This window comes from Malaclemys terrapin, chromosome 20 (assembly GCF_027887155.1).
Source record: "Malaclemys terrapin pileata isolate rMalTer1 chromosome 20, rMalTer1.hap1, whole genome shotgun sequence".
In the NCBI taxonomy this organism is placed as follows: Eukaryota; Metazoa; Chordata; order Testudines; family Emydidae; genus Malaclemys; species Malaclemys terrapin.
In genome coordinates this window covers 11,707,369-11,778,717 of record NC_071524.1, presented here as the reverse complement: position 1 = coordinate 11,778,717, position 71,349 = coordinate 11,707,369, and the positions used below count along the sequence as shown (strand labels likewise).

The 71,349-nt window shown below is 50.0% G+C and overlaps 1 protein-coding gene across 2 annotated transcripts; it reads right to left on the bottom strand.

Annotated features, from left to right (window-relative positions):
- Positions 1–16,856: 16,856 nt before the first annotated feature.
- On the bottom strand, positions 16,857–65,773 carry CLPTM1 (CLPTM1 regulator of GABA type A receptor forward trafficking). Of its 2 annotated transcripts, none has more exons than XM_054010094.1 (14): positions 65,682–65,773; positions 65,083–65,198; positions 51,856–51,979; positions 46,264–46,422; positions 44,202–44,319; positions 36,808–36,893; positions 34,330–34,450; positions 32,488–32,732; positions 28,937–29,030; positions 27,897–28,087; positions 25,992–26,087; positions 24,497–24,632; positions 18,414–18,581; positions 16,857–17,911 (listed from the first exon to the last, which is right to left on the bottom strand). In XM_054010094.1, the coding sequence occupies exons 1-14, from the start codon at positions 65,730–65,732 to the stop codon at positions 17,622–17,624; spliced, it is 1,995 nt and encodes a 664-aa protein (XP_053866069.1). In that variant the 5' UTR covers positions 65,733–65,773; the 3' UTR covers positions 16,857–17,621. The 2 variants fall into 2 exon arrangements, with proteins under 2 accessions (XP_053866069.1, XP_053866070.1); XM_054010095.1 differs by having other exon boundaries at positions 65,083–65,195; positions 65,682–65,747.
- Between the last annotated feature and the right edge of the window lie 5,576 nt (positions 65,774–71,349).

Below are 71,349 nucleotides of genomic sequence, written 5' to 3'. Positions count from 1 at the left end.
GCCCCCTCCCCCTACACCTCCACCCTATCTACCCCATCATCTCCTGCTCTTCCCCCCTCCCCTTCTGCCATATCCACCCACCAGCTCCTGCCCCCTCTCCCTCTGCACCATCTGTTCCTCAGCTCCTGCTCCCTTCTCCTCTGCCCTATCCAATCCACCAATTACCCCCTGAATACCACCTCCTCCCACTCAGGGGCTGGTCTAGAGATAGGTAAACTAGCTAGCTGCCTGGGGCAACAGATAGCCGGAAGAAGAGATAGATAAATAGATAGATAGATAGCCCCCCCTTTAGGATGCCACCTAATGTGCTGAGATATCACTGAGCCAGCCTGTCATGCCAGCCTGGGCCCCCTTTTTACCTGTCTTGCTGAGCCAGGCTATTAAGCCTCCTCCAGCACACACACAGGCCGGGCCACACCCAACTGCAGAATGAAACAGACACTGAGATCAGTTCTGGGGAGGTTCAGCTTAAGGGACTTGCCCCAGCACTCAGATGTTCACCTCCCCTGGAGTGCAGACCCAAAGGTGTATTATGAACTCCTCCATGTGGAGGAAGGTATGCACAGCCTCTTAGTCCCTCCCCCTTCTCCCCTCCAGTTATGAATTACACAAACTGGGTTATATTATAAACAAGAAATAAGTTTATTAACTACAAAAGGTGGATTTTAAGTGGTTAAAAAGATAGCAAATAGAACAAAGCAGATTACTAAGAAAATAAAACAAAACACACAAGCTAAGCTTGTTTCACTAAAGAAATTGGTTACAAATAGTAATTTCTGACCCTAGATATTGTTGAAGGCAGATTACAGAAAGGCTTAAAAGGCAGCTGCACTGGCCTGCAGCTGAAAACTTCAGGTATTTCCACTCACAGACTGGACACCCTCTCAGCCTGGGTTCAACCCTTCTCCCCTCAGTTCAGTTCTTGCTTCCAGGTGTTTTTCAGTTTTCTCTTTGGATGGGGAGGCAGAGGAGAACCCCGATGATGTCACTCCCCTGCCTGACATAGCTCTTGTGTATGGTGGGAACCCGTTGTCTCCCAATGGAAGAACACTGGCATTCCAAGGGGTGGGTCCAGTACCAGCTGACTCAGACCCATGTCTCTGCAGACCTGTGGCAGCCGTTACTCGTAGGCTGTCTGAAGGGTCTACAGGAAGACTAAAGCTCTTTCACAGTCCATTGTCCTTGCTCATGGGCCTTTAGCCCTGTCTGGCTTTTCCATTGTTGTACCTGAAGGGCTAGTTGGGGGTGACACCCAAAGTAACACATTTGAAATACAGATACGTAATCAATATTCCTAACTTCAGATACAGAAATGATACAGGCATACACATTGGATAATCAATCATAACCTTTCCAATGATATCTTACAGGACCCATCTGGCATAAAGTATCTCTCAGTTATGTCATATCCATATTACAAGCATATTTTCATAAAGAATACGGAGTGAAACGTCACAGATAGATTAGATAAGACTCATGTGAATGCTGCTACCCTGAGCACAGAAGCACCTTCTGCCACTTATACAGGATTTGTAAAAGTAGCCAGGCATGAAGCACATAAAGGCTGTCAGAATTAATGGCAGGGAGCACCTTGGGTGGGAAGACACAGGTGCAGAAATTTCTGTGGTTAGGAGAAGTAATGTACAAGAAATGCCAGGACAGATGGCAGAGCTTTTATTAGTAGGAGGTTACAAATACCTTGTGCCTTTGGCTAAAGTGCACATGGAAACTGAGAATTTGGAAGCTGTGTTATCTGTAGCATAGAAGATTAGGGTTGGAAGAGACCTCAGGAGGTCATCTAGTCCATCCCCTGCTCGAAGCAGGACCAACACCAACTAAATCATCCCAGCCAGGGCTTTGTCAAGCTGGGCCATAAAAACCTCCAAGGATGGTGTGATAAATGAAAGGGGGAGGGAGGTAGCTCTCTTATGGACACCCAGCCAGCCAGCTAGCTATAAAAACCCTCTTAGTAGTTGTTCTCTACTTGCTGGGTTAAAAAGTCTCCCTGCATAGGTAAAAGGAAGGGAGTGGTCACCTAACCAAAAGAGCCAATGGGAGGGCTAGAACTTTTTAAAATTGGGGAAAAACATCCCCTTTGTCTGTCTGTGTTGTTCTTCCGAGAGCAGAGACCGGGTTGGAACTATGCTGTAGGAGCTTGGGCCAGGTATAAAAAAACATCAGCTCTACCTGCTCATTTGAAACCCCAAATATGTAAGTGGATCAGGAAATGTCTAGGAAGATGCGATTAGATTTATTTATTTTATTTCTTTATGGCTTGTGGATTCCTCTGTGCTAACCCCAAATTCTTTTGTTTTGCTTGTAACCTTTAAGCTGGACCTCAAGAAGTTATTTTGATGCTTAATCCTTATAAGTGGTTCTTTTTAAAATCTAGCAATAGTCTGAGTTTTCAGATGTATTTTCTTTCGTTTTGTTCTTAATAAAATTTACATTTTTAAGAACCGGATTGGATTTTTGTGTCCTAAGAGGTTTGTGCACATGTTTAATTAGCTGGTGTGTTACCAGATTTTCCCATTACTTTGGGGTTACTCTTCTGGGAGGGGGGGTTCTGTAATTCTATCAATGTACTGCTTGTGTCACTTGTGTTTTCATATGGAGCTCTACTTCTCCCTTCCGCACGTACCCTCCCAATGGAGCTATCCTGCAGGACCTAGATTCCCCAGGGCTGGGTTCCTGCAGCCCCAGAATCAGACGAACACACACATACATTAATAGAGCAAGTCTGAGTGGACCTGGTCAATCAGTACTCTCAAGCTGACCCCTTATATGCCCTGCACTCAATAGGCTGGGCCAAGCAGCACTTTCAGGCTGCCACCCTTATATGCCCCTGAACATAGGCGCCGACTCAGTGGGTGCTCTGGGGCTGGAGAACCCAGAAGGAAAAATTGGTGGGTGCTCTGCACCCATCAGCAGCTCTCTGCCCCAGCTCACCTCCGCCTCCTCCCCTGAGCGCGCTGCCACGTCCTGCTTCTCCCCCATCCCTCCCAGCGCTTGTGCCGCAAAACAGCTGTTTCGCGCGGCAAGCAGTGGGAGGGAGGGGGAGGAGGAGGAGGAACGGGGCGCGCTCAGGGAAGAGGCGGGGCCGGGGATTTAGGGAGGGGTCCAATAGGGGCAGGGAGGGGGCGGAGTCGGGGCAGGGCTGGGGGGCATGAGCATCACCTGCACCAAGGAAAGTTGCCAGCTGTGCCCCTGGACTCAGCAGTCTGGGTCGAGCATCACTTCCAAGCTACCACCCTCTTATGTCATAGGTTCAGCACGTCCCTATCCCCACTTTCATGTTACAATTGTTCTGGTAGTAGTCCACTTGATGAGCAAACCCCACAGTATTTTTGGGCACTACAGGGATCTTTAGCTTAGGTAAGAGGAGCGTTGCTGCAGAGTAAATGGTGAAGCCAAAACCACAAAAGAGTAAAGTTCAGAGAGAGTGGGAGGGAAGCAACCAGCTTAACCATAAAAGTTATTTATTGTATAATAGTGATAACTACACAAGGAGCCTAAACAAACATAACCGTTACATTATTAAAGATTCCAAAGGTCAGATATAGAAAACAATACCTGATCAAACAAGTCAGGATTAAAAAGTTATACCTGAGGTAGAAAAGAAAACAGAGAGAGAGAGCGCGCGTGTGCGCATACGCACTGGGGGTCTCATCACTCCATGAAGCTTGAACTGGTCGGGGTTCCCAGCTGATGGTGGTAGCTCAGGGTCCTGAGTGCTGGAGACAGGCAGAGCCCCCAGCACGATCAGTCAGGAGAAGACAAAGTCCCAGTGGAGCTGATGCAGAGTTTGGATGCAGGCATCAGAACCCTTAAATTGAGCAAGGGTCGGGGTTTTGGTAGGGAAACAATAATGGCTCAAGGGAGAACACTAGATTTGTTTATGGGTAAACTGAAGACTCAAGGGTTTTCTTTAGGCTAGACAATAGGAGCTGATCACTCCTAGCTATGGGTGGTGTTCCTTCCAGGGAGCTCACAATGCAGTTAGGCAGCTTCAATATTTTGGATATCAGTCAAGGATTCATTACTAGAATTGGTCTGATAACTGCTGAGCTGGGTGAGTGCAGGTGTAGGTTCATTAACATCTGGAGCAGAGATTCCCCCATGATGCAGTGCGTCCCTGCTTTTCTGGTCCCATAGTTCAGTGTGGTTCTTGCCTTGGAATCTCTGTTCTCCATTCTGTATGCTAATGGAGATGCCGCCCTGTCCCAACTTTGATGCAGATGAGGCTAGGAGAGTTGCCTTAATCCTGTCACCCTTGTCAGGAGGGGTTACGGCGCATCTCCCACGGCCTTTTCATTGCTTTCTGCAAGTCTTTCTTCTGATCGGTTTTGGTTCAAGCAGAGGCTGGGGGAGGGGGGGGAATGTCCTTCATGAGTAAGACAGGCTGGATACTGCACCCTGGTTTCCCCAAGAACACAGAGCTGACTGGTATCAGGTGGCAACAGCTGATTTCCTTTGTTTTTCCTTTCTCAGCTCTTCCCCGGAGGGGGGAGTGAAAGGGCTTGAGGGTACCCCACAGGAAGGAATTCCCAAGTGTGCCTTCCTGGCCTCTCAACAGGTTTTTTTTTTTTTTTGCACTTGGGTGGCGGCAGCAGAAAAGCTGTAACCTTGGGAGTTTGATACCAGTCTGAAGTGGCCAGTATTAATTTTTAGAATCCTTGCGGGCCCCCACCTTCTGCACTCAGATTGCCAGAGTGGGGAATCAGCCTTGACAGATGGAGATTCCACCGCCTCCCTAGGTAACCCATTCCAGTGCTTCACCACCATCCTACATAGTTTTTCCCCAATATCCAACCTTCCCCACTGCCACTTGAGACCATTACTCCTTGTTCTATCATCTGCCATCACTGAGAACAGCCTAGCTCCATCCTCTTTGGAACCCCCCCCCTTTCAGGTAGTTGAAGGCTGCTATCAAATCCCCCCTCACTCTTCTCTTCTGCAGACTAAATAACCGCAGTTCCCTCAGCCTCTCCTTGTAAGTCATGTGCCCCAGCCCCCTAATCATTTTTGTTGCCCTCTCCTGGACACTCTCTAATTTGTCCACATCCTTTCTGTAGTGGGGGCCCCAAAACTGGATGGAATACTCCAGATGTGGCCTCACCTGTGCCGAATAGAGGGGAATAATCACTTCCCTCAATCTGCTGGCAATGCTCTTACTAATGCAGCCCAATGTGCCGTTAGCTTTCTTGGCAACAAGGACACACTGTTGACTCATATCCAGCATCTCATCTACTGTAATTCCCAGGTCCTTTTCTGCAGAACTTCTGCTTAGCCAGTTGGTCCCCAGCCTGTAGCAGCGCATGGAATTCTTCCGTCCTAAGTGCTGGACTCTGCACTTGTCCTTGTTGAACCTCATCTGATTTCTTTTGGCCCAATCCTCCAATTTTTCTAGATCACTCTGGACCATATCCCTAGCCTCCAATGTATCTACCTCTCCCCCTAGCTTAGTGTCATCCGTGAACTTGCTGAGGGTGCAATCCATCCCATCATCCAGATCATTAATGAAGATGTTGAACAAAAGCGGACCCAGGACAGACCCCTGGGGCACTCAGCTTGATACCAGCTGCCAACTAGACATCGAGCCATTGATCACTACCTGTTGAGCCTTTCGATCTAGCCAGCTTTCTATCCATTCATAGTCCATTCATCCAGTCCATACTTCCTTAACTTGCTGGCAAGAATACTGTGGAAGACTGTATCAAAAGCTTTGCTAAAATCAAACTATATCACGTCCATCGCTTTCTCCATATCCACAGAGCCAGTTATCTCATCATAGGAGGCAATCAGGTTGGTCAGGCATGACTTGCCCTTGGTGAATCCATGTTGACTGTTCCTGATCACCTTCTTCTCCTCCAAGTGCTTCAAAATGGATTCCTTGAGAACCTGCTCCATGATTTTTCTGGGGACTGAGGTGAGGCTGTAGTTCCTGTAGTTCCCTGGAGTCTCCTTCTTCCCTTTGTTAAAGATGAGCACTATATTTGCCTTTTTCCAGTCGTCCGAGACCTCCCGTGATTGTCACGAGTTTTCAAAGATAATGGCCAATGGCTCTGCAATCACATCCGCCAACTCCCTCAGCACCCTTAGAGACATTCGATCCGGCCCCATAGACTTGTGCATGTCCAGCTTTTCTAAATAGTCCTTACCTTGTTCTTTCACCACAGAGGGCTGCTCACCTCCTCCCCCTACTGCGCTGCCCAGTGCAGCAGTCTGGGACCTGACCTTATCTTGCCTCCCCCATTCAGGAAGGGTCCCACGCTTTCCCTGACCACCTTCTTGTTGCTAACATACCTGTCGAAACTCTTCTTGTTACCCTTCACGACCCTTGCTAGCTGCAACTCCAATTGTGCTTTGGCCTTCCTGATTACACCCCTGCATGCTCGAGCAATATTTTTATACTCCTCCCCAGTCATCTGTCCCATTTTCCACTTATTGTAAGCTTCCTTTTTGTGTTTAAACTCACCGAAGATTTCTGTTAAGCCAAGTTGTCACCTGCTGTTCTTTCTGCACATCAGGAGGTTTGCTCCTGTGCCCTCAATAAGGCTTCTTTAAAATACAGCCAGCTCTCCTGGACTCCTTTCCCCCTCATATTAGCCTCCCAGGGGATCCTGCCCATCAGTTCCCTGAGGGAGTCAAAGTCTGCTTTTCTGAAGTTCAGGGTCCGTATTCTGCTGCTCTCCTTTCTTCCTTTTGTCAGGATCCTGAACTCAACCATCTCATAGTCACTGCTGTCCAGGTTGCCACCCACTTCTACTTCCCCTGCCAATTCTTCCCTGTTTGTGAGCAGCAGGTCAAGAGGAGCATGGCCCCTAGTTGGTTCCTCCAGCACTTGCACCAGGAAGTTGTCCCCAACTGTCATAACTATAAAGGGAAGGGTAACAGCCCTTCTTTGTACAATACTATAAAATCCCTCCTGGCCAGAGACTCCAAAATTCTTTTACCTGTAAAGGGTTAAGAAGCTCAGGTAACCTAGCTGACACCTGACCCAAAGGACCAATAAGGGGACAAGATACTTTCAAATCTTGGTGGGGGGAAGGCTTTTGTTTGTGCTCTTTGTTTTGGGGGGAGTTCGCTCTTGGGACTAAGAGGGACCAGACATCAATCCAGGCTCTCCAAATCTTCTGAACAAGTCTCTCATATTTCAAACTTGTAAGTACACCCAGGCAAGGCGTGTGAGTTTTATCTTTGTTTCTCAACTTGTAAATGTACTTTTTGCTAGAGTGTTTACCTCTGTTTGCTGTAACTTTGAACCTAAGGCTAGAGGGGGTTCCTCTGGGCTCTTTAAGTTTGATTACCCTGTAAAGTTATTTTTCATCCTGATTTTACAGAGATGATTTTGACCTTTTTCTTTAATTAAAAGCCTTTTTTAATAACCTGATTGATTTTTCCTTGTTTTTAGATCCAAGGGGTTTGGATCTGGATCCACCAGGAGTTGGTGGAAGAGAGGAGGGGGGATGGTTAATTTCTCCTTGTTTTAAGATCCAAGGGATTGGATCTGTGTTCACCAGGGAGTTGGTGGAAGAGTCTCTCAAGGCTACCCAGGGAAGGGAGTTAGCCCATTGGGAGTGGTGGCAGCGGACCAGATCTAAGCTGGTAGTCAAGCTTAGAAGTTTTCATGCAGGCCCCCACATCTGTACCCTAACTAAAGTTCAGAGTGGGGAAGGAGCCTTGACACCAATACTCTCCAAAAACTTCCTGGATTGTCTGTGCAGTGCTGTATTGCTCTCTCAGCAGATGTCAGGGTGAATGAAGTCCCCCATGAGAACCAGGGCCTGTGATCTGGAAATTTCTGTTAGTTGTCTGAAGAAAGCTTCATCTAACTCATCCTCCTGGTTAGTTGTGGATAACAACCCTATAGATTTATTACTGGGAAAGGATTTCTTCTGTGTAGCTCGGGCTACCTAGGGGTCTGCCTGCAGCAAGGAGGAATATTATGCTGAAACCCTGGAGGAAAAGGGTAAAGTCCCAGAAACTGCGGAGGGAATGGGAGTAACTCTTGACTCCTCTGCAGCAGTGGAAAACTGTATGCTTCCAGGTTTGTGTGAGGTTAAGACTAACTGCCCTGTAGCTAAAGGTGGCGCCTGCTCCAGGGGGGAGCCGAGTGTGTTGCCTATCAATGAAAAAAATGTCCAGGTTGGTAGCTGCCAGCAGAGAGCAGATAAGAAAGGGACAGACCCCACTCTAGGGTGCATAGGGAGATGTGTCCTAGAGGGGAGCACAGAGAAGCGTGATGGAATTGTAGAGACAACTGAGGAGGTCAGCGAGACGCCTGTCCAGGCTATTAGCTGTGAGCTCTTCACAGCTAGACAGGGGATAGATCCCACTCTAGAGAACACAGAGGTGGGAGTCTTAGAGGGGGTCCCAGAGGAGGAAGCTCAGAAAGAATTAGTGGGAGTACAGGAAGGTCTCCTCACCGATTACATAGGGAGGGGGTTGCCCAGGACAGAAAGGCTTGTTCAGCGTCTGTGTACCCAGGTACCCAACCTGTGGCTCAGGTTTTGAGAGGGAACTATGTAATTGACCTCCTGGAAGGGACCAGTCACACAATTGACCTCTTGGGGATAGAGAGAGAGAGGTGATGGAGGGTATCCCAATCCAGGTTTCCACTTTTTCAGTATGCTGTTCCTAGTGTACTTGTGAAAACTAACTCTGTCTCTTTAAGGCAGGATGGAGATCTTACTGAAGAGTTGTTTGTCTGAAAATGCTAATGACCCATCAGACAAAGAGAAAGAGGGAATTTCATAGGCTGGTAAGATACAAACAGCAGCTGGAAAAGAGTTGCTGAGAAAAGACACACCTCTTAGCTCAGAGAACACAGATCACAACAACCCCCTAGGAAAAGGGGGTGGGGAAAGTCCCAGTGCTGGAAGTGGAAATCATAAGGAAACCCCAAGACAAGGTCCCCTCCCATCCTTACTTCACCAAAACCCCAAAGACACACAAACTGAAAACCCTTACTGAAGGGGGACACTGGAAAAAACACGGAAGGGGAAGAAACACCAGTAACTGAACACACGCTGAGCTTCGGGGAGGAGCTGAAAGGCACAATGGGTATTGAAGAAGCCAGACTGTCTAAACAGAAGGCGTGGTATGATAAAGACACTTGGAAACGCCTACCTGTGATAAAAACTTTGGTGTTATTGTTACAGCTCATGATACAAAGTTTGTTGCTAGGGATAAACCTTATGACAAAGAATTTGGTGCTGTAAAAAGGTGTCACATGCATAATCATTGGGAAAAGCTCTTGGCGGTGCTAGGAGGGGTATCACCTATAAGGTGACTGCTTCTTAGCTAATGCCTGTAAATAGGCTTAAAGCTTGTTACAGCAGGGAAACCATAACAGGCCTGGTCTGCTGGGTGGAAGGGGAAACTGAGGCACACATCATGGCATTAATGGCTACATGCCACGATACCTGCACTCTAGAAGACAATAATATCTGCATTACGTTAACAATGAGGCACAAAAAGAGGTTTTCTGGCAACCCAGAAAAAGAAACTCAGAACTTTGCAAGAACACCTATGGGGGACACCACAATGTTTGATAACACTTGGAAGTTGTATAGCCAAAACCTAAAGAGAACCTTCGGCACATAGCTCCACATTAGTCAGTGACTTAACCCGCCGGCAGTAAACTAAGGGGGGAGGTGTGACATTCCAGTCACGGAGTAACTGGGCAACGCTCTGGAACTACTCCATATGAGCTAGTCGGGACTCCTCTCTCTGAGCAGACTGTTGCCAGGGTAAGAAGCTTACCCAGCTTCCACCTTCCTGGGTCTGACCTCAGAGCATTCAGCATCCCCTTCCACACTGTGCGCTTCCCGCAGCGAGTCCGCCCAGGCAGGGCTCCTGGGGAAGCCAGAGGGCCCTGCACCCCAACTCCGCAGTCAGACGTGACTCTCAGCCAGCCGGTAAAACAGAAGGTTTATGAGTTGACAGGAACACAGCGTAGAACAAAACTTGTTAGCACGAAGATCAGTGACTTTCAGCCAAGTCCATCTTGGCGAGTCCTAGGCCAGACACCCTGGACTCCCCCTCTTCCAGTCCCCCCAAGCAGACTGCCCAGCTTCCAGCGACCCAACCTCAGACACCCCCGTTGCTCCTCCTCCTTGTCTGTGTCTCGCTTCCCAGGCAGAGTCACCTGGTCATCAGCTGGTTGCATCCCCCTCCTGGGTCTCAGATTACCAAGGGCTCTGGCCATAGCATACAGAATCCTCACCTGCCCCAAGGGTCTCAGGCAAAGTCACCCACCCCTATTTCACCCCCGAGGCATTGGTGCAGCACACAGGGAAACTGAGGCACACACAGTATTAATGTAAAACTCACATAGGCTCAACTGTAAGACTCACATACAACATAAGGGAAAATCCCCACTTCATCACATCTCTCCCCCCCCTTTGAGATTGAATGGAGTGAGGTCACTTTAGCCAGTGACCTGGGGAAGTTCAGCCCCCCCACACCGGGACAAAGCATCAGCTATAACATTTGCACTCCCCTTCACATGGCCCACCTCCATCTCATATTCCTTGAGGGACAGACTCCACCTCAGGAGCTTGGCATTGGTCCCTTTCATCTGGTGCAGCCACGGGAGGGTGAGTGGTCAGTGGACACAGTGAAGTGGCGTCATAATAGATTTGGCTGCAGCCTTTTAAGAGCCCACCCCAGGGCCAGGAATTCCTTCTCCATGGCCACATAGCTCTGCTCCCAGGTCAGCAGCTTCCTGCTCAGGTACATGATGGGGTGTTTCTCCCCCTTTGCATCAGTGTGCATCAGCACCACACCCAGCCCTGTGTCTGAGGCAGCGGTGAACACCATAAAGGGCTTGTCGAAGTCTGGGTTTCCCAGGACCGGGCCCTGGACCAGATCGTCCTTCAGCACGCAGAGAGCCCTCTGGCCTGGTCCAGATCAGCTTGTCTGGCTTCCCCTTCTTGCATAACTCCATGATGGGAGCTGACACAGAGCTAAAGTGGGGCACAAACCTCTGGTAGTGCCCTGCCATCCCACTAAAGGCCTGGGCCTGTTTCTTAGTCTGGGGCAGAGGCCAATATCCAATCACCTCCACCTTGATCGGCCCTGGCTTTAGGCAGCCACTCCTCACCTTGTGGCACAGGTACAATATCTCTTCCATCCCACCTTGCACTTGCCAGTCAGCCCTGTATCCTGGAGGCAACCCAGCCCCCTCTTCACCTGGGACACACGTTCCTCCCAGCTCTGGTGAACGACACAAATATCATCAATGTACACTAGGGTAAAATTCTCCACCCCCTCAGTAACTGATCCACCTGGCGCTGGCATATGCCTCCTTGAGGCCGAAAGGTAGGACTAGGGATTTGTACAGCTCCAAAGCGGTGACAAAAGTAAGTTTTAACCTGGTATCTGGATGCCAGTAGCCTTTGGTGAGATCCCCTGGTCATGGGGTACCGAGTCCCCCCCAACTTGTCAAGGATCTCGTCAGGCCCAGGCATGGGGCAGGCACCAGACATGGTGATGGCACTGAGCTTCCGATGGGTCGATCCCATTCTGTGTGGCCTATCTTTTCTGAGGACCAGCACCATGGGAGAGACCCCGGGGCTGGTGGATGGCTGGATCACCCCTAAAGCCAACATGTCTCTGACTTCTCCCTCCAGGGCCTGGGCTGTGTTCCCAGTTACTCTGAATGGGGAACACCTGATGGGAGGGCTGGCTCCTATCTCCACCCAGTGGACAGCTTGGTTAGTGAGCTCAGACTGGTTGGAAAACAGCTGTTGGTACGAATGCAACGCCTGTTTGATTTCTGCCTGCTGGGCAGGGGTTAGCCAGTTAGAGAGGAATCTGGTGGCACCTTAAAGACTAACATTTATTTGGGCATAAGCTTCCGTGGGTAAAAACACACTTTTTCAGATGCATGGAGTGAAAATTACAGAGACAGGCATAGATATACTGACACATGAAGAGAAGGGAGTTACCTTACAAGCGGAGAACCAGTGTTGACAGGGCCAATTCAGGCAGGGTGGATGTGGTCCACTCCCAATAATTGATGAGGAGGCGTCAGTACCAAGAGAGGGAAAATTGCTTTTGTAGTGAACCAGCCACTCCCAGTCCCTATTTAAGCTCAAATTAATGGTGTTAAGTTTGCAAATGAATTGTAGTTCAGCAGTTTCTCTTTGAAGTCTGTTTCTGAAGCTTTTTTGTTCTTTTTTTTTTTAAGAAGTGTTTTTTTACCCACGAAAGCTTATGCCTAAATAAATCTGTTAGTCTTTAAGGGGCCACCGGCCCTGTTATTTTTGTGGATACAGACTAACACAGCTACTCCTCTGATACTGGTCAGAGAGGTGTATTGATTCCAGCCAACGGCCGGCTTGTCTCAGGGAAGAGACCCATCAGGGGATCTTCCCCCCTCTCCCACTGGCAACACACGGCCAGTACCAGCCTCTCCCTGTCACAGTACAGCTCCATCACACTGACATGGTCCCCTCAGTGGCTGTGAGCCTGGTGGGGCAGTTCCACCGCATCGTTCTCCTCATTCAGCTGCTTGGCGATCTTGAAGGGCCCGTCCCAGGCAGCTTGTTCTTCCTCACTGGGATGAGAACCATCACCTGGTCCCTGATGGCATAGGAGTGGGCACTGCTGAGCGGTTGTGCCAGACCTTCTGCCTCCCTTGGGCCCTGGCTAGGTTCTCCCTGGACGGACCCATGAGCTCAGCGAGTTTTCCCCTCCCATTCGTCCCTCACCAAGTCCAGGGGTCCCTTCACTCTATTCCCATACAGCAACTGTAAAGGAGAGAACCTCATGGATTCCTGGGCCCTTCCCTGTACACGAACAGCAGGTGGGGTAAATACTTATCCCAGTCCTGCAGAAGTTGGCCCAGGAAAGTCTTCGGCATCATCTTCAGGGTCCCATTAAATCTCTCCACCAGCCCGTTGGACTGAGGGTGATACTCCGAGGCTCAGGTGTGCCAGACCCCACACGTCTCCCACAAGCACTGGAGCAGGGTTCACATGAAGTTGGACCCCAAGTCTGTAAGGACCTCATTGGGAAACCCCACTCTGCTGAAAATGGTCAGCAGCGCATCTGCTACAGTGTCTGCCTCGATAGAGGACAGAACCACTGCCTTTGGGTAACAGGTAGCAAAATTTACCCCCACCCGAATGTATTTTTCCCCTGCCTGGGTCGCCTTGCTGAGGGGCCCCACTATTCATAGATTCTAGGACTGGAAGGGACCTCGAGAGGTCATCGAGTCCAGTCCCCTGTCCACATGGCAGGACCAAATACTGTCTAGACCATCCCTGATAGACATTTATCTAACCTACTCTTAAATATCTCTAGAGATGGAGATTCCACAACCTCCCTAGGCAATTTATTCCAGTGTTTAACCACCCTGACAGTTAGGAACTTATTCCTAATGTCCAACCTAGACCTCCCTTGCTGCAGTTTAAGCCCATTGCTTCTTGTTCTATCCTTAGAGGCTAAGGTGAACAAGTTTTCTCCCTCCTCATGACACCCTTTTAAATACCTGAAAACTGCTATCATGTCCCCTCTCAGTCTTCTCTTTTCCAAACTAAACAAACCCAATTCTTTCAGCCTTCCTTCATAGGTCATGTTCTCAAGACCTTTAATCATTCTTGTTGCTCTTCTCTGGACCCTTTCCAATTTCTCCACATCTTTTTTAAAATGCGGTGCCCAGAACTGGACACAATACTCCAGCTGAGGCCTAACCAGAGCAGAGTAGAGCGGAAGAATGACTTCTCGTGTCTTGCTCACAGCACACCTGTTAATACATCCCAGAATCATGTTTGCTTTTTTTGCAACAGCATCACACTGTTGACTCATATTTAGCTTGTGGTCCACTATAACCCCTAGATCCCTTTCTGCCGTACTCCTTCCTAGACAGTCTCTTCCCATTCTGTATGTGTGAAACTGATTTTTCCTTCCTAAGTGGAGCACATTGCATTTGTCTTTGTTAAACTTCATCCTGTTCACCTCAGACCATTTCTCCAATTTGTCCAGATCATTTTGAATTATGACCCGATCCTCCAAAGCAGTTGCAATCCCTCCCAGTTTGGTATCATCCGCAAACTTAATAAGCGTACTTTCTATGCCAATATCTAAGTCGTTGATGAAGATATTGAACAGAGCTATGTCCATGGCCATCTTCTGAAAAGGCTCCTCTTAAGACAGGCAGGTGTCTCAAGGCTGCTTTACCCTTGTTCCAGGCCTTCCCCACCCCCTGGCAGGGGTCGCAGGACCTGCAGTACTGCTGGACTGTGTCAAAGACTCCGGGTCAGTAAAGGTTCTGTCGCAGCCTCTGCCTGATGCGTTGGATCCCTGGTGTCCCGAGAGGGATATCATGGGCCAGATACAGCAGCCTCCAGCGGTACTTCTGGGGGACTATCAGCTGCCTCCTGATCCTCCACGGTTCCCTTCCCCTGGGGGATCCTATTCCTGGTACAGGAATCTCTTCTCCCAGAGGAATCTTTCTCTGCAGCCTTCCCCATGCTGTGCCAGCAAGTTCCCTGAGCTTCTCTAAGGAAGGGTCCTTCTGCAGCTCAGCCTGGAATTCAGCGGCTGGAGAGGGAAGTGAAACCAGTTCCCTCTCACTGCCTGCAGTCACAGCCCTCCAGACTGGAGCACTGGGATTTGGGCTCTCTTGGTGAAGAGCCCCCATCTTGATCTTGGCCACCCTCTGACCAGGCGTCTCTGTCACCAGCAGTGCCCGTTTAGCTGCTTCCCCCTGCCCTGGGGCCTCTTGCACCTCTGGACAAGGCAGCCCTGGTTGGCAGCCATCCCGCCCTGGCTGTGGTTCCCCACACTCAGCTGGGGTCTCTGATCCCCCCCCGGGCTCAGTTTCACCCCTGCTGTCCCAGCGGGGCAGGCAGCGAGCCCGCTGCTTTGCTCACAGCATCAGAGCCAGCGTGAGCCACCTCCCCGCATGTGCAGGGGGGTGGGGAGCATTTCTCTGTCCCACTCAGCTCCAGGGCTCTGGTTACAGACAGGCAGGGCAGCTGAGCTTAGCAACTCCTCCCCCACAGAGAGCAGAGGCCACAGGTCCAGCTGCACCCCAGACTGCCTGTGCTGTGGCACTCGTGCTCCCTTGGCAAGGGCTCAGTTTCACCACTCTTCAGGGGCAGCAGAGCTTCTGGGCATGGCTGAGAGAAACGCAGCAAAAGCACATACCTGCCTACTACTGTGGGTGCATCTGAGGACAAAAGACAGCCCCTCAGAGCCCCGGTGCAGATACTCAAGGGCTTCCCCTGCAAGTTAGTTCATTTTCCAGCTCAGTTCACTGCCGCAGATGTGGGGCGAGTTAGTGTTTGACATGCCAGCCACCGAAATGGCATCTCCCTCTTCAAAACAACCTCCCCAAGCATGATGGGAATGGCACGTTCTCCAGGGCTCCATAGTCCTGAGATCTGCCCCACTGGGACACCGGCTCTTCAGAGGGATGCCTGTGGGGGCAGAACTGTATTTTCTGAATTTTTCAATGTATGTTCTTTCGGGCATGTGCGCTAGACTCCTGGCTGGGGGTCCGACATGCACGGGAAATAGCAGCAGCTGCTCATTTAATGACAGCAGAAGACCTGGACCCCAGCACCAAGGCTATGAATTGAATCAGCTGCTGAAACAATGCCCTCTCCTCCACACTCCCTTGGCAAAGGCACCTGCACTCAGCAGCCCACTGGGCACCGAACGCCAACTGTGGGCTTGCAGGAGACACAGGCATGGGCGTGGATGGGAATGAGGTCTGTATGGAGTAAAGCGGAGCAAGCTTCCCAGGCAGCCGCTCCGAAGAGCCGTCACAGCATGGAGCTTCAGGCCACGGGGGCAACGCAGGGGCTGCGCGCCCGTCTCACAAGCAGCGACCCGGTGCTGAAATAACCGAGGCCAGCAGCTGCAGCCAAGCTCCTCAGAAGTCACCCTCCACCCATCATTATTAGGCTTATGCTGAAGCCAGTGTCCCTAAAGCATGCCAATGCATCTGCCCCGCAGATGGCTGTGATCAAACAGCTCGGCAATCAAGGAGAGTGACCAGTGTCCAAATGGCAGTGCAGCCCCCAACCAATTCCCATGGTCCAAATGGAGCAGCAGAGAGGCCAGGGCAGGGCACATCACACCTGTTACTCACCCTCAGCCACTCTGAACATGGCTCTGTTCACTGCAGAAGAGGTCCTATCTCCTCAGGCAGGCACATCTGCTGACTGAACTGCCCTGGACTCCTGCCAGCCCTGCAGAGCCAACACAACAAACCAGCAAAGCCAGCGTGGCTCTTGGAGGGCAGGCTGGGTTGGCACCTCTGCCCTGGCATCACCTTCACCCAGCTAGCAAGGGGCTCCCGGAGGCAGCTCAGCCTGTTCAGACAGAACTGCATGCCGCAAGGTGATTTTTGAAAACAGGGTTCTGGGTGCTGGAGTTAAAAATGTCGTTCCTGACACTGATAACATGCCAGTCACCTGGCTTGACCTATTTCTGGGAGGTGCTCAGATGGGGGCGGTCTGAGAACATTAGCTAATTCTGGCTTGCATAAGGAATGGGACAGCTTTAAAATGTTCTCTGTATTGTTTCTCTTACCATAACTCAGTGGCACGACCTAATTTGGATGCTGTGTGATCATCCCATTTTAGAGGACAGTGCAGAACTAGTGGGGAACAGAGAATGATCAAGGCCTGGAAAACTCTCAAATGAAGATACCAAAAACAAACAAAAAAAACCAACAACCCAGATTGTAACCTTGGAGGAGACAAGATAAATGTCTATAAAACAATGACAGGTCCCGGAGAAGGTGCTTCTGTTCTTTCTGCCTCCTAACACAAGAACAAAGACCTTCCATTGAATTACAAGGCGGCGCATTCAAAACCGACACAAGGAAATAATTTTTCACACGACGTGTAATTAAACTGTGAAAGTCATTGCCACAGGAAACCACTGAGGCTAAGAACTTAAGATTCAAAAAGGGACTGGACATTTATGGGAATTAACAAAAAAACCCATACATGTGGGCGGGATATTAAACCTTGGCTTCAGAGTTGAGCCCCCAGGATGAGACCTGATGAGAGGAGATTATTTCACCTCTCTTACTAGGGGGTTCTTACACCTTTCTCTGAAGCAGCTGGTGCTGGTGGCTGGGCTAGATGGGGTTCAGTTCTGATCCAGTCTGGCAATTCCTATGTTCCTAGAGGACCCTGCAGCCAGGGCAGATGTGCAGAGAGATGAAAGAAGAGGGCAAGGTTTAACTTAACACCCATATGAATTTATTCAATCCAGAGTCCATAGTAGAGTGCAATGATGAGAAATGGGACTTGTTCGGATAATCAGCTCTCTTTATGAAACAGAGACACAACTCTGAGAAACTCCTTAATGTCCTAAACACCTGCACAATGGAACGGCGCTCACAATGATTACTGGATGAGTTTGACTTTAAATACAGAGATACGGGGGTTCTCTCCCATGGATACAGCACATCACATGAATGCCACCAAATTGTCAATCCCTACCCGCCCCAAAGTTACTGGAATAGAAAATAAAAAGCTTTGGAGTCAGAGGACCATAGCAGCTTCCCCCCTTCGCTTTCTGTCCAGTATCCAAGGGGGAGAGTGGAAAGTTAGGCTTTTTTTAAAAATTAAAGTTAGAGCAGGTTAGTCCTTTTTCTTGTCCTCTACTGTTTTCTCCGTCTGGGCCCCAGGGGAGCCATCGGCCACGTCCTCTGTCACTGGGGCAGGGGAGCCATCAGCCAGGCCCTCCTTTATCACCCCCTGGGTGCTTGTTGCCTCCCCATCGGGTAGCAGTGCAGGGGCACAGTCCACTGGAGTGGTACCTTGTGTTAGCTGAGGGACTTGGCCCTCCCCACTTATCCCGAATTCGTTGACGCGCGTCAGATCCACCCGGTAGATCCAGCGCTGATACAGGTAAATGAAGAAGACGACATCTGTGGGAAGAGAGCAGAGCGAGCGTAAACAGCAGCCAAACCCCAGGCCAGATGCCCAGTTCTCTGAACTGCCCAGTTCTCGGTCCCCCATGGCCTATAAGTGCCTCGTGAACTGCTTGGCAAGAGACCCCCAGGCATGAGTGACAGCATAGCTCAACTGCAGCCCACAAGGGAGATGCTGAGGCCCTGGGGCAGAGAGGAGGAGGAAAGCTCTTTTCTCATGCTGCATGGGGAACTCACAGGCCAGCCCATGGAGCCATCACTGGACTCCTGGAAGGCTCAGTGGGAGAAGGGCCATGCAGCTGCAATAAGCCGAAAGAAGTGGGGACTTGAGTGCTGGGATGGGTCCCAGCTAAGCCTGGGCGATCCCCACACTGGCTGGGGAGACACAGACATGCTACACCCCCATCGCCAAGTAGCACGGCATGCTCCAGGCCTGTACGACACGTTTGTAAAGAAGACGCATTGGCAGGGGATGGGAGGCTGGCACTGAGCCCCTTACCGTCTCGGAGGCAGCCTATCCTGTACATCATGGGCATTTTGATCACAAAGGCAAAGAGGTCATCGATGAAGGTGTTGAGTGCTTTGTAGGTGAGCATCCTCCAGGGGAGGTGGGCTACTGACTTCAGTTTGTAGTTTATGAACAGCTGCGGAGTCATTGTAATAAAACCTGGGGAGAAAGAGGGAGAAGTCAGGCGGTGGGCCCCTAGGTTAACTCCAGCCAAGGAAAGTACAGCGTGCGTCTGGGGCAGGCTGGATGCCAACAGAGCTGGCCCGGGCCATGGAGTTGTATCCTGGCAGAAATAAGGGCAAGCCTTGCACACAGCAGGTCTGCCATAAAGCAGGCCCCAATCTCTACGGAGTTCACCACACTCAGAGTCCCAAGAATAAATTGCTGAGGCAGAGGCCGGGGGGAGAGACTGTCTCAGCTATCTGAAATGGCAGAGTGATCAGACTGGATGAGCAGAGTGGTTCCTTATGGCCTTAAAATCTATTAAATACAAGAAGGCTGCTCAAAACAGCAGGCACTGCAAGGAAGAAGGCGCCTGAGCGAGTAGTGGTGAGATTACATGAAGGGCCCGAGGCAACCGATGCTAAGAGCAGGACAGTGGGAGGCAGAGAGGAGGAGGAGGCAGGCTGCCACAAGCCCAGGTAGTGCTTTAAAACAAAGACCAGTTGGCCTGGAATCCGAAAGGAACAGGGAGCCATAGCTTTGGGAGGCTGGTCAGCAGCAAAGCAAGTGGAAAAAACAAGGGAGTTTGGTTTTCAATGCAGGTCGGGTGTTCTGTGGGTGAATTGCAACACGTTAGCTAAGGGAGGTCATGGCAGCCTTGCAGAGATCAGGAGACTGCAGGTCAGGGTGGACTGATTTAAATCACCTATCAGGAAACCTTGATTTAAATCACTGATTTTAATCTTGCTTTGCTTTGGCACTGTTTAGTTCTTTTCCTAAAGAAAGGTCAATTCCCACTGGTTGGTAACAATTCAAACATGCTGATGTGCAACTAACTATACAGCCTTTACATTCCATCGGTGTTTCTATTGGCTAGCCTGGAGGACACACTATATATCTGTACATATTTTAACCAGTTATATAGCTTAACATACATTTATACAGATTCTTAATTTTTATTATCTGAGAAAATGGTGAATGATGTTGCTTATTTACTACAGGATTAATTTTTACTTGTGATTTATCTCAAGTTGCATTTGCATGGGAAAAAAATGCAAAGAAAAAAAATCCCAGCATTTAAAAATTGTTCCAGTAGTTAAATAAAACTACCTTAAGTGTACTGGATATATAAGGGGGGGGGAAATAATTTTACCAAATGTGTTATGCATTTAAAACTGATTTATTGAAGAAAGGAAGTATTATCTGTAGCTAGTAAATTGAACCAATTGTTTCTGGTCACTATGGCCTTCAAGACTTTAGAACTAATAGATCTCATCCTCTCACCTTGGTTTTATTCATCGATTGGAAGAGGAAAACAAGTTTTCCTGCTTTTCAACTCCTAATCGGTTTCTCAGCTCTGAATTAACCAGTTGAATAAATGGGGACAAAGGAAAACTCTCTGCACTTGCAGAGGTGACCACTGCTGTCAAAATAGGGTTACCATATTTTGTGCCTCCAAAAGGAGGACACTCCACGGGGCCCTGGCCCCGCCCCCAGCCCCGCCCCCTCCCCAAAGTCTCCGCCCCTCCCCTGCTTCCCGCGAACATTTAATTCGCGGGAAGCCTGGGCAGGTAAGGGGGGGTGTGGGGGGAGGAGGTGCGGCCCAGGCTGGCCCCCCCGGCGGCTCCAGCCTGGGTCGGCTCGGGCCCTCGGGTGCCGGCCCTGGCCCCCGGCCGACCACCCCCGGCCCGCCCAGCACTGCCGGCCCCCGGCGGCCCAGCGCACCCCCCGGCTCCCGGCCCCGGCGGCCCAGCGCACCCCCCCGGCGGCCCGACCCCGCAGCCCAGCGCACCACCCCGGCGGCCCGGCTCCCGGCCCGACCCCCCGGCTCCCGGCCCCGCGGCCCAACGCACCCCCCCGGCGGCCCGGCTCCCGGCCCGACCTCCCGGCCCAGCGCACCCCCCCCGGCGGCCCGACCCCGCTGCCCAGCGCACCTCCCCCGGCGGCCCGACCCCGCTACCCAGCGCACCCCCCCAGCGCACCCCCCAGCGGCCCGGCTCCCGGCCCGACCCCCCGGCTCCCGGCCCGCGCACCCCCCCGGCCCCGCGCACCCCCCTCGGCGGCCCGGCCCCGCGGCCCCGGCCCGGCTCCCGGCCCGGCCCCGCGAACCCCCCCAGCGGCCCGGCTCCCGGCCCGACCCCCCGGCTCCCGGCCCGGCCCCGCGCACCCCCCCAGCGGCCCGGCTCCCGGCCCGACCCCCCGGCTCCCAGCCCCGCGGCCCAGCGCACCCCCTCGGCGGCCCGACCCCGCGGCCCCGGCCCGGCTCGGCTCCCGGCCCAGCACCGCGACCCCGGCCCAGCCCTCCCTCCCGATTTTCCCGGACATGCCCGGCTTTTGGGGGATTTCCCCCCGGACGGGGATTTGAGCCCCCAAAAGCCGGACATGTCCGGGAAAATCCGGACGTATGGTAACCCTAGTCAAAATCACTTTGGTAAACTCAGGGTCCAGACGCTTAGCCAGAGACTTCCACCATTTCAGTGGCTTGACTTTCTTTAAAACTTTGGCAGCACACACAAACTGCTTAATATTATTTTTTATTTAATTGTAGTGATTTTAATAGATTGTAGATTTAGTCCTTAATACAGGCTGTCATAACTGCACATTGAATTTTAAATAATGTTGGTTTTAAGAAGAAAGATGTATTGTATTTAAATAAAAAATCTAATTGAAAATCTGATAAAAAAAACAAACCAACTGTTAGCCCCTGCTGCAGGTGGGACAGCCAGAGGCCCCCCTCACGGGCTCCACCTGAAACAAGCAGCAGTCACGGACTGCAAAAGCTCCAAGGTGGCAGCATAATGGGGAATGTGCAGGCCCTAGTGACAAATGCAGACATGGCCTTAGTGTGAATGCTCTGCTGTGGAGGAGAAAACGAACAGCTAAAGTCACTGGAAGAGAAAGGAAACAACTGGATACAGCAGGTTCTTTCAAGTGTTCAGGGAGCTTCGCCCAATGGGAACAACCCACACATTGCCCAGAGGGGGGAGATGGGAGAAGATGGCATCAAGGAAAACAAGAAGATGTGGGAAAAATCAATCGGGAACTTTAATCTTCCTTTCCCATTTCCTCCCCCCGCAGATAGTCTCTATCCTAGACACAGAAGGAAAACGCTGAGGACTTATCTACATGTCAAGCCAGGACATGCATCTACAGCCCACCAGCTTTCCACATAGTAAACTCACCACATTGTCACTGCTACAGTTGCTTCGGAGTGCAGTGTGCAGCAAGCTGGTGCCTTGCAGACAGGGCCAGTACAAGGAAGTTTCGCGCCCTAGACGAAACTTCCACCTTGCGCCCCCCCCCCCCAGCCCTGCGGCAGCTCCCTGCCCCCCCCCCCGTGGCAGCTCCCCACCCCAGCTCACCTCTGCTCTGCCTCCTCCCTGAGCACGCTGCCCCTGCTCTAATTCTCCTCCCCTCCCAGGCTTGTGGCACCAAACAGCTGATTGGCGCCGCAAGCCTGGGAGGCGGGAGAAGTGGAACAGCAACGGCATGCTCGGGGAGGGGGCATAGCAGAGGTGAGCCGTGGAGGGGAGCCCTGCGGCAGCTCTCCCCCCTGCCCTGAGGCACCCCCTGCGGCAGCTCCCCACACCCCCGGCCTGGGGAGCCATGCGACAGCTCCCCACCCCTGCTCACCTCTGCTACGCCCCCTCCCAGAGCATGCTGTTGCTGCTCCACTTCTCCCACCTCCCAGGCTTGCGGCGCCAATCAGCTGTTTGGCGCCACAAGCCTGGGAGGGGAGGAGAATTAGAGCAGGGTGGCGTGCTCGGGGAGGAGGCGGAGCAGAGGTGAGCTGGGTTGGGGAGCTGCCGCGGGGGGGAAATTGGGGGCACCACTTTTTGGCACCCCAGGCAACCACCTAGTTCGCCTTAATGGTAGCACTGGCCCTGCTTGCAGATTCCACCCTAGCTTGCCGTGCTACAACTTGCTGTGTGGACAAGGCTTAAGAGCCCCAGAGCAATCAGCAGCCCACCACTGAAAGGCATCATCAAGAAAAACAAAGGGGCCAGAAGTCTTGAGCAATGGCTCCGTACGAAGTCATGTTGCCCTGGGGATAATGGGTACCCTGAGGAATGCTGGGGAACTCCCATTGATAACTGCCCCTGGGGGAAAAACAATGCACAGCCCCAAACCCCCTCTTGGCCCTAGGAAACGAGCTGAAGCCAGGGGCGGGGATTATGCAGGTGAGTTTCTCTGAAACCCGGGCAGCTTGTCTACACTACAAACGTGTTGCTTGGATAGCTATGCTGGCAGAGCCCCCTCGTGGGGACAGTGTAATCCACCAGAAGCACTCGTGTCAGTGTGTGTGTGTCAACGCCAGGGGTTTTTCCAGCATAGCTATGTTGGCTAGGGAATGTGAGAGTTTCCCCACACTCCTAGGGAACAGAGCTCTGCTGGCAAAACTTTGCAGTGTTGACTAAGCCTATGAGGAGGAGACACTGCAAACTTGGGAACAGCCTCTATGATCACAGCCTGCTTGGATTCCATCAGTTCATTTAGGCAGAAGAGGTTCCACCCGAGTTCACACTAGCAAGGCTGGACATTGACCCACACAGAAAAGGCAGTTGCCCAGCAATTCACCAGCACGCACTGTCAACGCACGGGATACGGCAGGAAACAGAACCTCTCTAAACAGAAGCTGAAGTTGCTACAGTAACTCCCCCAAGAGCAGGGAGTATGGCCAGGAACAGACTAGAAGTGTGACTAAGTGAGGGACAGTGAAACCTAATCACTGCAGCCGAAGCCCATGGGGAATGTCAATACCCAGAGTCTGAAAGGAGATTGGAGGTGCCTACACAATACCGCAGGGCACGCTTCCAAGTTGGGGTTAGGAGACAGGAACGAAGAAACAAGGAGACTGAAGCCATCTGCTCTGGATCGTGAGACAGAACACGAGAGTGAGACATGAGAACATAGAACATAAGGGCCATACTGGGTCAGACCAAAGCTCCATCTAGCCCAGTATCCGGTCTTCTGACAGTGGCCAATGCCAGGTACCGCAGAGGGAATAAACAGAACAGGTAATCATCAACTGTTCCATCCCATTGCCCATTCCCAGCTTCTGGCAAACAGAGGCTAGGGACGCCATCCCTGCCCACCCTGGCTAATAGCCCTTGATAGACCTATCCTCCATGAATGTATCTAGGTCTTTTTTGAGCTGTTACACTCTTGGCCTTCACAACATCCTCTGGCAAAGAGTTCCACAGGTTGACTGTGCATATTTTCTGTGAAGAAATATTTTTTTGTTTGTTTGTTTTAAACCTGCTGCCTATTAATTTAATCTGGTGACCCCCTTGTTCTTGCGTTACAAGGAATAAATAACACTTCCTTATTTACTGTCTCTGCACCCGTCATGATTTTATAGATCTCTATCATATCCCCCTTAATCGTTTCTTTTCCAAGCTGAAAACTCCCAGTCTTATTAATCTTGCCTCATGTGGAAGCTGTTCCATACCCCTAATTTTTGTTGCCTTTTTCTGTATACTTTTTGTAATTCCAATTAATCTTTTTTGAGACGGGGCAACCACATCTGCACACAGTATTCAAGATATGGGTGTACCATGGATTTATATAGAGGCAATATGATATTTTCTGTCTTATTATCTATCCCTTTCTTAATGATTCCCGAACAGCAGATGTGAAGCCAGACCCTTTGCATGCGATATCAGGAGCTGGAGGGCTCCTTACTAGTACGTGCAATTCAGTATCTCTTCTCCCTGCTGAAAGCTCATCCCAATTGCAGCCATACACGTGACCAGCCTCTAACAGGTGCAGAGCACTATTCATGGCCTCCCCCGAGTGTGGGTGGACCCTGAAGCTGGGCGCGAGAGGCCGGGAGGGGGTCAGGAGGCCTCGGATGGGGCCCAGCGACTCCAAACTCAGGCACCTAGAACGCTGCCTTGTGCACTACTCACCGAATGTCAGAAGGAAGCCATAGAGCATGCTCAGGACCCACGAGTACCAGCCCTTGTGCTCCATGTACAGCAAGCTGTACACGGCGTAGCAGCCGAGCAAGGGGAAGAGAATCCACGAGAGATACCGGAATGCCATCTGGGGAGGCAATATTCAAAGGTGACCAGTCAGCTGGGAGCCACACAGAATCCTGCTCAGGATGGGAGGGTGGGGGTGGGGGGAGGAGGAGAGGGAGGGAGAGCCGAGGGTACTGGGGCCCGCTAGTCACATACCCACCTCTTTGCAGGCCTGCTGCCTTGCTGGCTCTCAAGCCCTGGCTTCACAGTGGGGGACTCCGGTTAAAAGGGGGTTTCTGTACAGCGCATGGGGTCACAAGGTGCTGGACACATCCTTTCTCACTCACTTGCTAGCGCATCACAGCAGGGCTGGAAGCAGGGTCGCAATCCTTGTTCCCTTCTGCCACCACAGCCACCAAGGAGTGAGTGTGCTCCATGCCCCTTGAACACCGGTCGCTCCCGGGGCTCCACCTCTCAAAGACAGAGGAGGGGGCCAGTAGAGCTACCAGGGGTTCTCAAACTGGGGTCATAACCCCTCAGGGGGTCACAAGGTAGCCACTGACAGCGCTTAACCCCCATTAAATTACGCACCCCCCATTTTTAATGAGGGGGGAATCACCTTCAGAGACTTGCTGTGTGAAAGGGGTCACCAATACAAAAAGTTTGAAAGCCACTGAGCTACACCCATACACTGCCTCCCTGGCTCTGGGGATCAGACCAGCAGAGTGGACAAGAGACGCACCTTGGGCACCCTTTAGCAGTTCATGGCTATGATGTTTTGCTGAGATTCCCAGCTGTGTGAGGGTGGGACTGCACCATCACACACATGTGGCTTAATGACAACTATGCCTCAACACCTGCAGCCATGCCAGAAGGAAAAAGATTGAAGGGTGTAACTTGCGGTAGCAAGGCCTAGTGTGGGCACTGGGCCACACACTGAGCTGATGGAGGGGATAACGTGGCTGCAGACAGGCACATGGAGGGCATGCATCACTCAAGCAGCTGCCAGGAGTCAGAGGTGAGATAGACCAAGGGGAGTAGCAAACTGGAGACATGAACACCCATGCGTCCATCCAGCAGAGAGGGGAGGAGGAACAGAACTCAGGGCAAACAAGACAACAACTAGAACGTGCTGTGGGTTCAGCTCTCTTGCAGGCCCCAGTGTAGCCCAGCTTAGCTAGGGAGCTGCTGTCCTGCTGGGAGAGCAGCAGCTTCCCAAGGAATAACGTAGAAGGGATGACCAGGGAAACGCTATCCAGGGCACCTCTCCTCTTTCGGGAGCAGGATCCTAATGCAGGGTACACCTGGGTCCTCTCTTCCCGGTCAAGGGGTCCCATGTCCAATGGCGTAGAAAGCTAACCCATATTACCCTGGGCCCCCACCTCCCAGAGGGATCCTACCATGCGCTGAAGGAAATCCCTCTGCCAGGCATTGGACTTACATCATCGTAGACTTTAGTAGACGATTCTATATATGTTGATTTGTCTTTGAAGGTTAAACGTGGAAAAATCCCAGCGACTTTGTTGTCTCGATCCAGCTGTTTATCGACAAGAGCAGAAGTTACAGGGGAGGCAGTACATAATAAAGGCCACCAACCTGTCCCCAGGGGGGACCCTCCTGAGAAGACAGCCTAGCTGGGAGGTGAGCTCCACATGATCACTAAGGACTAGTGTCTATTGTCCACACAACAGATTATGTAGCTCCCTCCCCCACAAGCCTCGTGTATCAAGGCCTACTAAGAGGGCAAATTATCAAGCAATGGAATGGCTCCAGCATGACCTAGCGCATCAAAAACTACCTTCCTGTATCAGGCCTGGATGGGTCTTGGAGGATGGACATACCAGTTGTGTGAGAAATACCCTTCGTTCATGAATCAATCCTTTCGGTAATCAAATGCTCATGTGCAGAGACTAGATGCACCACCTGCCTTGTGCAAGTGCAGCGTACATGAGGATCAGTGTGTCTAGCAGTGATGCCCTAGACAGAGACAATACTGAAGAGAACTACTTTGAACAACAAATGTTTTCAGTCCTACATGTCAAGATTAACTTCCCTAGTATTATCAAAGATCAGTGTCTTTTTATGGAAGCAACACATCCCCGTATTAATTAAAACACACCGATTTTTAAGCATTTTCTTGACTCTCTCTCTACAAAAGTGTTCACGGTTTGTCATGTTTGGCACCACCAGGTTCGTGGGAGAATGGGCTTTTGAATGATACTCAGCTCAACCCATTTCCGATGACACTATTATCAACATTTCCACTGACCATAGGACCTGGAGCTGGGAGGCAGCAAGTCCCCCGGCCAAGCGGCAGAGTGACACCACTGAAATGATGATCCTGTAGATTTTTACCTCCCAGACCTTTCTATCACTAGCTTGCCCTCAGGATGCGGTTTTATTACTCCCAGACTAAACAGGAGATGAAGGCAGGCCTGCTGCTTTGAATAACTGTATCGTTTGTGTCATGTCTGCAATCCACTGGCAGTTTTTATCAGCACACACTTGTTCCAGATAGACCCCCATCTCTCCAGCTTGCAGGGTCACCATAGTGAATAAGTCACCAGGAGTGAACAGAACAGTCACACTGTGAGCAGACCATGGAACAGAACCTGAGTTGCCAAAGTCCCACTGCAGCGCTGGGGTGAAATCTATTCATGCAACCCCTCAGCTACGATCCTTGGACGCAGGATGCCTATGGGAACCCGGAGAAATTCCTCAAGCAGTGGAGCCCTCTCAACAGCAGACCGAGGCTCCAGCACACTCCCAGAGCAGATCAACAGACGACCCTCTCCATCTTCAAGTCATGCAGCAATACTCAAGTCATGCAGCAATACTCACCTCTTCTCCACATCGTTTCCCAAACGGCTACAAAGGAAGCAACTGCAATGGGCCACCTCAGAAATCGCAGCCCAGAGTAAGCGTGGAGCAAACCGGGATGGATCTCACACTCACTAGCTTTCTGCTTACACTGGCAAGGTGGAGAATTGGGTCTTCTACACAGGGCAACCCTTCAGTCTGTGCATATGCGGCCCACAGTGCATTACCTGGGCTGCAGGGGCCGGGTGGCAGGGGAACGGCAGCACTGTACCCCCAATCCCGTGGGGCCCACACGGCTGCCCCGGACCCCCAACCCTGCACAGCTGCTCTGACCCTGGACTCCCACATGGGGTGGGCCGGCAGCCCCAACCCTTCCCAACGAGGCAGCGGGGAACCCGGCGGACCCTTGGCATATGGACCGGCCTTTAGCACACAGCTGAGTCGCATCACAGCTGTGTACTAATTGGGCCAAATGCGGCCTGCAGGCTGAGAACTGCTGGTCTAGTGCAACGAGCCACGTGCTTACCCTGACATCCATGACTTTTGTGATTTTCCAGAGGTCTATGAGGAGCCCGATGAAGACGCTGACTTGAACCACAAAGTTAGTTTCGTTGTCCAGGATGTAGAGAAGGACCACAAGTGACTGAAATACCCCGAAGAACACAGAGCGGACGGAGAGCCCCTCCAGAGACTGCCTGCTGTTCCAGAACTGGATATCTAGGAGCCAGAGAGAAGAGCATAGAGGGAGAACTTCCTGAGCATAGGGGGGCCCTTCGGGGGCAGCTAGAGCCGCACTGCAGGGAGGAGTTTCCAGCTTTCTCCGCTACCTCATGAAAAGGAGCAGAGCACAGGTCTACTTGCAAATGCCTTTCACTTCCATGAGTGGGAGTGAGTTGTGTTTCCCCGCTGCATGAAGAAGAAAATGGTCAGGCCAGCTCTGTGGGCCATGAAGGTGGTTCAGAAGAACCTGGCTAGAACCCATCCAGTGTTGGCAGCACACTGACTTTGCCCTCTCCATTACGTTGTGGATACAGACTCCCCTGTGGCTGGTAGGTGTGTGGCTAGTGTGTGATCATTGTGGGGTCATTATACAGACTAAACTCCCAGCAGTGTCAGAGGCATGCCGCTTGCTGCCCACAGACTTTGTAAGGGAAGCACTTGAAGTTTGCAAGCCCCACAACAGCTGAGGAACCTTATGAAACTGGTGGTTGGCAGAATGGAGAGAGTGCTCCTCCTGCCCTAAAGCACATTGGGGGGAATGGCAAGGAGCAGAGTGCAGAGAGTTAGGGCAGGTAGCAGAGGGACAGGTCAGCTGAGTCAGCCCTGTGGGGCCTCAGCAATTCATCACTGGAGAGCCTGGGCCCAAGTGACAGCAACTATGTTTTCCATTTAGTCACATCCGTGCTCTTCACCTGCCCCAGGCGTTCTTCCTCTTACATTCATATTGCCACCCTAAGAGGGGCACTGAATAACTCTGTAAGGCCAATGCAGACCCAGGTTAAAAACCCTTCCTAAGAGGAGTGAGGACTGGAGCCAAAAAGAGGAGATCTTCACTGCACAACTTACCATTTTTGAAGGCAAGAAACTCAAATATGCTGTGAACGATGGAAACGACAATGGTCAAAGCCAGCAGATATGGATTGGTCTCCAAAAGAGCAACCTGGAAAAGAAAACAAAGACGTGAAGAGCCTATCCTGCCCCTCCAGCCAGGCCCCACCCAAAGGGACCCAGAGAAGGCAATCCAGACAGAACTGAGGGTTTCAGGTGGACAAACGGGAGCCAGAACGTGTGTGGAAAAATAACCCAACCCAGAGAAGCTTTAGTAGGAACAACTGGGGGAAGCAGAAATCACAACAGATTTCAGAGTCACAGGAAACAGTAAGTTACATTACATCTAAGTGTGTGGGGTACTGTGGATACACTCCCGGGGACTGAGCAAAGCCCGCTGTGTCTGGCTTTCACTCCAGCCACAGTGATAGAGCGAGGATAGGCCCTAAGCCTGACAGCTCAGAATAAAACTGCAGTGAGTGGCACAATCGAACTGTTATTGCCTGCGCCAGTCTCAGAACTTATTTCTGTAAGAAGGGATACGGCATTAATAGGATTAATTTCTAAACTAAAGGAGAAAGCTTTTAAAATAAACAAGGCACTTACATCAAAAGGTACACATGTAATTTTAATGGAAGCCTTTTGTAAAACCGCATATACCGAACACTGTCTCTTGAAAACACTGTTAAAGGGGACCAGCGCTGTCCTGGTTCCTCATGCCCTTCCAGAATGAGGGAGGCCAATTCCTTACACACGGACACTGCTAGATTAGGAAACGCAGATCCCTGCCCCCATGGGCCCCTTGGGGAAAGCACAGTACCCGTCTCAGACCTCACCAAGTGACTGCAAATACTGCCCAGATTAACAGTGCTGCCCAGAGCACAGGGAGATTCGATACGAGCAGCAGTGCGGATCTGAACCCCTGCTGGGCACAGAGAAAGTGGTAGGCTTTGTTAGGGAGGGCTGAGGTCCTGCTACAGGTCCAGATCCTGCTGCCAGCCTCACAACGGAAGAACTACGGGATCACTTTCCATCCCAACTTACTTGTGTTTTTCCAGTGGTGGAGTTTGGGGGATGACGCCCCACATTAATGGCAATGCCCCAGGCAGCTGTTGATGGAGGGGGGGATGGGTTGCAGTGGCAGAGCCAGAGTTTAAGGCCGAAAGGGAACAGTCTGGCCTCCTGTCAGTCACAGGCCACTATCCCCCACACTAGCCCAGAAACCAAAAGGAGACCAAAGCATCACAACCCACAGGCGACTGGACAGGTTGAGAACAGGAGGGACCGAGGGGCACAGTGCCCGAGGCCCCCCGCAGTGGCAGGGAAACAATCAAGTGAGATACACCCAGCTAATCTGGACAAGTGACCAGCACCCACACACAACAGAAGGCAGAAAACACTCCCTCTCTCAACGTCCCTGCCAATCTGACCTGGGGCAAAAATTCCTTCCTGACCCCACATACAGCCATCCGTTCAACCCTGAGCACATGAGCCAGAACCAACCAGCCAATTACCTGACCGAGAGAATGCTCGGTACCACCTCAGAGATCTGGCCACCCCCACAATGTCCTATCTTCAGCTATGGCCACCTCTGATGCTTCAAAGGAGACAAAACCCTCCCAGAATACATTGAGGGGCGGGGGAATAAATCTATGTCTGACGGCCAACTGAAACCCTGTAGGACAAACCCCCAGGTTGCTGAGCCCTGCCCCCCACCATCCCAAACAACCCCCATCAGACATTTGCTCTCAAATTTGTTCAGCTTTCTCTCAAAAATAATTTGTTAGTCTCTAAGGTGCCACAAGTACTCCTGTTCTTTTTTCAAAAATAATTGTTTGCTCCAGCAACTCCGAACCTCATCCCTCTGATGTTTAGAAACCTTCTTCTAATTACCAGCCTGAATTTGTTCCTGGCCAACTTATATCTACTTGTTCTTGTGCCAACACTGTCCTTTAGCTTAAAGAGCTCATCACCCTCCCGGTGTTTACCCCCTTGCTGTATTTACAGGGAGCAATCACATCCCCTCTCAGCCTTCTTTTTACTAGGCTAACAAACCAAGCTCTTCTGGTCTCCTCTCAGAAGGCAGGCCCTGCGTTCCCCTGAGCAGCCTGGTAGCTCTTCTCGGCACCTGTTCCAGTTTGAATTAATCTTTCTTGAACGTGGATGAGCAGAATTGCACCCAGCCGTCCAAGTGAGGTCTAAACAGTACCTTGTACAATGGCATTAGTACTTCTCTGGACGTACTGGAAATGCCTCGCCTATTATCCTAGCATCGCATTTGCCTTTTTCACAGCCACGTCTCACTAGTTGGTGACTCAGCCATCCTGCAATCAACCCACACCCCCAAGCCTCTCCGCGGCCGCCCCGCCCCCCAGTCGCTTCTAACTGATGAACCCCCAGCTTGCAGCACCGATTATTATTAGACTATAAGTGCATGACCTTGCACTTCATATTATTGAATTTCATCCCATTTCTGTCACTCTAGTCTTCAAGGTCATCCCACTGCCAGCTCCCCAGAGCCCCACTGATCTAACCGCTCCTGTCTTGAGCTAGGGAGACAAGATCCAAGAGTAAATCCTGTGATGGCTGACACCATTTCCACAGAGCATTCTTCAGAGCAGAACAGCGCTGACTACACTGGCCTCGGTTTCCTTGGCAAGAATATCCTGGGGCCTGTCCTGTTGTACCCAGTCACAGGAGGCACCGATACAGCTTAAGGCTGAAGCCCTTCATACGTCCCAGGCTGAGTTCACCCCGCCACACGGGAAGCACTGGCTGAGAACAGGAGCGCTCAAAGCTGCCCTCTCCAGGCAAGGAGTGGTCAAAGAAACATCTCTCAGTCCTTGGTGAGGCCAGTTCAAGACTGGGCCTATGCATACTTGGAGCACTTCCTGAAGCCATGCAGTGGCTGATTCTCTCTCTCAGAAGAAGAAAGGTGGGTGTTGGGCAGAGAAGGCAGGAATCAAAGCAGGAAGCCAAGGGGACCTGGGCAAGCCCACCAGTTGCAGGGCCAGAAGGGAAGTGCTGGATCTTCCAGATGTGTGCAGAATGCAGCAGCACGATCCAGACTCTGCTGGGGTTTGATAGAAAAAGGAAACTGAAAGGGATCCCAGATGGTGGTGATGTCTGGGCCAGAAGAGAGGGAAGGTCATTTGGGAATGTTCTGAAAAGTGCCTGAATGACTTAGGGGCCTAAGATGCATTTTCAAAAGTGACTGCCATTTGGCGTTCAGGCTCCTAAGTCACTTAGTCTTTTGAAACTCTTAGCCAAACCTGAGCTGCTGAGGTATGTTAAAATTAAGCTGATAGTATGAAATGAGGAGCTGTTGGAAAGTCAGGCCAAGACGGGGCTGGATGGAGGGAGACAGGTCAGGAGTGGAGAGGTACATTTGGGAGCCATCCACACAGGAACAGCAGCTGAAGCTCTGCGAGTGGGTCAGAAAGGGTGGAGAGGTGCGAGTCTAGGACAGAGGTCTGTGGGACCCCCATGGAAAGTGGCAGAGAGAGGGACCCACCAAAAGCAAAGCTGGAGAAAACCCACCCAGAGGAGATTCGTCAAGGCTGTCTAACCTTTACAGAATCCTGCTCCTCATCCGATTGCTCGTACAAGTCCTCGCCCAGGAAGTTCCACGGGGACTTGGAGCTCTGGGCGGCATAGAGCTGCCAGCGCCACAGCGAGAGTGGGCAGAAGGAGAGGCGGAAAGGCAGCTGCTCCACTGTCTCATTGATGGGGAAGTAATCCTTCTGCAGGTTCCAGTAATCGTTGAAGTAGAGGATGGGGTAGTAGTCACCACTGACCGCATCGAACTTCACATCTGCAGCAATGGGAGAGAGAGCGCAGAGACAGGGATGGGATAGCACAAAGGAAGTGAGTGAAGGTAGCTAAGACAGACAATGGAGACCCACCTCATCCTGCAACTACAGAAATCATCCTAGACCAGCACCAACAGGAACCCCAGGCCAGCAACTGCTTCTGTACAGCGGGCTGCACACGGAGCCTGAGCCTCCCGGCCTTCCCTCGGGAGAAAGATGCCAGCCCCTGCAGCACACAGGGTACTCCCAGCACTAAACGACTGCCACAGTGCGATGGAGGGGGTCTTGCTTTGCCACAGAGGGACGGGAGAGTATAGCACTGTTCTCTCGGTGCCCAGAGCTCAAACCCCATTCCCTCTGTGTATTACTGACCAAGCTCAGACTCGGGTATTGAAAGCAGTCTGAACACCATCCAATTAAACCAGGCCATTTGCAGAATTCCAGTAGATCAAACTGGCTTTCAGGGAGTTTATGGTGCCAGCTATTTTCTTCTAAAGAGCATTTGTGATTTGAATCTCAAGCTGATGGACAGTGCCGGTCTAACGACCCTGGAGACGGATGTTCATTTAGCCACAGAACAGATAGTGCATGGGGCGCAGCAGGGAAAGTCTGCCACATACATCCTTCCCTGACAGCGTAACAGAGTCCTTACTTAGGGGGCCACCTGGTGAGAGTTTACGCTCCATGACCCATTCAGTCCTGGGCTGCCACTGAGACAGGCAACACAGGGGCCCAATTACAAGGGTGAATTGGTTTGTGTGGTTTTTTTTGGCGCTGTGGATGCCTGCCTCTTAGACGCTGCACTGAAGCCATTAACTCACTTCCCGTAAGCAGGCTTGGCAGAATTCAATTTGCTTTTTAAAAAAATAATTTTGACAGCTATCAATGCTTATTTCTTTAAGTATTTATCCAATTTTTACCTATTTATTTTTTCACAGTTGCAGGATATTATGGAGGGGGGTGTCTGACAGATGTTGAGATTAAGAAAGTTAAAGGTCCCTAAAAAGGGGCAGTGCTCTAGCTCTGCTAATGCCGGCATTATAACACTCTCTTATGTACCTTACGGGCGGAGTCACATTTTCAAGCAGCATTTTTCTTACCTTGCCTACCTAACAATACCAATCAGCACTGATGGAAAAGTGTGTGTGTGTGTGTGTGGTGAAATCAGTGTTTACCAACATTTACTGCTAAAAATCCAATCCTTCCAAGCCTACTCACAAGGCAATGAATAGATGGTAATAATTTAGTTACTACCAATTTGGGAGAAATGTATACTACGGAACTAGAGGGAAAGTCTCCAGTATTCCATTCCCAAACCCCTCAACTGCCCAATCCACAAGCATGCTCAAGAAATTAAGCTAGTCCAAAGCAGACAAAACCAACTCCACTCGCATGCAATTACTACGTTCCAACAAATGCCCCAAACTGGGCAAATAACATAGGAAAACTCTGCAGAGAGCTGTGATGGGAGGAGATGGCAAGACCAGCTTTAAGAACCAGATAGATTTGCTGTGAAGAGACGAGTTCTTGGAGCAAAAGCACACATTCCAAAATGGCATCTCAGAGAATGGGAAGTGCTGGCATATCCCAAGTTCTTACATTGGTCCAGAGGCGGTGGCACGCTACCCTTCACCCAGGGAGTATGATCGTCCACTATGTTGATGGTGAGATTAGGGTGCCAATGTGAGATCACCTCCACAGGGCCAAAGTCTTCTGCTCTCTGCAACAAAACACAAAGTCACATTTGGTACAGGGTGTTGGGGAATTTCACTGCTCTAGCAATAGCAAGAGGGCGCCACAGACAAAAACAGCCAGTGCAGCTCATTAGATTTGGGAACTGTAGGTAATTTTGGATTTGGTCGTGGGGAAAGAGTGCATAGATAAAGGCACTGGACTTCCACAATGCAGCTAAAGACACCACCTGACAGGGATGGAAGGACCTGAGGGGTTTAGGACCATGAGGGAGGCAAAGGAGAAGACAGTGTCATCCAAATCTCGGCCAAACATGGGCAGATGTAGATCAATTAGAGGAGAAACTTACTCCTGGAGGAATTCTGTGTCATTCCACAATGCAGAATTTCCTTCCCCCACCCTGCAGAAATGAGCTGCAATGCTAATAGCCACCACTAGGGGCCACTGGACTCTGCAGAGCCCAGCTCACACATAGAAGACACTGTTGGAGGGCAGAAGAGGGAGCTAGAGGGTTCCTGGCAGCTGCAGTTCCCAGCATGCCGTGGGAAGAAGAGGGCAGCACGTAGGAAGCATTGTACAAACCTGGGACTAAGCATCAGGCTGTTTCTCCCTCTGGATCCCTGGGCTTGGGGAGGCATGATTATGTAGTGTTATTTTGACAAATAAAATGTGTAGAATTTTAAAAAGATTGTGTGCAGAATTTTTAGTTTTAAACTAGGAGATTTTTTACAATTTAAAACCCATGAGAACTCGATTTGTTTTGCTAGGTTTTAGGTAGCAAGGGTCTTCGTAATGTTAGTTAGTAACCTTCCAAAGGCGCCACTTTGACACGGCAGCTCCAGCCCAAATTGAAAATTTCTGAACCAGGTCAGAGCAGGTGTCTGGGAGCTCACTTCATAGGCCTTTGGTTCCACGTCTTTCACTTCAGCCAGTCAGCCCCTTCAAGTGTCCATCAGTTTTCTCCCTCCTATCGGCCTTTTTGTGTCTTGTGTTTTTGCCATCTTTGTTCTCCTCCAGCCAGGAGGGAGCGAGAGATTAACACAAGTACATAAGAATGACTGGACTGGGACAGGCCAATGGTCCATAGCCCACTAGCGACCGGCAGCAGAGGGAGTGAACAGAACAGGGCTATTTATTGAGCAAACCATCCCAGCTTCTAGCAATCAGAGGTTTATGGACACCCAGAGCTTCGGGTTGTCAGCACCAGCCAGTCACAGACAGGAAACAAGGATTAGATCAGACCAGACCACAACCAGCAGGATGGCCTCTAATAATGCTTTTCTGCACCTCACAAGGCTGCATGAGGCTGTAAATCAGCAGCACCTGTGATCCAGTCTGGCACCCCCCAGCAAATAGCGCTGGGTTGTCCTGGGCCCAGAGACCACGCAGAACAGGAACACACATGCCTTAGGGGTGAGAGCGCCAGGGCATTACAAGGGCAGGAGGAAGCCTTCTGTAGCTGGTTTCTACTTCTCTATCATACTCAGATTTGTATCCATTTTCAACAGAGGATTTAACTGGGCGCCCTTTCTGAGTTAGCTCTTAACAGAGTTCTGCCTGGGACCCTTCTCCTCCTCAGTCACAAACTGCTGTCACAGGACTAGAGAGCTGAGGCAAAGAGGGGAGTTCCACAGGAGAGGCAGAAGTGACAGAGCAGCAGCACACGTATAGGAGCAGGAAAAGGTAGTTGAAACAGAGCCTGGGAGGTCCCAGTCCCCCAGTGCGATTGTCTGATAAAGGGGTGAAGGAAAACCTTGTATCAATACATCAGAGGGAGAACCAAATAACGGTTCATTAAAGAGATGGAGCAAAGAAGTACCCTGTGTAGGCAGGAGAATTCCACAGAAACATCTCTGCAGTACCAAGGATCAAGGAGGGTGAACCAACAAACATCCAGGGAACATTTTGGACGTATTCACTGCTGAGTCTAAGTTCTACTTCCCATTGGTTGGGAAAAGCATTAACCCACAGCAAACAAAGGGATACAGAGATGATTTAATCAAAAATCTGATTTAATTTAAATCATCAATCCACTTGTTGCAAAGCAACTATTCCCGGGGTAATGACACCTGGGATACGGCAAATTCTGCGGATGTCCAGGTTCTGCTAGGGAGTTAAGATGTACTTTGAAATGTCTTTACCATGTGTTTTACAAGTCAATTTGCTTCACAGCCTCTCTGCGAAATGCTGTAGGCCAATGTAATCGCTCCAACACCCCACCCCAGCAGAGATCCTGAGCATTCATCCTATTCTTTTGAAGTGGAAGTTAGTACCCAACTGCATCAAAGCCTAAACTTCTCTCCAAGCACAAAGACTCATCTGGGTGTGGAAGCAGAGGTGAGAGAAAAGCCAGGGCCTCGCTGAATGAGGAAAGCAGTTAGTTACCTTTATCATTTCTGGATCTGCTTCCGTCTCCCCCGTCAGAAGATTCTTGGTTTTCTGGAACCGTCGACGTTTATATTTATTTATCACTAGAAGGATAGAGACAGACAGGCAGACGTGAGTAACGCTGAATTCTTCCACTTATCAGTAACACACTCTGGCATGTGCAGAGGCCCCACTGCAGCCAGGGATAGGGGAGGCCACAACCCCGGCACGTGGGGGGAGGGGTAATGCCCAAAACAGATCCGCTTCAAGCAGCATCTCCCTGCTTCTCCTAACCTCATGAGTTGGGACATAAAGTGGACCACTGACCAGGTGAATGAAAAGTATCAGTTCTTGGCACTTCCTGACCATCCTTCGTTCAAACTGGACATCTCGTGACCCCCCTGTAATAACCTTGTGACCTCCTGCGGGGTCATGACACCCAGTTTGAGAACACCTGCTTTAGATTTATACAAATATTAAAAAACCCTATTCAAGGCTCACAGTAAATTAATATAAGAAAAGCATCCAATGGGGACATAATACCTTCTTAAGAACAGAAGAATGGGCACACTGCGTCAGACTAAAGGTTCATCTAGCCCAGTATCCTGTCTTCCAACAGTGGCCAATGCCAGGTGCCCAAGAGGAAATGAACAGAACAGGTAATCATCAAGTGACCCTGTCATCTATTCCCAGCTTCTGACAAACAGAGGCTAGGGACACCATCCCCGCCCATCCTGGCTAATAGCCATTTGAACCCTGTTATAGTCCTGGCCTTCACAACATCCTCCAGGAGAGAGTTCCACAAACTGACTGTAGATTGTGTGAAAAAATACTTCCTTTTGTTTGTTTTAAACCTGCTGCCTATTAATTTCATTAGGTGACCCCTGGCTCTTGTGTTATGAGAGAGTAAATAACACTTCCTTATTTACTTTCTCCACACCAATCATGATTTTATAGACCTGAATCATATCCCCCCTTAGTCGTCTCTTTTCCAAGCTGAAAAGTGCCCGTCTTATTAATCTCTCCTCATATGGAAATCCTCTGACTCCCTGTATTACACAGGACTTCACCTAGTTACTCCGGCATCGAGCCCAATGGTTTGTTTGGCTAAAGCATACCATCCAGAAAGGCGGTCAGCTGGAGAATCTGCCCCTTCCCTTGGCAGTTTGCACCCATGGTTAAAAGTGTCTGGCTTTATCTCAGTAGCAGCCTTGCATATTTCAAAAGATGGTCTCTGCAAAAGCCACATTGGGGAGATTTCTCTAGACCTCACAGATTATGCTCAGATGACATTCTACCTAGCTTCATGTTACATGACAAAAGACAGCCACATTCCCATCCTACGCAGCACAACACACTCCCTTTCCAACACAAAATTGCACCCACTCACTTCTGATTCATAGTGCATCACTTTTCGGTAATCCTCGAGGATCATCCCAACTTCTTGGAAATAAGTTTCACTTACCATTCTCCAGAAGCCAACTCCTAGATCTGTTGATGCCCATCTGTGTGTTTTTTTTTTAAAAAACACACAAAGAGGTCCCTTTCCAAAGGGCATTTATTCAAATTTGTATAATAAAGATAGAGACAGCGTTTAAAGCCAGAAGGGATCAATGATCTCTAGTCAGACCGTAACAGGCCCTTGAATTAATTCCAATCTTGATTTTAAGAGAGTCAGTGATGGAGAATCCATGAAAACCTTGTGACTTAACTAAAAGTAACTGGGAGAAGGGGTGGGGGGGAGTGCACGGAGGAATGACCGCTGGAGCCCCATGGGGGAGCACCCCTCCACCACAGGGAGGCACAGAGCCCCCGCTCCAGCCCACAACCGTGGTGCACAGTCCTGGCTCCAACTCCAGCTGTAGCCATGGCAGGGGGTGGGAGGGAGGCACATGACCTGGATGCAGCCCTGGAGGGTGGGGGCGCACACAACCTGGAGCACATAACCGCGGCGGGGGGCCAGCAGGGCTACAGCCAATGGGGCGGGAGGCGCACGCCCCAGCTGTAGCCATGGCCGGGGGGTGGGGGAGATGTGTGTGGTATGTGCACAGCCCTGGCAGGTGATGGGGTGGCATGTGCAGAGCCCCCGCTGCAGCCGGGGGTAGGGGAGGCCACAACCCCGGCAGGTGGAGGAGAGGGGTAATGCTGAGAGCTGAAGAGCCATGGAATCTGTGACCTCCATTACTAAATCATATCCTTACTTATAAACTGCGTTCAAGTCACCCATTAATCTTCGCTTCAAGCTCAACAACTCCTTGACTATCCCGATGCTTAAATTAATGAAAACAATCACTAACCCAGTCAGTTTAATGGCTATCGATAGAGTAATGGCCGACAAGCAGGACACTTCCAGTGTGAGGGCACCACCAGTGGGGAGGCACATGACCAGTGGAAGCACCTACACAAAGAAGATTCCACACCCCTCTGGTCCCAAGATATAACGTTAAAGAGGTCATCAGACTCCTTTGCTAGCTCCCCGACCTCTGAATTCAGATTGGCAGCTGCCCTTTTGAGGAGGGCCTGGTGCTCCTTGAAGTCGTCGGGGGTGTTGCTTGTTTGGGATGGGCCCACCACCATTTCATCCGGAGAGGACGACAACTGCATCGCCGTGGGAGGGGCGGCTTCCCCTTCCTTGTCTGGGAATGGCTCCTTGGGTGTTGGAACCTGCTGTGTTGCCCCCACCTCAGATTCGGCACCATGCTCCAATTCCAGTGTCGGTGGTGCCGGAGGCAGCTTGTCCGATGTGACCAGGGAGGAACGGCGGGAGTATGGGACCGGCATACAGGTATGCCCCACAGGTTCCAGTACTGCCACTGAGCGGGCCACTCTCTTTGCTGCCACACCACCACTGCAGGAGCTGTGCCAGTCTTGCGGGTTGGTGGTGACTCACCTTTCCTTGGTGAGGGGCTGAACTTCCCCTCTGACTCAGACCGTTGCCCGTCCAGAGCTGTAGAGGCTTTAGTCTGCTGACTGACCCTCGTTGGTGACCGGTAAGGAGAGGGGGAGGATCAGTGTCTGCTCGAAGAGCTGTACTAGGGAGTCTGAGACCAGTGCCGCGATTGGGAACCGGAGGGGATCGACGCCCAGGAGACCACCTAGGCGATGGTGACGTGTGCCATGGTGATCTCTGGCGGGAAGTCCAACGATACCGTGGGTTTGGGGATCTGCACCTTAACTCAGGTGTCCCACGTCTCATAGGTGGAGATTGTGGCATGAGGAACCTGGGTCTTCTAAACGGGGACCGGGACTGTGGTGGCGAGATCCAAGGCCACGGCGATGGGGATTGGCACCTGCGGTCCAGGGACCAGAGATGTTCCACTGATTTAGAGGGCAGTCCCATAACTGGCTTGCCCTTGGATGCCGCAGGCCTTAGCCGGGCCCGTTGCCTGGCTTGGTGTCTGCAGTGCCAGTCGGCCTATTTGATCTGTGGCCACCAGGGCCGCTTTGGGCACCGAAGGCCCTACAAGGAGCTGGGGTCCCTTGTCGCTCCCAGGAAGTGGATCCCTGGGTGGGCTAGGGGGTCGGACAATAATGGAAGCTCCGGGGCGGGTACATGGCCTGACAGGTCCTTTTCCTGAAGCTCCCTTCCCCACTGGTGCTGGCGGGCCCCTGGTCTGCGGCCGCTTCTTAGGCACCGGTGGGGGGGGAACGGTGGTGGGCGGATTCCGGTGTCAGCATTGCGCTCTGCATCGATATCGAGGTACTAGGCATAGAGTCCAATTGGGAGGGCTCCGAGGCAGGACAAAGCGTAGCCTCCATGAGGAGGGCCCTCAACCGGATAGCCCGCTCCTTTTGAATCTGAGAGTGAAAGTTCTTGCAGATTCCTGCTCTTGTCCCCCAAACACTTTAAACAGCTATTGTGGGGGTCGCTAATGGGCATTGGCCTGCCGCACAATGAACATGGCTTAGACTTGGAGTGGGGCATGTCCCGTTCCCCAGGCTCTAAGGCGAAGCCCCAGCCAGGACTCTTAACTACTAAACTATACTAACACTTAGACCATTAAGTTAAGTACGCCTCTACCCCGATATAACGCGACCCGATATAACATGAATTCGGATATAACGCGGTAAAGCAGCGCTCCAGTGGGGCGGGGCAGCGCACTCCGGCAGATCAAAGCAAGTTCGATATAACACGGTTTCACCTATAACGTAGTAAGATTTTTTTGGCTCCCAAGGACAGCATTATATCGGGGTAGAGGGTTACCTATAAACTAATACAAAGGAGACAGAACAATGGGTTGTAAGAACCTCTAACACTTACGCAATGCAAGACAAGGCGCTCCGACCAACTGTCACTAGCCCTAAGAAAGAAATGAGAGGGCGTAGGGCTGACAGCGCCTAAGATACCGATGCATGAGCACGGCACTCAAGCGGGTGCCACAGTTGACCCTACGGATACCACTAAGGCAAAAATCTTTGACACTGCACGTGGGCACGTGCACACACACCCACACCCCCACCCAGAATGGACATGAGCAAGAACTCACAGAAGAACAGCAGCTGATTCGGGTTACTTGCATCCAAGAGTTTAAAAAGAGCTGGAGGAGAAGCTTACTGGACCATCAATACTCACTTTTCAATAAGTCCTGTAACTTCCACGGTGTTTCCAAAGAATGGAAGAAAGCAAACGTGCCAATATTTAAAAATGGTAAATGTGATGACCTAGGTAATTGTAGGCCTGACGCTGATCCTCGGCCAGATAACGGAATGCCTGATATGGGACTCGATTAAGAAAGAATAAAAGTAGAGTAATACTATTCATACCAATTTACACTGGTTTATGGAAAATAGATCCTAACTTGATTGTTATGAGATTATCAGCAAAATTTGTAAAGATAATATTTGTAATATACTAAGACTTCTGTAAGGCATTTCATTTAGTATCGCACACCATTTTGATTAGAACCTAGGAAGATACTAAATTAACATGATACAATTACTTTGAGACCTATCCATTTAAAGTAAGGGGTGGGGGCCTCATCAAGCAGGTGTGTTTTTAGCAGGGTTCTGCAAGGGACAGGTTGCTGATTTAAAGACCTGGATTGCTTGGTAAAGTGGGTGCCAGCAAACGGTATTATTTTAATATAGGTTAATGTATACACCTAGAGAAAAAAAGAATGTAGGACACACCTATAGGATGGGGGACTTTAGCCTGGGAAGCAGCAACTCTGAAAAAGATTAGGGGGTCGTAGTGGATAATCAGCTGAACATGAGCTCCCAGTGCGATGCTGTGGCCAAAAGGACTAATGCGATCGATCCTGGGATGCACAAACAAGGGAAAGTCAAGTACAAGTAGAGAGGTTCTTTTACCTCTGTATTGGCACTAGTGCAACCGCTGCTGGAATAGTGTGTCCAGTTCTGGGGTCCACAATTCAAGAAGGACATTAATCATTTTCATGGCTCTTCTCTGACCTCTCTCCAAATTATCAAAGTATTAGAAAACCTGCCTTTTAGTGAGACTCAAGGAGCTCACTATTTAGCTTAATAAAGAAAAGGTTAAGGGATGACTGGATTACAGTACCTACCTGGGAAACAAATATTTGATAATGGGCTTTTCAGTCTAGGAGAGAACAGTTTAACATGATCCAATGTCTAGAAGTTGAAGCTAGAAAAATTTGAATTGGAAAGAAGGTACACATTTTTTTAACGGTGAGGATAATTATCCATTGGAACAACTAACAAAGGGTCATGGTAGATTCTCCATCACTGGGAATTTTTAAATCAAGGTTGAATTTGTTTAAAGTAAGAGATGTTCTACTTCAAAAGGAATAATGTTGAGAAAGTTTTCTGGCCTGTACAGGACATAACAGTAGTGGTCCTACTACAGACAAAAAGAAGGGGGGCGCGATCAATGAAGTTTGAGAGCCACTGCTGTAGAATCACACCATGGCTTGCCATCCACTAACTCACCATGTAGACAAGCCCTTAGTTAGAAAGCGCAAGACACACAAAGGGTACATGTCACCAACACGGCACTATGGTAGCCTCTCAGTTAGTTCTTCTAGTATTAGAACACTTCTGTACTATGACACCAGTTATCACACACTGCTCAAGCACTATATACCTAATCAGACAGTCATGGAGTTTAAGGCCAGAAGTAGGGTGACCAGATGTCTCGATTTGACAGGGACAGTCCTGATATTTGGGCCTTTTTCTTATATAGGCTCCTATTACCCCCCACCCTGTCCTGATTTTTCACACTTGCTATCTGGTCACCCTATCCAGAAGGGAGCACCTGTATTCCCTGTAAGCTGTGCACTTGGGCGGCTGCACAGGAGAGATTCAAGTGCCGCCCAGCTGATTAGCAGAGTCCCCACAGCCAGCAGCATGTGTTCAGGTGCCCCTCCCCCAATGTTGATTTCCCCAGCAGCCAGCTCACACAGTCTCTCTCCCTCACACACACTCTCTCTCTCTCTCCCCCCCTCCTCATGTACCCCATCTCTGCAGAGCTGGGGAGGGGAGACAACAGGGCTCAGGACAGAGCAGGAGAGCTTTCCGTGTGTGTCTTAAAGAGATAGTGCATGGTTTTCCCCAGTAGCCAACACACACACACCTCCCAACACATACTTGTATTATTGCTGCTGTTACTCCTTGGTACTTCCTGCAATGCACATATATTCTCTGTAATTTTATTCTTTCCAAGTGTGATATTTTAGTGTTTTGACTGGTTTATGCATTTCATAATTTTTATTTCTCTTTAAATTTGATTCTTTGAGAAATGAGTTCTAAAATGCGTAGCCTGTCCCGGTGGAGTAACTATCCTTATGGCAACTTTCTAAAAATATATACAGATTGTCTCTAGGTTTTTTGTTTTTACTGGTGGCGCAGCGCCGCACATACCTTGGTACACGTTTATTCCGCACATGGATAGAAAAAGTTAGAGGGAACATTGGGGACCACCATCTCAGAGTCTGACCTCCTGTGTAACACAGGCCACCAACAGTACCCAGCAAACACAAAGTAAACTCAACAACCAACATTAGACCTAAGCATTACAGCTCACAGGAGCCTAGACTATTACGTGCCACAGGCAGACAACAGAAGGGACCAAGAGGCACCAGTGCCCAAGATCCCCACAATTGCAGGGAAATGATTACATGAGATACACCCAGATAATCTTGGCAAGTGACCAGCACCCACCGCTGCAGAGGAAGGAGAAAAATCCCAAGGTCCCTGCCACGCTGACCTGGGGGAAAATTCCTTCCCAACCCCATGTATGGCAACCAGTTCAACCCTGAGCATGTGAGCAAAAACCAGCCAGCACAGTACCTAAGAACGCTCGGTGCCACCTCAGAGCCCTGGCCCATCCCAGCCAACATCCCATCTCCAGCCATGACCATCCCTGATGCTTCAGGAGAAGGAAATCAAACACTGTTGAACCCCACCACTCATGCCTGCAGGAGCTGTCTTACTTCGTGATGTGTGAACCGTAGCAAGTCTTCTGTACAAGTTCTTCTGTTTGGGATCGGGATGGAAGCCACTCTTCGTAAAAAACACATGGACGTACATGGAGCCATTATGCTGCACGCTCTGAAATCATACACACCAACAGGATGGTTAGCCAGCTTATTCCCTGCACTGGAAAACTAGGAATGACATTGCCTAGGCCATGCAGAGCAGTATGCATCAAGAAGTGTACTGTGCCCGTCATGATCACTTCAAGACACACTGCCTTCCTCTTCTGGATGCACTAATAGCATCCATTATGCTCCAAAGTGATATGTCTATTCCCTGTGTAATGAAAAGGCTTAATACATAGAGCCTGTACGAGGGGAACATCACAACACTGGTTTTATAACTAGTTTTATAGATCTCTACAATTCTAAACAAAGCTTCATCACCACACGACCGTTGCTCTTTCCATGTAAGTACCACGCTTCCCTTATTTCCCTGCTGTTTATTTATACTACCATAGTGCCGAGGAACCCCAGTCATGGACCAGGACCCTGTTGCACAAGGTGCTGTACAAACCTGGAACAAAAGACAGCCTTGCCCATAAATTAGCTCTGTGCATAATACGTATGAACAGTGGGAATGGTTGCTCTTGGAATGCTATTTGTCTAATCCTGAATGGATAAAGAAGGTTTCCCACGCACCGTCTGGCCATAAGAAAGGCAGGAGCCCACTCTTAACTATACAGAGGCTGCCAAGTATTAAAGCTTTTGGGTTACTCAAGAGATGAACCCCTGTGACGGATGAATAAGGCTGTTCCAAAGACACTTTTGTATCACAGTAATACCATGGGGCCTGAGGGAGATGAAGCCCCATTGCGTGAGAGCCGTTCAGACATGGATGGTTTGGAAAAACGTGCAGCTTAATAGCAGACAAGACCAAGTGGGCATAAAAGAAAGAATGTGGGTGAGAAGTTGAGAACACCGATGGGATCATGTGGCCCCACCACCTCAATGGCTCCACTCGCAACCTGGCCCCACCCCATCTTATCTTTGGCTCTACCCACAGCCCAGCCCCCTCAGCGGCTCCAAGTAACTTTTTTAAATGTTTATAAGATTAAAAACTAAAGGACAACCAAGCCAGGCCTCGGTAATCCCCAAGGGCCATCTGTCTGCCATTGCAGTGGTCTGTGTTCTGCAGCAGCAGATTTTCAGGAGGGGTTTGGAGAAAGCTTGGGTAGTGGCTTTACAGACCAATTTCGAGAGGATGATCCATGCCTACTTACAGCCCAGAAGCAAGCACTAAGGGAGCTACAGGCAAGCAGGCTGTTGAGGGAGACACTGCAGGAGGAGTAGCAGGAGACCACTTGCTAGCAAACAGTAACAGCTAGGAGGAGGGCCCTGAAGAGTGATAGCATGCAGCTGAAGTCTGACCCAGGGGAAAGGGGGAGCTAGCAGAGCAAACGGAAGAGGGAGAGTACCAGGAACACTATCTCAGCAGTGGCATTTTGAACAGGCCAGAGGTAGCAAGGAGCCAGAGTCAGGATGGGACATGAGGGGCCTGAGTGAAAGTTTTAGTCATATGGGCAGTGAGAGATGGCTGGGTCCGAATAAAAGGAGATGGTCTAGACGTCACCCTTACTGGCAGAGCAGCAGCTCGCCACCACCCGAAGACAACCCTCCTTTGCAAACAAAGAAATGGGGCTGGTTTTGCAAGCTGACCAATGCCTTGTTCCGGTACATCTCAGCATCTGACTTCTGCCCTGGAACACAAGGCCAGAAAGGACATTGCAGGCAGGGCGGTTTATTGCTGGCCAAATCAGGAGAGAGAAACTCAGGCTTGCGATAGAATGCCAGCTACACCTTACTTATGGAAAGATCAGTCACTCCGCAAGATCCCTGAAGGCTGCAGAGGGAAAGCCTGCAATGCCTTAGCATTTCATCTGAGGCTTTAAAAGGAGGAGGACACAGAGCAAAAAAGGGAGAAAACTCATCTCCAAGTCAGTGCTCCATTCTATGGCCCATTATCCAGCGTCAGGAGAAAAACCACCTAGGAAGAGAGAAATCACAGTTATGTACTAACCTCAGGAACGTCTAACTCTGCATAGCGTTCATAGCACCCATCTGCATTCTCACCACTGGTCCAGTCACCATAGACAAGGTCCCGTTGCTCCCAAAACAGTGCTGAGGTGACATTAAAATCTGTAAAGTGCTCATGCTCTGAGATATATACGTGAAGATCCTGCAGGGAGAAGAGAGGAGGGTTGCTTCTGGCAGACAGCTCAGCGTGATGGTGACATCAAAATACTGAAGGGAGGGTGGGTGAAAGGGGATACTCCCAGGAGCAGATAGCCACCCCTGGATGGAACTCCAACTGAAATGCTGTTTTACTTACTTGTGAAGTGTGGTTCTGCTCTGACAAGCGGCCCCTTTTGACTTAGCAGATGGCTCACAAGAGAACAGAGTTAGCACTGCTGGCTAACGTAAGTTTCTCCTGCTTTTGACTCCTGTTAACCATGCAGAGGCAACACAGGAATGAGAGGAGAACCGGGAGTCTGTTGTGGCTCATGTGTCATCAGGATCTTTAGCTGCATGCCAACTGCCAAGTCCTGCCCTCTGTCAGACATGTGATCCACGCAGGGCAACAGGGTTGCAAAAGTTTACATGACTGTACAATCTTTATTGCTGAGCCAGAAAGACCCCAGCTTGACTCTCAGATCCCACGATGGGTTTGCAAGGAAAACAGCTCTATATCTGTAAGCTGAGCAGGTTAGCTATGCAATCACTAAGGGCTTGTCTGCATGGGAAAGTTATATCAATATAAGCTAAGGTCTGAATCTAAACAGCTACAGTTATACCAGTACGACTCCCTGTGCAGACACATTCATATTCCCATAGAACCGGGCCTTTTTAAATTTAGCTTATGTTGCTTGGGAAGGGGTTTAAACTAAACTAAAAAACCCCACTCTTATTCCAGAATAAGAGTGTCTGCACAGGAGTTACACAGGTATACTTATACAGGTTTAATTATACCTGTACAACTGCAAACACTTTCCTATGTAGGTAAGCCTTAAGGGCGTCTACGTAAAGCACTTCAGTGTAGACACTACCTTCACTGACAGGAGGGATTCCCCGATCGGTGTACGTAATCCACCTCCCCCAAGAGATGGTATCTAGGCTAGAATTCTTCCATCGACCTGGCACTGTCTACACTGGGGTTAGGCTACGTCTACACATCGCACCTTACAATGGCACAGCTGTGCTGGTGCAGCTGTGCCGTTGTCAGATGCACTGTGTGGCCGTTCTTTATCACCGTGAGAGCGCTCTCCTGGTGACAAAATAAAACCACCCCCAACGAGGGGCAGCAGTTTCGTCGCTGGGAATAGCGCTGTCCACACCAGCTCTTTGTTGTTAAAACTTTTGTTCTTTGGGGGGTGTTTTTTCACAACCCGAGCAACAAAAGTTTTAGCAACGAGAGTGCCAGTGTAGACATAGCCTTATGTCGGTATAGCTATGCCTTTCAGGGTGTGGATATTTTACACCCCCAAGAGAGACAGCCACACCGATGTAAAATTCTAGTGTAGACCAGGCCTAAGACAGAGAATGTGGAATAAGTTCTGTGATGTGACAAATCCATCTATGCTCTGAGGCCACAGAGCCACTCAGAAGAACTGCTGCAAATCTACATGCTTATGACACTGTCAAACAACAGACTTCAAAACGCGAGCAAGCCAACCTACAGCGGGAAATGCACTAGTGTTACCTGGTCCCTTTTAAAGTTAAGAAAACGGAGACAATGAATGAGCACCTTGCTTCAGCTGCACTGTGCAGTAGAGGGTTAGGGGCAGGGCACCACATATTTGATATCAAACTGGGACAACCCCCATGGCATCCACCTCCCTTCAGGCAGAAGGGGACAGAGCTAGCTTCAGTGGCTCATATCCCTGGGTCTCAGCTGCTGCACCATTCTCCAGACAGCCCTGGTCAACACCTGCACTTCCAGCTTCCCTGCTGCCAACTAGCCCCCAACTCCGGCACCTGACCCCTACAGCTTGGTCCCGTGGAGCAGTGCAGGGAACACGTGCTGGAATCCAACCAGCTCTCCACTCGTGGGGAATGCTGCAGAGCTAGAGGTGGGTGCAGACAGGATCCAACAGGGCAGGGAGACAAGACAAACATCAGCACTCAGCCACAGCAAAACACAACTCCGCAACATCTTGGAAACATGCCAAGTTTGCAGCTGCACAACCGTGGAGTCCACAGAGTCCTGACTGAATGGGAGTTTGCACCTTAGAGCTATTCTGTTGGCTCTCTGCAGCCTTGCACCAGCAGCACAGAGGCAGTCTCTGCTTGTCTCACAGTTTTAAGGTTATAGGACTAGAAACATACATTTAAAAAAAAAATTGAGAGCTGAGATTCTGAGCCCAATTCTGCAGCAAGAGGCAAATACTTGGGGCCGTGGTTAGAGGTACAGGCCTAGGAGACAAAAGACTGCAGTTTGACACTGGTCTGCCACAAGTTTCCCACGTGACTTTTGACAAGTCCTCTTGATACTTTGGTTACCCAGTGTGAAAATGGGGGAGGAGGGGATGATGTGTGGGCAGGAAGTGAGTGCAGCTGCACAAAACCGGGGTGACATGCATGGTCAGTCAGTGGAAGAGAACTGTGAACCTGCAGCGTCCCAGCCCCACAGCAGAGCCTGTTGGCGCGGACCCATTTGGGAAGTGCTGAGCCGTGAGAACCACGGAGCGGACAGGGAGCAAAGTCAGCTGGTGAACGCTTTACAAACTTCACTGGACACGCTCAGCGTGTGATGTCCAAACCCAGTGTACTCTGGAAAGAGGCAAGACACTGCTCCCTAGCAAGGGCTAGCCCAGCTTTCAATCCTCCACTAGTTCCGCTCCAGGACTGCTCGAATAAAGGCCACAGGACACATGCGGGACAGTGGCAGGTTAGAGTTAATTTCCCAGAATTCTATTTTCACTTCCCTCCCCCCTCAAGCTGCTCAAACTTCAGAGCTCGAGCCCCCAAGTCTCCTAACCAGCACCTGGCTGATTGCTGGGGGAAGAATGTTTCCCTACCACATCCTTCTCTGCGTCCCACCATGGATGGGAACTGGAAAGAACTCTTCCAGATTCCAATCCTTTAATGGAAGGAAGTTATTTCAGGGCTCAAAACCACTAGCCAGGAAACCATGGTTTGGGGACCAGAGTGTCCCTTGCACACACAGGACAAGATTTCTCCACTGGCTCCCATTAAACCTCTCACTCATTTCCCCCATCCCCACATGTTCTCACTCTTCCCCACCCGTCTCTTCTCATTCCCACTTTACTCCTGGGGGAATTCTGCACCACTGCACATGTGCAAAATTCATGTCCCACAATGACTTGAATTCCCTTTGCTTTCTGACGGGGAAGCAAAGGGAATCCACAAGAGCGGTCAAGCAACCCTCCCCAGCAGTATGTTTTGGGTGCCCAGGGCAGCCAGCAGAGGTAAATCACTGTGGGGCAGAGGGTAGGACTGGGGAAGACCCAGCTGGTGGCTCCCACCAGGGCCGACTCCAGGCACCAGCCCACCAAGCTTGTGCTTGGAGCAGCACCTGGAGGGGGGCGGCGCGTCGTTCTGGCCCCCAGGGAGAGCGGAGCCGCGGCGCGCTCGCCGCCCTCCCCTTGGCGCTCCGGCCGGTCGGGGAGAGCGGCCGGGCTCGGTGCCCTCCCCTGCTGGCCCTGGCTCCCACCCTGTGCTGGGGAGGATGGGACTTCCTCTTCCCTGGCACAGCCTCCAGGGCGGGGTCAGACCCATGCCCAGATTTCTCCCCAGTCTTCAAGAAGCTCTGCAAACACCTCCCCCCCACCCTTTTTGCACCCACCACTCATCAGCTGCAGGGGAAGGGATCACTGTACAGGGAAGCTGCTCCCCCATCCACCCAACCCTCATGCATCCAGACTCCCTCAGACCCAGACCCTCCTTCCGAGCCTCACCCCCCCACATCTAGATCCCCACCCCACTGAGCCGCACTCCCCCAGCATCTGGACACCTCACTGAACCCCTTACACCCAGACCCCCCTGCTGAGCTCTATTCCACACACACCCAGACCCCTCACCCCCACTGAGCTCCAACTACCTTCAACTGGACCCCCCCTGCAGAGTCCCATTACCCTTGCACCCAGATCTCCCCCTGAGCTGCCCGCACCCAGATTGCCCTACACAGAACCCTCCCAACCCACACCAGGATTCCTCCATGCTAAGCCCCTCCACACTTGGATCCTGCCGAGCTGAGCCTGCCTGCCCACACCTGGTGCACCTGGCACAGAGGGGCAGGCATGGTTCTTGCGCTGTAACAGTCGGGTGCAGCCTCACCGCTGAGTCCGTGTCACAGTGGGAGCTGCAGAGTGATCGCCCACCTCTATGCAGCCAGTGGCCTGTGCTCCCCAATGCCATGCTGGAGCCGCCACATTTATTTGATAAATAAAATTTGCAGAATTTTAAAATATTGTGTGCAGAATTTTTTGTGGCACAGAATGCCCTCAGGAGTACCACTTCAATTCCCCATCTGAGAGCCAGGCCTGGGTTTTCCCAATCCCTAGCTGCTGCCTACAAGTGCTGCTCCCTTCAACTCATCATTTAGCCCTGTGCAGCAGGTGCACTGCTTGCCCTGTTGGATACCTGCCCACCTCTCAGGTGCACTGATACTCAAACTGCCCTGCCCTCACAGGGACGATCCCAGTAGTTGCAGCAGCTCCCACCTGGCCATGCCCAAGAGAGACAGGAAGGTATCTGGGCTAGTTTATATGCAGGAGAGGAAGGGGTTGCTAGCTTCCCTCTATGCCAACCTTCAGCACCAAGGAAAACGGCTGCTCAGGAAGGGGCCCTTGCCCCGGGAGAAGTCCAATATGGAGAGAGAGGAGCAGTGACTATGTAGCAGGCTGGGAACTGAGACACCCTCGGGAGCAGAAGAAAGGGAAATGAACTCCTCACCCGCAGATTCTATCTATGGCAAAATCCCAGTGGGACCTGGAACTAGGCCCACATAACTCAGCCCAAGTTCATCCAATCAGAATACACTGAAAAAAATGCCCTTGCCTTTGTAATTCATCAGCTGCACAAAGTTAAATGTACCAAAGCATGACCTCCCCCCATAAAAAAACCTTCCCAGAAACAAACACTCTCCCTACCGTGTCCCCCTTCCCAGAATTAGTCCTCTCCCCTCCATTGCATCATTCGCTTTTTCAAGGTTATTTTCACAACCACAAGGGCTAGAAATTTTTTAAGGAAAGCTGAGATTCTGGAACAAGTCTATGATAAAGGGTGGATTCTGCAATTCTGGGCAACATAGGAGACCCATGTTGCCCTTCTAGAGCATCTTAAGGATTTTGGCCTGTGTCATGAACACATTGACCCATTCAGTCCTCTCATCCCTGGGAGATGGTATCATTTTCCAAGGTCACACAGTGGCAGTGCAGGGTTCATTTCCCAGAGTCCTAGTCTCAGTGCGCTGCCCCAAGCACTAATTACTATCCTTCTGGGACAGGATGATACAGACACCTGGACCACAGGCCATATTTGCCCTACCTCTGAGTCTGGCCGTAACAACTGTCTGATACCCATGCAGTTACAGTGGTTACCCCTACTCAGAACCTGGGTCAGCTAACAGGCCTGCTCGTTTCACCATTACCATTAAAGTGTCTTTAGGGAAAAGGTTGCGGCTCGGAACGCGGGGTGCTCCGCCAGCGCTAATCTGATCCTGTGGTGCCGGCCCACGACGGAACCAACTGCTGATGGCCCAGATGATAAAGATCCTATGGAAGAAAGAGGGGGAGTGAATTAACACTGACATTTTACCCAATCCTTTCTGCCACAGCCAAGTGCCCCCCTTAATCACATAACAGAAGCCCCGTGCATCAAGCCTTCAACTGAAGCGATGGCAGATGTGTTACGACGACGGTGCTCGCTGTACGGCCAGTCAGCTCTGTAAGGAAGCAGCTTTCACTGGTTTCTCTCAGTCACATCGCTTTCTCAGACTTGCAGCCTGTGGTCGTGAGGCCCAGCCAGGGCAAACTGGTTCTGTGCCAGTTCACGGTTACAGACTCCTGCTGAGCAACTCTATGAAAAACTGACTAGGTCTGTGCTGGAAACTAAAACCAGGTACGCTCAGTACGTGCCATTGAGCCAAAGAGCTGAGAGAACACCCAGGGAGATGAACAGGCCATTTCACACCTTTGCAAGCCTCATAGGGGTGTGCAGAACATGGACCCCTATGTTAGGCTCCAATATGGGGTCCCAAGTGTCTCCTCCCACTTGCTGTCTCTAGCTGGTAGATGTACTCTTCATAGCCCTCTACCACACCACCTTCCCTCCTCCCTCTAGCCCTTCTAGGTCTACCATGGAGAGGCTGGGCAGCGTTGGTAGCTGAGAAGCAGCAAGGTGTGCCCAGCAGGAGGCTCCCATATGCCCCACCCTCGCAGGTGCCCCATAGTCATAGCCTCTTCATTGTCACCATCACTTCAAGATAAGACCAAGGGACATTCACTGTAAAACAACTTAAAAGCTGAACAGTTTCCTCGTGCCCTACAAGACACTGAACGAGGGGCTACATTTGTAGCTCCTGGTTTTCAGAAGTTTTAAGTTCAGCTTTCCTCCACTTTCTGGAAGGGTATAAGACAGCATTCACCAGGCAACCTGAGCTCTGCATTAACAAACCTCTTCAGCCGTCCAAATAGTCCATGAAAAAGCCACGTACGTGACAGGTGCCCAAAGAATTCTCACACCGTTCGACAGGGCAAGGCGACAGAGTAAGTGAGAATTTACTGGGATACACAGACCACAGAAGTTGGCAGTGAAGTTAGCTTTTAGTTAAGTACCCCAAACCTAAATGCACCTATGGAAGGCTGTGCTGACGCTTGAAAATGAACTATAGCAATACCAGGGACTGAGAGAAGCCCTAATCACACAGCGAAATCTGAAGTACTGGCTCCCCACATAGTAGATTCCCAGATTCCAAGGCCAGAGGAGACCACTGTGATCAACTAGTCTGACCTCCTGTATAGCATAAGCCAGAGAATTGCCCCCAGATAATTCCTTTTGAACTAGTCTATCAAACAAACGCTATTCAGCCCTTTGAGCTAAGAGAGGGCATGCCCAGGGCTGGCGCAACTCATTAGGCGACCTAGGTGGTCGCCTAGGGCACTGCAATTTGGGGGGCGGCGACCGCGGCGGTATTTCCACCGCCTCTGTGGGGGGGGGGGGCGGCATTTCGGGGCGGAACCTTTTGCCGCCTAGGGCAGCGGAAAAGATGGCGGCGCTCCTGGGCATGCCAAGTAGATGTTACAATGGATTTTGTACATTTAACACGGAAAAAGCTAACTATGTGTTGCACATTTCCAAATGGACAGTTCTTACTGCCAGCCCTTCTGCAAGCTAATTTGCCTTAAGTTGAAAAGTTCAAAGTTCCAATCCTTTCAAGGTTCAGTACCGCAGAGGTATGCCAGTTACAATACTAAGTGCCATAGCCAATAGTTACACCGAAGACTACACAGGCAGGAATATTCTAGAGCAGTTAGCCACAAAAAACTTGTTAAAAATGTGTTAAGGACACAGAACCAAGAGCGGCAGGACATTTCAGGCACTGAAGATGCGTGCTGAAATCTGTGTCCTGCAAGTCTCGCATCTACACGGAGTGCCACATTCCAAGCTCAACTTCTTTATCTGACCAGCCCAAGTCAGCCCCCTCCGAGTCACTGGGCTGAATTTCCACATTTGCTCTGTTGAATATAAGCTTTCACCCTTGCCCCTCTAAGCCTCTGCTCTACTCTCACCTCACCTGCTGTCCCCACCCTCACTGCAACAGCGCAAGCCCCAGAGTACACCTCCACCCTGATAAAAAAAACAACACAACACCAAGACTCAGAGCTCAGGTCAGTGGGCTCAGGCTCATGGTCTCAGGCTGTGGGACTAAAAATAGTGTAGACACACAGGCTGGAGCCTGGGCTCTGAGACCCTCTCCCCTTTTGGAGTTTTATAGCCCTGCAGCCCAAGTCCCTGAGCCTAAGTCAGCTGATGTGCCAGTGGAGGCTGTGCCATGGGTCTTTTATTGCAGTGTAGACATACCCTCAGAGCCCTTACTGTTCCACATGCCAGCCTGGCCCATGCATGGAACAATCCTCCAGATCTACTACCCGTTTTTTCTGTGGCTTGGAAGGGGGAGCATTTTATAGGCGGGTGCGATTTTGTTTGCACCCGGTGGACAGTTAGATTAGTGCGTTTAGGCTGGTTGGAAAACAGCTGCTGGTACAGATGCAGCACCCCTTCGATTTTAGCTTGCTGGGCAGGGGTTAGCCGATTAGAGAGGGGAATTGCTTCCAGGGGGAAGCCAACTTTTGTTTTAGGGAATAGATTTACTAAAGGGTTATTTTTCTGCCCCTTTCACTGTTTACACACGGCCAACACCATATTTTTTCTGTTATAATATGGCTTTATTATATTTACATGGTACACCCGGTGGTGGTGTGCCCGGTTTGACAGCTTTACCACATAGTTTACCTTGTTTAGTTGCTTGACAACCTTGAAGGGCCCTTTTTAGGCGGCCTGGAGTTTGTTTTTTTTTACGGGGATGAGGACCATTACCTGATTTTTAGTGGCGAAGGCGCGGGCCCGTGCTGTGCGGTTATACCAGACCTTTTGCTTTCTCTGGGCTCTGGCCAGATTTTTTCTGGCCAGGCCCATGAGCTTGGCAAGTTGTTTTTGGAAGGTTAGGACATACTTTACCACCGACTTTTTGTTAGGAGTGGCCTTTTCCTTTTATTTGTTTTTTATTAGGTTTAGGGGCCCCCTTACCCGCCTTTTATATAGCAGTTTGAAAGGCGAAAACCCGGTAGACTTTTGGGGTACCTTTCTGTACGCAAACAGCAAGTGAGGTAAGTACTTGTTTTAGTTCTGCGGGTGCTGATTTATAAATGTTTTTAGCATTATTTTTAGCGTTTTATTGAACCTTTTTACCAGCCCGTTGGATTTGGGGTAATATGCTGAGCCCCAGTTCTGCCGGACCCCACATCTCTTCCACAAGCACCGGAGTAGGGCCGACATGAAGTTGGACCCTTGGTCCGTTAAGACTTTCTTGGGGAACCCCACTCGGCTGAAAATGGTCAGCAGCGCATCCGCCACAGTGTCTGCTTCAATGGACGATAAGGGCACTGCCTCGGGGTAGCGGGTGGCGAAATCTACCACCACCAGGATGTATTTCTTCCCAGACCGGGTCGTCTTGCTGAGAGGTCCCACTATGTTCATGGCCACCTTCTGGAAAGGCTTCTCTATGATGGGCAAAGGTCTTAATGCTGCCTTCCCCTTGTCCCGGGCCTTCCCCACCCTCTGGCAGGGGTCACAGGATCGGCAGTACTGCCGGACGTTGGTGAAGACCCCGGGCCAGTAAAAGTTTTGTAGCAGCCTTTGCCTGGTGCGCCGGATCCCCTGGTGCCCTGCGAGAGGGATGTCATGGGCCAGGTACAGTAGCTTGTGGCGAAACTTCTGGGGAACCACCAGCTGCCTCCTGATCCCCCACGACTCCACTTCCCCTGGGGGAGCCCACTCTCGGTACAGGAACCCCTTCTCCCACAGGAACCTCTCCTTGCATCCTCTTCTCATGGTCTGTACCACACTGAGGTCAGCCAGGCCCCTTAGCTTCCGCAGGGAGGGGTCCTTTTGCAACTCGGCCTGGAACTCGGCGGCTGGGGAAGGGATGGGGACCTGCTCCCTCTCGTCGGCTGGGTCGGAAGCCCCAGCCACCCCGCGGCCTGTCCTTGGGTGTTCCCTCCCCACCCGGGAAGGGTTCGGTGCCTCCGGTGGGACATCCTTCCCAAGGTCAGGGCGTAGTGCCCCTCGCCGGCTCTGGCTACGGGTCACGACTAAGGCAGTCTGGGGGCTGCTTGGCCAGTCCTTTAGGTCCCCCCCCATCAACACCTCAGTGGGCAAATGGTGGTGCACTCCCACGTCCTTGGGGCCCTCCTTGGCCCCCCATTTCAGGTGTACCCTTGCTACGGGAACCTTGAATGGGGTCCCGCCCACCCCGGTCAGGGTTAGGAAGGTGTTGGGCACCACCCGATCTGGGGCCACCACCTCGGGCCGGGCCAGTGTTACCTCTGCGCCCGTGTCCCAGTATTCATAAACTTTCTTCCCATCCACCTCCAGGGGAACAAGGCACTTGCTCCGCAGGGACAGCCCCGCGCCAACCCTGTAAACGGAGAACTTTGAATCCGGAGCATCTGGCCCCCCAGAGAAGCTGGCCGAGGGCCCTTCTCTCTCTTGAGCAGTTGATAAGCTGCCAGCCCCTTTTGCGTGGGAAGCCTGCCCCTCGTCCGTCTGGGCCTCTACCAAGTTAACCCGGTGCGGGTTCGGTCTGCTCAGTCTGTCCTTGAGCTTGGGGCACTGGGCCCGAACGTGGCCTCTTCGGCCGCAGTAATAGCAGCTCAGGTCCCGTGGGTTCCCTCGAGCCGGTCGGTTGTCCCTGATGCTGGGCATTCCCCATGGGAGGGGATTCCCCATATTCCCCCTTTGGGAGGTCCCAGGGTGACTCTCTCTCTGCATCGCGGCGGGCCTGTTCCTTTGGGGCTCCTTCCTGCCACCCCCTGACCGGCTTTTTACAAACTCATTAGCCAGCTGCCCGGCGTGTCGCGGGTTTTCTGGCTTTCTGTCCACCAACCACAGCCTCAGGTCGGATGGGCACCGCTCATACAGTTGCTCCAGTACCAGCAGTTTAATTAGGTCCTCCTTCGTCTGGGCCCCACCAGCCCACTTGCTGGCGTATCTTTCCATGCGGACGGCTAGTTGCAGATATGAGATCTCAGGGGTTTTATCTTGACTCCGGAACCTTTCCCGGTACATCTCAGGAGTCAGCCCAAACTCACGTAGCAGGGCCTTTTTGAATAGTTTGTAGTTCCCTTTCTTTGCCTCTCCCAGTTGGCGGTACAATGCCACGGCTTTGGGGTCCAGTAAGGGGGTAAGGACCCGGAGTCTGTTCGCGGGATCAACCCGGTGCAGCTTGCAGGCCGTCTTAAAGGCCTCCAGGAAGTTATCCATGTCCTCCCCCTCCTTGTATGGGGCCATGATGCACTTATTAAAGCTCCGTGCAGTCCTGGGTCCCCCCTCACTCACCGCAGCCGGGGGTTCGCTGCCCTTCAATCTCGCCAGTTCCAGGTCATGCTGACGCTGTTTTTCATTTTCCTTCCGTTCATGCTGTCTCTGTCTCTCTTCACGCTGATGCTGTCTTTTTTTCTTCTCCCGTTTACGCTGATGCTGTCTCTTTTTCTCCTCCCGTTCACGCTGATGCTGTTTCTCTTTTTTCTCCCGTTCATGCTGTCTCTGTCGTTTACGATCCTCCAGCTCTCTCAGTTTTAGCTCTTTCTTCCATTCCAGCCAATTCCGCTCCACGGATGCCGAACGTCGCCGGGAGGATTCTCTGCTGGCCGGCGAGCTTCGCCGGGAGGGTCCCCTGCTGGCTGGGGGGGTCACGGGAAGCCCTCAGCAGCCGGCTGACCACTCCCAGCTGGGACAGACACTGGTGCCTGCGCTGCATTTGCCAGGCTGCTTCCCTGAGACACAGGGATTAGTTTATTTGCGCGATCTTCCGCCTCCAGCTGGGCAATGAGCTGTTCTTTGGTGAGCCTCCCAATGCGCCGCCGCCTTTGCTTGCACAGCTCCACCAGGTCGCTCTTAAGCCGCTTGGCATACATCTTCCTGCTGGCCACTTACCGGCCTGTGTGCTCACAGCTCCCCACAGTTTCCAGGGGGACCCCTAGTGTGCCAGCCCTTTTCGAGGTCACCGCCTCTCTGCCAGGGTCGAGCTGCAGACTCCTCCGCCCCTGGGACCACTCGCTGCGATCCCCCCGGGGGACCCTGTTACTGCAAAAGTCCTTCTCGCTGGTCACACACTCCCAGGGGTAATAACCGTCTCTCTCCCACTCTTCAGCAGGCCTGGTCCCCGTCAATCCCCCTTCGTTTTACTGCTCCCCAGTCACTTACTGCAGGAAGCGCCGTCCACGGGGTGCAGTAGATCCCACCGCTGCCACCAGTTGTCGCGGATTGTGGGGGAGTTAGGGCCCTGCACCCCTCTTCCCGAGATTCACTGCGACTCTCAACCAGCCAGTAAAGCAGAAGGTTTATTTAAGGACAGGAACACAGTCTCAAGCAGAGCGTGTAGGTACGACCAGACCCCCTCAATTAGGTCCCTCTGGGAGGTTCAGGGAGCTTAGACCCCAGCTTGGGGTTCCCTGCGTTGCACCACCCAGTCCCAACCGAAAAACTAAACTCAAAACTCCTCCCGCTGCTCCTCTCCTTTGTTCAGTCTCCCGGGCAGAAGGTGTTAATTCTCCCCACCCCCGTTCCTGGCTCAGGTTACAGCTCACGTAGCTTCCTTCAAGGGAAGTCCCACATCCCCACTGCAACCCCCCTGCAACATTCCCAGGTCAAATCTGCCCTGCTCCCTGCTCCATCACATAGATAGGTTTGTTCGAACCCCGGGATTTTTCAGGAAAGCAAAGGGGCCGAAGATTTAGTTCTCTCTCCTGGCTCAGTGAATCTTTTCCCTGGCCCGCGGGCAGGAATCTGAGTTGTGATCACTCCCAAGAAGAGTCTGCCAAAGCGGACGAGAGTCAGAGCACCCCGTGAAAGAGGAAGAACATGATCCTGGCGGTGTCAGGGCAAAAAATAAATTCCTCCTTTTTGAGAAAGTGGCACGGGGAGATGGCTTATTTTGACGAGGCTGGGTGCTTTGTAGAGGGAAGGCCGGGGCATGAAGGGCCTATGAGACTAAAAAAGGATGAGGGTGGGGCAGATGGGGGAGAGCTCCTTATAAAGTGGTGGGCAATGGAAGCCACAGGGGAGTTTGGATTCTGCCGCCTCTGGTGGAGATCCTTAGTCTGCTGTCCACTATAGCCATGTCACAGTCACCTTAAGGTGGCTGAGAGGGGAGCACAACGCTGCCATGCGCTGGATATACAGAGACTCGAGGGCAGGGTGGAGAGCAAGTGAAGTCCTCAAGCCTGTGGGTTGTAGCAGGACAAGTCAAAGCACAAAGGGAATGCGCACAAGACGAAAAACAACAGCTGTGTCCACTCCTCATCCTGCTGATCAGAATTGTCTCTCTGGTACCTCATGCTTCCCCATCGGTTTCTGGAATCCACCATGTTGTATCTTGTCTGTCTTTGATTGTAACCTCTTTGGGGGCAGGAAGATTAATCGATTCCAAGGCCAGAAGGGACCATTGTGATTGTCCAGTCTGATCTTCTGTATACCATAGGCCAGAGAACTGCCCCAAAACCATTGCTAGAACAGAGCTTTTAGAAAAACATCCTGATTTTAAAATGGTCAGTGATGGAGATCCCCAACCCTTGGTAAATTGTTCCAATGGCTAATTACTCTCACTGGCCCAATCTGAATGTGTCTAGCTTCAAATTCCGGTTATTGAATCACATTAGACCTTTCGCTGATAAACTGAAGAGCCCATTATTAAATATTTGTTCCCCATGTAGGTATTTATAGACTAATCAAATTACCCCTCAAGTCTCTCTTTATTAAGCTAAATAGATTCAGCTCGAGTCTCATTACAAGACTCATTCTAATCCTTGAATAATTCTTATGGCTCTTCTCTGACCCCTCTCTGATTTATCAACATCCTTCTTGAATTATAGACAACAGAACTGGACACAGGGTTCCAGCAGCAGTCACACCAGTGTCAAATAGAGACATAAAAGAATCTCTACCCTGCTTGAGATTCCCATTTATGCATCCCAGGATTGCATTAGCTCTCCTGGACACAGTATCATACTAGGAGCTTAAGGCAGCTGATTCTCCACAATCCCCAAACCTTTTTCAGAGTCAGCGCTTCCCAGGATTGAGTCCTCCATCCTGTAAGTATGGCCTAAGACTCAGCAAGTCGAAGGGGAAAATCAACTGAAGACAGTTGGCAGTTTTTCAAAGAGACATTATTAAGGGCACAAGAGCAAACTATCCCATTGTGTCGGAAAGATAGGAAGTATGGCAAGAGACCACGCTGGCTTAACCAGGAGATCTTCAATGACCTAATACTCAAAAAAGAATCCTACAAACAGTGGAAATTCGGTCAAATTATAAAGGATGAATATAAACAAACAACACAAGTGTGTAGGGACAAAATTAGAAAAGCCAAGGCACAAAACGAGATCAAACTAGCTAGGGACATAAACGGAAACAAGAAAAACATTCTACAAATACATTAGAAGTAAGAGGAAGATCAAGGACAGAGTAGGCCCGTTACTCAATGAGGGGGGAAGACAAGAACAGAAAATGTGGAAATGGTAGAGGTGCTTAATGACTTTTGTTTTGGTGTTCACCAAGAAGGTTGGTGGTGACTGGATGTCTAACAGTGAGTGATCCTACCTCATTTTCACTGGCAGAGTCTAAAAGAGGGAAAGAACAAGTCAAAAATTACTTAGAGAAGTTAGGAGTTTTCAAATCACCAGGCCCCGATGAAATGCATCCTAGAGTACTCAAGGAGCTGACTGAAGAGATATCTGAGCCATTAGCAACCATCTTTGAAAAGTCATGGAAGAAGGGAGACATTCCAGAAGACTTGAAAAGTGCAAATATAATGCCCATCTATAAAAAGGGAAAGAAGGACAACCTGGGGAATTACAGACCAGTCAGCTTAACTTCTGTACCCGGAAAGATAATGGAGCAAATAATTAAGCAATCGATTTGCAAACACCTAGAAGATAATAAGGTGATATGTAACAGTGAGCATGGATTTGTCAAGAACTAATCATGCCAAACCAACCTGATATCTTTCTTTGACTGGGAAAGAAGCCTTGTGGATGGAGGGGGGGTGGGGAGAGAAGCGGTAGATGTGGTATAGCTTGACTTTAGTAAGGCTTTTGATACTGTCTCACATGACCTTCTAGTAAATTAGGAAATACAACCTAGATGGAGCTACTATAAGGTGGGTGTATTACTGGTTGGAAAATCGTTCCCAGAGAGTAGTTATCAGTGGTTCACAGTCATGCTGGAAGGGTATAACGAGTGGGGTCCCATAGGAATCAGTTCTGGGTCCAGTTCTATTCAATATCTTCATCAATTATTTAGATAATGGCATAGAGAGTACACTTATAAAGTTTGCGGACGATATCAAGCTGGGAGGGGTTGCAAGTGCTTTGGAGGATAGGATTAAAATTCAAAATGATCTGGACAAACTGGAGAAAGGGTCTGAAGTAATAGGATGAAATTCAATGAGGACAAATGCAAAGTACTCCACTTAGGAAGGAACAATCAGTTGCACACATACAAAATGGGAAATGACTGCCTAGGAAGGAGTACTGTGGAAAGGGATCTGGGGGTCATAGTGGATCACAAGCTAAATATGAGTCAACAGTATAATGCATTGTGAGCAAGACACGAGAAGTAATTCTTCCGCTCTACTCCGCGATTAAGCCTCAACTGGAGTATTATGTCCAGTTCTGGGCAACCCATTTCAGGAAAGATGTGGACAAATTGGAAAAAGTCCAGAGAAGAGCAACAAAAATTATTAAAGGGCTAGAAAACATGACCTCTGAGGGAAGATTGAAAAAATTGGGTGTGTTTAGTCTAGAGAAGAGAAGACAGAGGGGACATAACAGTTTTCAAGTACATAAAAGATTGTTACAAGGAGGAGGGAGAAAAATTCTTCTTAACCGCTGAGGATAGGACAAGAAGCAATGGGCTTAAATTGCAGCAAGCACGGTTTAGGTTGGACATTAGGAAAAACTTCCTGACTGTCAGGGTGCTTAAGCACTGTAATAAATTGCCTCAGGAGGTTGTGGAATCTCCATCATTGGGGATTTTTAAGAGTAGGTTGGACAAACACCTGTTAGGGATGCTCTAGATAATATTTAGTCCTGCCTTGAGTGCAGGGGACAGGACTAGATGACCTCTTGAGGTCCCTTCCAGTTCTATGATTCTATGACTTGTAGGCTCTAAAGGTTTGCATTGTTTTGTTTTTGAGTGCAGCTATGTAACAACAACAAAAATCTACCTTTTAAAGTTGCAGTTTCACAATAAAAAGATTGTATTATGGTACTTGTATGAGGTGAATTGAAAAATACTATTTATTTTGTTCATCATTCTTACAGTGCAAATATTTGTAATAAAAACAATAAAAAGTGAGCACTGTACACTTTGCATTCTGTGTTGTAATTTAAATCAATATATTTGAAAATGTATAAAAACATCCAAAAATAGTTAATAGAATACCAGTTGAAATGTATTAACAGTGCGATTAAAACTGATTAATCGCAATTAATTTTGAGTTAATCGCGTCAATTAACTGCAATTAATCGACAGCCCTATTTTTAATCTCGCCTCATACGGAAGCTGTTCCATGCCCTTAATCATTTTTGTTGCCCTTCTCTGTATCTTTTCCAATTCTAATATCTCTTTTTAGCGATGGGGCGACCAGATCGGCAAACAATATTCAAAACATGGGCATACCATGGATTAATATAGAGGCATTATAATAATTTGTTTTATTTTCTATCCTTTTACTAATAGTTCCTAACACGGTTAATTTTTTTTTTTGACTGCAGCCGTACACTGAGCAGATGTTTTCAGAGAACCAGCCACAATATCACCAAGATCTCTCTTGAATGGCAACAGCTAATTTAGATCCCCATCATTTTGCATGTATAGTTGGGAGTATATTTTCCAATGTGCATTACTTTGCACTTAACACTGAATTTTGCCTGCCATTTTGTTGCCTGGTCATTCAGTTTAGCGAGAACCCTTTGTAACTCTTCGCAGTCTGCTTTGAACTGACGTATTTTGAGTAATTTTGTATCATCTGCAAATTTTACCACCTCACTGTTTACCCCTTTTTCCAGATCATTTATGAATATGTTGAACAGCACTGGTCGCTGTACAGACCCTGCAGGACACTGCTATTTACCGCTCTACATTCTCAAAACTGACCATTTATTCCTACCCTTTGTTTCCTATCTTTTAACCAGTTACTGATCCATTGGAGGACCTTCCCTCTTATCCCATGACTGCTTACTTTGCCTAAGAGCCTTTGATGAGGTCTCTTGTCAAAGGCTTTCTGGAAGTCTAAATACACTGTATCCACCGGATCCCCCTTGTCAACATGTTTGTTGATCTCCCTCAAAGAATTCTAATAGATTAGTGAGGCATGATTTCCATTTATAAAAGCCGTGTTGACTTTTCCCCCAACAAAGCATGTTCACCTATATGTCTGATAATTCTGGTTGAAACTATAGTGAAGAACAATCTGCCTGGTACAGAAGTTAGGTTTTACTGGCTGTAATTACCAGGATCGCCTCTCCAGCTTGGAGTTTAATTTAAGAAGACTGTTAGCCTGGGAACCAGTCTTAAATAGAGGTCAGTTCCAGTCTTGAATGAATGAAGTTAACTTAGAAGCATGGCAGGGGGCTACGCCAACCTGGAAAGCTTGTCTAGTCTGTAAAAGACTTGTTCTAACTCTGGGGGCTGGGAGCTAAACAGCATCAAGCTGTATGGGAATCTTTAACCTAAGTTATTTCAGTTCCTATGGGACTTTTATTTTATTTTTTCCCTATATTCCCAATGCTCCTGACTCTCCACATCTTTCCTCTTCACAATATTAGAGCCCATGACTCTCAATTCACACCTATTAAACTGCTCTCATCACCACCACCAGTGGTAGAAATCTCATCTGAAGCTGATCACGTATGTCAATTTAAAAAAAATATATGTTTTCACAGTGGCCGTGCAAATGTTAAAGAAATTTTTTTTTGACTCTACCACATCTGCAAAACCTCCAGCAGCAATTTCTTTCAGGTTAACAATTAACTGATTAATCCACATTCTTTCCACACACTGGCTGCTGTGAAGCCTTCCTGTTGCCAAGAAAACTGAGCAGATTTAGCTAGATCTGTCTGCAGCCATAGAAGCAGGACAATCTCTGAAGGAAACGGACTCTTGGCTCTCTCCAGTCACATTTTGACCACTCAGATTCTGGATGTCCTGGGAGGACACTCTACTCAATCCATACTTTATCTCCTCCTTCAGTGCTGCTGAAGGCTAATTGAGAACATTAACATCTACTTAGAGAAGAGCATGATGCTCACTGCTCTAGTGGAAGCATCTCTTCAGACTCTGCTCAAAAGCTCTCACTTGATGCTGATAGTCTCTCCAGTGATGAACTAATACCTACATTTCCATTTTTGGTTATGGCAATGGAAAAGCTGTGATGAGACATTCTGAAGTATCTCGATGCCTCGCACTTCCCACAGACAACGAGGGCTGTGACCTGGGTATGTCACAGAGACTAGGCTGACTATCTCCTTTCAGTAATGGACACAGATGAGGTGTCTGTGCCAATACTAGATCATGAGGCATTAGTCTCTCAACTGCAGTGCATGGTAGATTGAAAAAGCTGAGCTCAGGGGGCTTTGTTCTTCTCCCTCCCACCTGGAGGAGTCCCAGAGGTTAGCGTTAGGCAATGCTCAATAGGTGACCCAAGAGATCTCGGATGTGGGGGACCGCAGCATTCTGTGTGATATGAGACCGGTGGCAGAGCTGATGGGTGAAGCGCTGTCAGTATGCAGATGACCCCAACTTTCTCTCTTTGTCTCAGCCCGGAACATGTCTTGCTCTTACAGCGGTGGCTGCGCTGTGGGGTTTCTCAGGAGAACAGAGGAGTGGGAGTTTTTAGAGGTCAATGTTTCCTGGCTGAACGGCACTTTTTAATCTAGGGTGGGATCTGTTGAGGTTTTGTTATTAAATGTATTTGTAATAACGGTCAGAGCACCTAGAGCCAGGGGCAAGGGACTCAGAGGCCAAATTGAAATTAACATCAGGTTTTTAAATACGTGATGAGAAGAGGGCAGCTGGGGAATCAGCCAGGGCTCACCTGAACAACACTCCTTTGATGACCTGCCAGGCATTGGGAGCTGGCTGCTGCGGCTGGTTCTGTTGCTGCGTCTCTGCAGTGGGGGCCCCTGCCACGGTTCCATTACTTGTTACCTGCTTTGGGGGAAGGAGCAGAGACGGGCTGGTAAGCAGTGCACAGGGCAGCAGGTTACCTGGTATCGCTGGTGGGAAATGGCCCCACGTTGGGCAGTGCCAGGGGGTTCCCCCAGCTGGCTACGCAGGACAAGCCCCCATCCAGGGCCGCTGGGGGAGCCCAGAGCCCCAGTCTGGAAATAACACCAGGGCTCCCATGGATCCCAGGACGAAGGACCCGGGCCATACCAGAAGGGAGGGGGCAGTCCAGGGAGACGAGGAAGGGGCCTGAGGGAGCGGCGCACGGGGGGAAAGGGAGGAGGCGGGGAGCTGAGCTGGGACCGGCCTAGGGACGAACGAGGGTAAGGGGGGGGCGGCTGAGCGGAGCCGAGCGGCAGAGGCGGGAGCTGAGGCGGCCGGGCCCGGCGGGGGAAGGGCCCGGGGAACCGACACCGGCCCAGGAAGGGGAGGCTCGAGGGCCCCCGCGACCCGCCACAGCGCCGCTACCTGCTCCGGGCTGGAACCAGGAAGCGCCGCCTCCGTCTCCGGCGCCGCCATCTTGCTGCGCCGATAGCTGCGTTGCTCTCGCGAGAAGCGGCTCCCGGCCCCGCCCCTTGTGCGGGTCACATGATGCTCTGGTCATGTGACTGGCGCTCGCGGCCGGTGCCACGCCCACTTCCTGCCGCGGGCCTGAGCTGGGGCCGTGACGTGGGGGGGAGTGCTGCTGAGCCAGAGGGGCGGGGCATAATGTATCCTCGGGGGAGAGTTGAACCGGGGGGAGCTGAGCCGGGGGGGTAGTGGGGGGAGCTGGGGCTGAGGGGGAGCTGAGCCGGGGGGAGCTGGGGCTGAGGGGGAGCTGAGCCGGGGGGAGTAGTGGGGTGGGGGGAGCTGAGCCGGGGGGGTAGTGGGGTGGGGGAGCTGAGCCGGGGGAGTAGCGGGGGGAGCTGGGGCTGAGGGGGAGCTGAGCCGGGGGGAGTAGTGGGGGGAGCTGGGGCTGAGGGGGAGCTGAGCTGGGGGGAGTAGTGGTGGGAGCTGGGGCTGAGGGGGAGCTGAGCCGGGGGGAGTAGTGGGGGGAGCTGGGGCTGAGGGGGAGCTGAGCTGGGGGGAGTAGTGGGGTGGGGGGAGCTGGGGCTGATGGGGAGCTGAGCTGGGGGAGTGTAGTTAGTGGGGGAGCTGAGCCAGAGGAGGCATAAAGGGGCAGGAGGGGTTGGGGAGCTGAACTAGTGGAGGGGGTGGTGAGGTGGGGGAGGAGATAGTTTTAATCTCTTATTTTATGTGCCATTAAATGTGTCTCTGCTGCTACAGCTAAAACCTGCAGTGTGGGGCCCCTAATGCTGGATGCTCAATCTAGAGCATACTGTTCACAGTCTCTGCACCTTGGATCCCCATCCCCACACTGTGGATATAGCACTTCCCTATCTCACAATGCGGTTGTGAGGCTCCATGCAGAGGTGCTGATATTATAGTGCTGTGGGTCAGATAAGTACCTTAGGTAAACAGGTTACATTGTTTTAAATCAAAGCCATTTAAATCACTGATTGTAACCATGATTTACATCAGCAAGCAGGAAATCTTTATTTGAATAATCAATTTTAATCTTATTTTGCATTTGTACTGTTCAGTTCTTTTCCTAAGGATAGGTTGAATCTCATAGGCTGCTAATCATTAAAACATGTTGATTTGCAACTAAGTATAGTTTTGACACTAAAATTGGTATTACTTGTTGCTTTCCAGGGAGATGTACTATATTACTCATAGACTTTAAGATACACATTTGTGCAATGAGATAGCTTAACATATATTTATTCCATTTCTTAATTTTTACATTTTTGTTTTGTGAGAAAATGGTGAATGACACATTTTACTAGATTAGTTTTTTATTTGTGATATGTTTCCAGCTGCATGTGGATGGAAATTAGAATTAAATTAAAAAATCATAAAACAGCATTTTAAAAAGTTTAAGAATATAAGAACGACAATACTGGTACAGACCAAAGGTCCATCAGACAGTATCCTGTCTTCCGACAGTGGCCAATGCCAGGTGCCCCAGAGGGAATGAACAGAACAGGTAATCATCAAGTGATCCATCCTCTATCACCCATTCCCAGCTTCTGGCAAACAGAGGCTAGGGACACCATTCCTGTTCATCCTGGCTAATAGCCATTGATGGACCTATCCTCCATGAATTTATCTAGTTCTTTTTTGAACCCTGTTATAGTTCTTGGCCTTCACAACATCTTCTGGCAAGGAGTTCCATAGGTTGACTGCATTTTGTGAAAAAATACTTCCTTTTGTTTGTTTTAAACCTGCTGCCTATTAATTTCATTTAGTGACCCCTAATTCTTGTTTTATGAGAAGGAGTAAATAACACTTCCTTATTTACTTTTTCCATACCAATCATGATTTTATAGACCACTATTATATCTCCCTGTCATAGACTAAGGGTAGCATAAAATCCCTCTTTACCCTGTAAAGGGTTAATTCCTCTTTTACCTGTAAAGGGTTAAGAAGCTCAGATAACCTGGGGGCACCTGACCAAAAGGACCAATAAGGGGAAAAGATACTTTCAAATCTGTGGGGGAAGGTTTTTTGTTTGTCTCTCTCAGAGCCAGCCAGGAAATAGGGCAGGGGAAAATACATCTCCCTAGCTATATCTGAACTAAGCAAAGAGGGAGGTTTGTTCCTGTTTTTGTAACTTTAACGTTTTGCCTAGAGGGGAAATTCTCTGTGTTTTTGAGTCTTTTGTTATTCTGTAAAGTACTTACCATCCTGATTTTACAGAGGTGATTTTTTTACCTTTTCTTTACTTAATTTTTTTTTTTAAGAACCCAATTGATTTTTCATTGTTCTTAAGATCCAATGGTTTGGGTCTGTGTTCACTTGTACCAATTGGTGAGGATATTATTCTTAAGCCTCCCCAGGAAAGGGGGTGTAGGGACTTGGGGGGATATTTGGGGAAGGTAGGGCTCCAAGTGGCCCTCCCTGAATGTTTGGTTAAATCACTTGGTGGTGGCAGCGATACTAAGGCAAGGAAGGAATTTGTGCTTTGGGGAAGTTTTAACCTAAGCTGGTAAAAATAAGCTTAGGGGGTCTTTCATGCGGGTCCCCACATCTGTACCCCAGCGTTCAGAGTGGGGAGGGAACCCTGACATGGTGGCAGCTCAGTGGGATCATTTTGAACCAAAAGCCCAGTAGGATTTTAAAAGGACAATTTTTTTTTCCTTTTTGGCTGCTTAGAAAGCAGAGAGGTGTTTTTTTTAAAAGCTGTGAGCAGCTGGAGAGTTTTTTCTCTGCCTGAGGGCAGGGTAGTTAACTTCCTGCAAAGGAATTCACAAGTGTGTTTTTTTTTTTTTTTCTTTCTAACTCTCGAGTTAAGCTAGGATGAAAGAAAGTGACGTCCAGAAGAAAATGGAATTAGCCAGATTTGAAGCTGAGGAAAGAATAAAAGAATATAATAAACAGGTGGCCAGGGAAGAAGCTGCTCACAAGAGAGCTATGGAGGCCAAAAAAGCCAGGATGGAGGCAGAAAAAGCCAGGGAAGAAACTGCCCACCAGAGGGCTATGGAGGCCCAGAGGGAGGCCCAAAAGCATGATTTTATAGATCTCTATTATATCCCCCCTCTTAGTTGTCTTTTTTCCAAGCTGAAAAGTCCCAGTCTTATTAATCTCTCTTCATATGGCAGATGCTCCATACCCCTAATAATTTTTGTTGCCCTTTTCTGAACCTTTTCCAAGTCCAATATATCTTTTTTGAGATGGGGCGACCACATCTGCACGCAGTATTGAAGATGTGGGTGTACAATGGATTTATAGAGAGGCAATATGATATTTTCTGTTTTATTATCTATCCCTTTCTTAATGATTCCCAACATTCTGTTCGCTTTTTTGACGGCTGCTGCACATTGAGTGGATGTTTTCAGAGAACTATCCACAATGACTCCAAGATCTCTTTCTTGAGCGGTGTGACAAGGTCTGCTTACCCCGCACTAGCCCAGACAGAGTTAAGGCCATATTATTGACAGGGGAAGTCCCGCCTCCCTGGTGAGACTGGGCATGCGCCAAATGCTCTAGCAGTATAAAGGGAGGGAGCCCAGCTCATTCTGGGCTGGAGGCTGCAGGGGAAGGACCTGTCTAGGAAGCTCCTGTGGAGGGCCAGCCACAGTCCCTGACTGTACCAGGAATCAGAACCGCCTTGGGCCCCCCTACCGGGGCTGCTACACCCCTTAGTGGGTGCCCCAACTTCACAGACTTTGGCCGCTAGGCCATGCTGCCCTGCACCGAAGCGTGGCTCTATAGACTCTGGCCGCTAGGCCACGCCGCCCTGCACCGAAGGGCTGCTTCAGAGACTGTGACCGATAGGCCATGCTGCCCTGACCCTAGGGGCGTGGACCGTCACAAGTGGCAACAGCTAATTTAGACCCCATCATTTTATATGTATAGTTGGGATTATGTTTTCCCATGTGCCTTACTTTGAATTTATCAACACTGAATTTCATCTGCCATTTTGTTGCCCAGTCACCCAGTTTTGAGACATCCGTTTGTAGCTCTTTGCCGTCTGCCTGGAACTTAACTATCTGGAGTAGTTTTGTATCATCTGCAAATTTGGCCATCTCACTGTTTACCCCTTTTTCCAGATCATTGATGAATATGTTGAATAGGACTGGTCTCAGAACAGACCCCTGGGGGACACCACTATTTACCTCTCTCCATTCTGAAAACTGACCATTTATACCTACCCTTTGTTTCCTATCTTTTAACCGGTTACCAATCCATGAGAGAACCTTCCCTCTTATCCCATGACTGTTTATTTTGCTTAAGAGCCTTTGGTGAGGGACCTTGTCAAAGGCTTTTTTTTAAATCTAAATACACTATATCCACTGGATCCCCCTTGTCCACATGCTTGTTGACCCCCTCAAATAATTCTAGTAGATTGGTGAGGCATGATTTCCCGTTACAAAAAACATGTTGACTCTTATCCAACAAATTATGTTCATCTATGCGTCTGACAATTTTGTTCTCTACTGTAGTTTCAACCAGTTTACCCAGTACTGAAGTCAGGCTTACCAGCCTGTAATTGCCAGGGTTACCTCTGGAGCCCTTTTTAAAAATTGGCATCACATTAGCTAACCTCCAGTCATCTGGTACAGAAGCTGATTTAAATGATAGGTTACAGACTACAGTTAGTAGTCCTGCAATTTCACATTTGAGTTCCTTCAGAACTCTTGGGTGAATACCATCTGGTCCTCTATGCAAAATAATTAATGGACACAAATCTGACATCAGGAATCATAATACTCAAAAACCAGTGGGAGAACACTTTAACCTGTCTGGTTATTCAGTGACAGACCTGCGGGTGGCTATATTACAACAGAAAAACTTCAAAAACAGACTCCAAGGAGAGACTGCTGAGCTAGAATTGATATGCAAACTAGACACAATCAACAAAGGATTGAATAAGGACTGGGAATGGCTGAGCCATTACAAACATTGAATCTATCTCCCCTTGTAAGTATTCTCACACTTCTTATCAACCTGTCTGTACTGGGCTAGCTTGATTATCACTTCAAAAGTTTTTTTTTCTCTTACTTAATTGGCCTCTCAGAGTTGGTAAGACAACTCCCACCTGTTCATGCTCTCTGTATGTGTGTATATATATCTCCTCAATATATGTTCCACTCTATATGCATCCGAAGAAGTGGGCTGTAGTCCACGAAAGCTTATGCTCTAATAAATTTGTTAGTCTCTAAGGTGCCACAAGTACTCCTGTTCTTTTTGCGGATACAGACTAACACGGCTTCTACTCTGAAACCTATTACTGTTTAGTTTATCAATTTGTTTCAAAACCTCCTCTAATGACACCTCAATCTGGGACAGTTCCTCAGATTTGTCACCTAAAAAGAATGGCTCAGGTTTCAGAATTACATCCTCAACCACGAAGACCGATGCAAAGAATTCATTTAGTTTCTCTGCAATAGCCTTATCGTCCTTGAGTGCTCCTTTAGCATCTCGATCGTCCAGTGGCCCCACTAGCTGTTTAGCAGGCTTCCTGCTTCTGATGTACTTTAAAAAAAAATTGCTATTACTTTTTGAGTCTTTGGCTAGCTGTTCTTCAAATTCTTTTTTGGCCTTCCTAATGATATTTGTACACTTCACTTGCCAGAGTTCATGCTCCTTT

Coding starts and splice junctions, on each gene's coding strand:
- CLPTM1 (XM_054010094.1), bottom strand. CDS start 65,732: ATGGCGGCGCCGGAGACGGAGGCGGCGCTTCCTGGTTCCAGCCCGGAG. Junction 44,320..46,263: donor CAGAGTTAGACGTTCCTGAG/GTTAGTACATAA, acceptor GTATGATTTCAG/AGCGTGCAGCATAATGGCTC. Junction 28,088..28,936: donor GTTTCTTGCCTTCAAAAATG/GTAAGTTGTGCA, acceptor TCTGGCTCCTAG/ATATCCAGTTCTGGAACAGC.